The sequence below is a fragment of the Crassostrea angulata genome, chromosome 2 (genome assembly GCF_025612915.1).
Source record: "Crassostrea angulata isolate pt1a10 chromosome 2, ASM2561291v2, whole genome shotgun sequence".
Classification (NCBI taxonomy): domain Eukaryota; kingdom Metazoa; phylum Mollusca; class Bivalvia; order Ostreida; family Ostreidae; genus Magallana; species Magallana angulata.
Window position 1 is genome coordinate 14,265,471 of NC_069112.1, and position 72,089 is coordinate 14,337,559.

Below are 72,089 nucleotides of genomic sequence, written 5' to 3' on the forward strand. Positions count from 1 at the left end.
CCTAAAACACTAAGTGAAAGTGAAAAATGTGTCTATCGTAAATAATCAGCTATTTTTTTTAAAAAATAATTTATGTCGAGTACTTTTTGCTGGCGCCAACTGTCTGCGATGTAATCTTAAGTATGGTAAAATAAACGATCTACATTCAATACCTGTAAAGTGTCAGTTTTCATAGGCTTCCTTTAAAAATAAATTTGGATAAGTGAAGCGTTCGAATATTTGAAATATGTACATTGTTGTCATAACTGACAAATCATTTGTTTAAAAAGCTTATTTATAGTAATTGCATGTTTTTGTTCCGAAGATTTGACCGTTGAATTTTTTTTTTACAGAGAGGAATCCGCTAAATAGTATACTTAAAAAAACTACACTTAATAATTCCCTTGTTAAAGTTATGTTTTTCAAATTAATTACTTCTTGACCGACTTTTTAAAAAATCGATGGTTTTTTTTATTTTATGTTTTTTAATGAATGCTTTTTTGTTCACTTGAAGCAACCGCGTACAGTTTTTATCGTAGCTAGAATGGCAAATTAAATGTATATTTTTTATCAGATATTGCATAGGTTTGTGAAAGAAAGAGTAATCAGGTCAACAATTTGAAAACGTATTTCTCTGTAAAAAGCAGGTAAACTAACACAGATGGTTTTATTGGTTGAATTTTTGAATTACATTATCTGAGAGAGTATCTTTTTTTGTAATTATTTGCATGGTTGTGGCCCTTTTTTATCAACACTTGTCTTCAAATTTAAAACAAGATTTAAAAACTGTGTTCTAAACATTAAAAGGGCATGGTCAGGATTTTGGTCAAAAAGTATCTTTTCGATTCAAATGTTAACAAAACTTCAGGAAAGCATTTTTAATACGCAACTAAAATGTTAGTGTCATTCGTTGAGTTATGTGCGAGTTACAAAGCTTACAAGTTTTTAATATGTAAACACGGCTTTTGTTTACATTTAAATGTTAAAGTGAAATTTTTTGGGTTTTTGTTTACCTTAAATGAATGTTTTAAACGTTAGAAAATGTTTATTTATGCTTAAAATTAATAAGAAAATAGATAAATCAGCTTGAAATGCTTTTTTACTTATACATTGATCTGATGTTATAAAATAGGTCACCTGCCTTGTTTACATGACAACGAATTGTGCTCGTAACTCTACTAACTCTGACATTTCATTTTGTCATTTGTCATTGTCATGGCATTTCCAAAGTATTGTAAATAATGAAAACAGAAAAATAAATTTGGACAAAAATCGTGACCATGCCCTTTTAAGTATTATTTTGATATATTATTTGCTATGTTTCTGTGTTTAATTTTGTCATACGTGTATTATTTTCTCTTTTTTAGAATGACCTGGTTAGCATTGCTAATCAAAAGTGGAATACTTCTAGTGTTGTTTTCATTAACTTGTGTCGATGGTTTTGGTAAGTTATAGCGATTCATCATTTTTTAAAACTTCGGTATATGAATTATTTCTTTTCTGAGTTTAAAAAAATGTTGTCACTATCGATATATATTTGTTGCACCTTTTATGTATATAACTGCATATTATATAATGGAATTCTTTAAATGAATAAAAAGTCATATAGCACAACAATAAAAAATATATTGTTTTAAGTTATTCTACATGAGGGGGGAAATCATTAGGCCGTGTGTATCATGAACGCTACCTTAACACACTAAAACTACTTTAATTTGTCATCGACCTTATCGATAAAATAAAATGTCTGCTCCATATTTTCACAAATTCTAAAAAAGGCATCATACCATTAAAGATGTATGAGCAGTTTAATACGGTTAAAATGACTTTAAACACAACCAACTTTTTATTAAAAACGTTTGCGGTAGTAAATGTTATCTTTCTTTCGATTTGTAGTTTTTGTTTATAGTCTTCAAACTGTCGATATGTATTATCATTCTACTAAAAACATAGTCAGTTGTTAACAAATAATGGACTGCCCACTGTACCATTTAAAAAACAGTGTGGAAAGCAGGAATTTTTAAAATAATCACTTATAGTTAATTTCCTTTTAGATATAAACATGTTGCGTTATTGTTACATTAAATTGCATATATTATGTTGAGGAACAATTTTGATCATTTTATTGGTTTCATTTAGCCGCTTTTCTGAAAAATGAGAACAGGTTGAATTTCAAGCGCATAGATTAGTTTTGGTAGGATTTCATTTATAAATTAGTTGTAAAAACAATAATAAATTTTAATACATCCTGCATTTTTTTTTTCAAATGAATGTTCTTAACTTATCTCGCTTACAACAAATAACGTCGTTTCTGTTTTGTAATCTTAAGAAAATTTAGCGTTACGAAGATCTGCTTGGGAACAGCATCCATGGCCATATACAGATAAGGACTATGGAAGTCAGAATGCGGTGGATGGAGATTACTCTGATCGTTCTGCAGCGGGAGGTCAATGTTCGATCTCGGCTGACAACAATTACACGGAGGCAACTTGGGGGGTTGACTTGGGGGCGGTGGTCAGCATCAGCCATATCGATATTTTCTACAGGACAGATAATGAGAAAAGTAATGTATAGCATAAAATGAGGAATGAAAAACGTTATATGTATAATCATTTTTTTTCAATGAGATTATAAAGTGAGCCAATTAGTTAAAGTATTTACAGATTGTAATGTCGCTGCCTGTAACACAAAAAAAAAAAAAAATTAAAGATAATTTCATGGTTATAAATATATTATTTACCAAAATGAGAATAAACAACAACGGCAAGGCAAAGCATTTTAAAAGGATTTTGTTTTGCTCCGTAACAAAATTTTTACAAATAATTAAATGCTCTTTTTTTTATTTTTTAAGTAATACGAAGTGCAAGTTTTATGTATGCTGTAAGTAATCTAATTGTGCAGTTGTTCTTTATTACCATGATAAAAAAAACATTGTCACTGAAAATTTGTATTGTTACATTTGCTTTTACTTGGAAGGGAATATTTAAGGATGTCCTGACTGAGAAAAATTTACATTTCAATACTATCGATTTTTTACTGGCCGCCAAAAGGCGGTCTGTTATCTGATATGCATTTAGATATTGTAACTGCGCTTCTGCGGGACAGTTTTTAATAGAATTAATATCATGAATGTTTTTATGAATTAAAATTAAATTTGCATGTGAAACATGTCTTATGCCTTTAAAAAATATTACATATTTTTTTGTATTTCTCATAAATGAAAAGACGGTCATAGACTGTCGTGTTTCATCGCAACTTTAATCTATTCGAAAAATTTCGGAATTTTTCATTCTTTTCAAAACAATGTATTGGTATATGGGAGATACTAAAGAGCTGGAATACCTAAGACCTGAATGACATGAAATTTTTTATAAATTATGACATTTTTTAATTTCTATTGTCTGCGTCAAATAAAAAGACTTTATGTGTGTACTTATTATATTTCAATGTGAATAATCAATTGTAGTAGAAAACTTTAATTAATTTACCGGACGAGCACATGATCTTATATGTCCTTTTAAAATAATCCATTTCTATTTTATAATGTGGTCCCTTGAAATCATATAAACTAATACATTCAATTTCAATTTAAAACAATGCAACAAAAAATAAAAATGGTTTGAAATACATTATCTTTAAGAGAATAATGATCAGTTGAACTTTGTATTAGAATAATGTACATATCAATGTGTTCTCCTATGGCAATGGACATACAATTACCGATAGAAATGGTTGCAGTAACAAACTCGATTCTTTATATTAATAGTAAAATGTTCAACTTCAAAACGTGTTGCTGGAAATATATTAAAATTTACCATTAAAATTAATAGTACAACCAACTCGTTATTTTCTTCTTTGGTGTGTGTTTTTTTTTGTAAACAATCAATGATGATTTATACAACATTTATATTTTTACTGCCCACTTGACGCTTGCGTCACTATATTTTCTTGTTTCTTTAGTTTTGTAAAAAAATATATTTAACGATCAAATGTGTATATTAACCTCACTATCATACAATACAAAATTATCCAAAAGATCGCAATGACAGTTGTCATATTTTTTTTATTTTGAAAATTAAAACTGCAAGCACAAAGATTAACATTGATAACATACCTGTATGATATATATCATATTGTGTTTATTTACCAAATGAGTATGTGGATATTATGCATGTTTTGCCTTCAGAAATATGTGTCTATCCTTACATTATAATTTTGGATGCAACATGCTTAATATTAAGCATATTCTATAAATCTTAATTTGTTTATTTTGATTTTTGAATAGGACCAACGTCATTCACATCTCGGATGGCAGGGTTTTCCTTGTATGTTTCAAATACAACTTCGAAGGACGACGGTCATCGTTGTTTCCATGAAATACAAAATGCTGTAGGCACGCCATCAGAGGACCAACGAATTCAATGTCCATTTCATGCACGTTACGTCATTTTTTACAACGAGCGCAGGCCGGAGGTTGTTTATCCGAGCTATTACTCAGAGTTTGCGTACAGTGATTTGTGCGAGGTTGAAGTTTATGGTAAGTAACCAATAAATGAAAAGTAAATCGTAAAGAATCGTAATGACGACAATAAGTACTATACATACAATGAATTTCAACATGTCTCAACCTCAGACTAACAGGCCTCTGTAATACTATCACCTTATCTATAAAAACTAGATGCAGTCATTAGACAGTAATACCCGTTTAATTAAAAATGAAGGCTACATGCAATCTCCGGTAATACAATTCAAATTTATAATTTTCATAACTGAAGGATGAGATCCCTTCCCATATGATAATACACATCATGACATTAGCAGCACTTTATGTGCAATTTGGGGTAGAACTGTTAGCAGTGAATTTTCAGTTAATCAATAATTTTAACATTTTATGTGATAGAAAGTATAATGGTCTATATAATTATTACAAACAAAATTAAAATTAAATTATGCCCCCTCCCCGTGGCGGTTGCCGGTTTTAGATTTCCTTTTTTTCGCATTTTTAAAGTTTCTGTCATTTCAGTTGCAAAAGGTGTTTTTTTTATTTGTCAGACCAGCTGCAGACTGCATGCACTATTGAGTTGACCCCATATTGACCCTGTATAAACAATTTTTTATTAAATGTGTGTATTACATGTAAGTAGGTGTAGACACTTAATATTTTTATATGAGTTATAATAGGAAGGAAGGAGTATTTCTTTCTTAATGTATTATAATGCATCAAATACAATGTAGGTCATGACCTTATGGGACTGTTCTGACCCCACGAAACAGGAAAATACAAAATATCTTCTAATGTCATTATGATACATCAAATGGTGTAAAGTACATTAATGACCCCCAGGCGTTGTCTTTAACCCCCTCCCCCCGCCTTTATGCAATAGGAAATGATATGATACACTGTATATTTTGTTAACTTCTGAGATCCTCATGCATCCCTAAACCATATAATTTATTTTTGCTCTTTGTGTCATTGCGCGTAAAATTGTATATAGATTATGCCCCGTTGAAGACACCCTGACATTTTAGAACTAGAAATAATGTATTTTATCTTATTCATATGTTATACAGTAGTGTTTGATCTATGTGGGTAAATCCTAGCCTAATGATGTCACTGCTTTGTTTTGGAGACTTTACAATTGCCCCAAATAGGCGAATACACATGGCAGTGATGCATATAACATTTTGTTTATAAATCTTAAAAATTGAATTAAGCAATTTCCAAAATGTTAATGTGAATCACGAGAGAAAAAGCAATCAAGAAATGGTTTAAAATTTGCTACTGTACACATGTAAGAATGTTTTAAGAAGACTGAATCTTTATAACCAGGTTAGATTGGGGGGGGGGGGTGAATGTGGAGTATAAACATTTATAATTTGAATCATTTATTGTTATTAATTTTAACTTGTCAATGAATACTACTTATTGACCCCAAGGTAGAAATATGACCTCTGATCATATCTCAATAGATCATTTGTCAATTATGCAAGATGAAATGTAATTTTTTTTAAGAATAACATTTTTTACCAGTTTATAAAAGTTTTTAGACACCCAAATTATATTTTGATTTTAATAGATCATTCGACAAGGGAGGGGGGGGGGGGGGGGGAGAGAGAACAGTTTATATTTGAGTTTGTTTGGGGGTGGGGGTTCCAAGTCATATATTTGACAATTTTTTAATGTAATTTAGAATAAGACTAAGCCATGCTACAGTCATGAACATGAATAGTATAGAATAGTATAGAACAAAACACAAACTAATACATGTACATGTATATATACATAGGAAGTATTACAAAACTGATGATAAATCTATATCTGGTTTCTTAAATTGAATCATATATCATGTACATATTATATTATTGTTTCTTTGTTCAAGGCATTAAAGATGGTATGTAGGTCATGATCCCAAGTGCTCTTCCTGAAATTATCGAATATCATAAAAACCATTATTCCTCATTAGGTCATGCAGGCGCATCAGATCATTATGGCATGTAAATCATGACCCTAAGGGCTCATCCTGACCCCGTTAGAATCAGAAATTGTCAATTATCTTTAAATTATTGATGTTTGATGATCCTATCTCTATTTAATCCTTATTATTAAGTCTCCCGAATGAAATTTGGAGACTTATTGTTTTTGCACGGTTCTTAATTTGGACTTCTGGTCCATTAAAATCCCTAATTACGTAACATAGGATTAAATCAATGCCATGTACAGGAAAATAACGTTAGAATAAACATAATTGTTTCTATAACGTATTAAGAATATTTCACAGTAAAAAGTTATTATTGTTTTTTTTAGAGCCCTCTCAACCCCTTATTTAAAGGGCCAACCTCTTTTTTTTGATGTCAAAATGAAAGCTCTTGACTTTGTAAAGTTTTTTTGTTTTACATGTTATAACAAAATACTATTAAAATAAAAAAATATTGAAAGAAAGCACGAAAAATCACGACGTTTTTAACCGTAATTTTCGAGCTCGGGCGACCTTCGGCGCTGTTGGTCACAGGAAAATATGTATACCACATGTCAGATCTAAAACCTTTTTTCCTACAATCCCTAAAATTTTGAACTCAATATCCTAAAGCGCTTAGAAGTTGACCCCTAGACAAGCCGACCCTCAGAAAATCGTTATATTGTAAATATCTCAAAACTGGAAGTGACGTCATTATAAAAGAAAAATTCAATAAGGTTCAGATCATTAGCTATCAGATCAAAAAGTTTCATGTTAAACGGTCAAGTAGTTTAAGAGAATTCGCGTACACAAAATTGGTTGGAAAAAATAATATAAATAGGGAAAAAGAAACCGAACAAAAACAGCAAAGTCTCCAGTTTGAAACGGAAATTTAAAATTTTTGAAAATATTAGATTCACTTCCGGTTTCGGAAGTGACGGATTTGCATTTCCAACCTTATTACGGAGGCAAAATTACAAGTGTATGAGCACAAGAAATTTCAAGTCTCTTATCTTGAAACATTTTACAGAAAAGTCCCGGACAAAATGACTTTTTCAAAATTTTAAAAATTACGTAACGTCATAAAAATCGTGACGGTTTCTTTAAACCTTCTTTGATGGACACTAGCGTGCAAAAATCTCTAAAGGTTTCATCGAAATCGGTTAGAAAATCGTTGAGAAAGGAAGTAAAATAACAGTGAGAAAAAAATATTTCACAGGTAAATTCATAACCACAGAAAATTTCAAGCATCTATCCTAAAGCGTTTTTGAGAAACTGCCTGGACAAAATGACTTTTTAAAAATTGTGAAAACGACGAAACGTAAAAACGGGTGTAACCTTGTCATCGAAACTCAACAATAGTTGAGGTATATTCGGTGCACATAATCTCTGAAAGTTTCATTTAAATCGGTTCGAAACTTTTTGAGTTATGAAGTCTTTAAGGAGTCAGAAAGAAAAAAAAACTAAAGCAAAGCTCTAAGTGGGTCTTACATATACGTCCAGAATAAAGCTAGATATTCCTGTAAGAAGAAGAGTTCTTTAACCAATAACAAAAGTAACTTAAACAAAAAGATAAAAAAAAACCGAATAATTTTTCGTACGACTTAGCAAAATCCGAATGATTCTTGGTTCAAAAACCTTTACGATTTCAAGAACGACTGAACAAAAAAAAATCCGAATGTGTCAAAGTCACAAAAATCGAATTATTTTTGTTATGAGATAAATTTTACTTTGAACTTTAGGCTATTTTAAAACCTAGAACGCAGAATGAAAATTAAGCTTTACAAAATACGTATACGTTGGAAATGGAAGACCCTAAATTAAGAATAATAAGAAACCTAAAGAACCCCAATAATAATAGAAAGAAACCGAAGAATTTAAAAAAGGGTCTTTCGTTGGAAACGGACGACCCTAATAAAAAAAACGAATAAAAACAGAAGGGTCTTTCATTTCAAATTAAAGCATTTAATCTGTATATGTGCTAATGACAGAGATAAAACTATAAAAAATTATCTTTTAAGGATGTAGAAAACCCGGATATTTTGGCAATGATTGTAATTTACCCTGCCCAGCAAACTGTCAGGAGAAAAGATGTAACATCGGCACAGGTTACTGTCTTGGTTGCCTTCCAGGATACAAGGATCAGAGCTGTAAACACAGTAAGTTTTTATGCATATATGTTATTTACAAATTTCTTGAAAAAAATGATTTTTAGTGCATTACTAATCAATGAGGATATAAAAAATCGTCAAAACAAGTTAGCAATTCCAGCGTTATGAAGCAAAAAATTATGATTGTTTGATTTAAAAGAATTAAAGTTGATTTGAAGTATTGAATAGCATATTGCTCCCTTATGAAATATAAGCAATTTAGATAAATCTACAATATTCATATAAGCATGTGCGATAAAAAAAAAAAAGTTATTTCCCACTTTACATATGTTTTAATATAGTGTGTGACAAGATGACATACGGATTGGAATGTGCTTTTAAATGCAGTAACTGCAGAAACGGAACCTCATGTCATCATGTAAACGGAACATGCATTCATGGCTGTGCGGATGGTTTATATGGGGATATGTGCCATGAAGGTTTGAATTTTAATCACAACAAAGGGATGGTGCTCTGACATTCAGTCGACTAAACTTTTGCTGAATGGTCTGTAAAGGTGACCGTAATTCATGACAGTGCCATTCAGTCACATTTTAGTTATCTCTCACTAAACTGAAGGAAGAGCGTCATACCTTATTTGCATGTGTTTTTTCTTGCATTCTTCGATTAACAGGATATAAATGAGAGGTGACATGTATTGACATTTTCAAATATGAATATGATTTTCATTTAAACCTTTAAGTTGTAGTATTTTGAAGCATTTTTAGTTAATATCCTCAATAAAAATGAAAAATGAAAACCAAACATGTAATGATACTTTAGAATGTAGATGTAACACTTATTAAAAGAAATCATTGTCAAATTGTTCAATAACTCGGACACAAGTTATATGTTTTTAGAATGTCCATTGGGGTATTACGGTCAAAACTGCTTGCAACAATGCAGCAAAAACTGTTATGTGACCTCAAGATGTGACAGAGTAACAGGACGGTGCGACCGTGGCTGTAAATCAGGTTGGACGACAATCACTTGTGATCAAAGTAAGAGGTTTTTCGTATTCTTGTTAAGGGTCTGTTCTGTTTGATTAGTTACTGAGCAAAGTGCAAATGATGTCAGGAGTTGAAATGTATAACTCGCTTACGAAAATAAAGCGGCTGGGGTATTTTGATAAGAAATTAATGTGTTTTGTAAAATGTTGTTTTAAAACCGATTTTATTTCAATTAAAATACTTTATTAAAAGAAAACAACGGCACTATATATTTTGTTTATTATAGAAACGCAGCATTATTAAGGCTTGATAATATAAAGGTATTTAAATGAAATATTCATGAAACGATGCATCTTTTATTACAAAATATTTATGCAAAGTTAATTTTATTATTATACGAGTTTGATATTAAATGAAAGCAGCGTAGTAGATACCATTTTGTTTTAAACGTAGCGTGAACCGCTTGATTGACAATCACTTGATATATGTTGATAGCTCTCCAGAATGGCGGTCATAAAAATTTCTACATCGCAAAGATATAACCTTATCGAATTCAACATTTACTTAATAGTTAAATTTTACTTTTCGATTAGATACTGAAAAGTGATGCTGCTTTGTACAGAGTTTATATTTTATAAGAACAAATATAAAATGTATCCATGTATTTAAATGTGTTTGTACAGATAACAAACGCCTCTCTTAACACATGATATGCGTCAAAATTTACAATAGGACATCACATTGACAAGTGCATCGCGATCAGTCAGTTGTTTATATTAAAACTTTTTGGTCTTTTTGACTATAAAGTTGCATTAAGAGATAACTTTTAATGTAGTTTAATGTGTTCACACAAATAACAAAGGCTAATTATTTTGTTTTGGAGCATTTTAGATGACGTTTTGTGTGAAGTCATAGTCTATATTTCCCGTACTTTATGGCAGGCGCGACCACAATGTAAACCTTAACAGTGTTGCATATTAAGTCAGTTTTTTTAAAAACAGCCAAAGAAGATTATACTTTTGAAATGCGTGCACTGTACCTGTTTACATACCCCTTTAAGAGGAGTTTTACGAAACTTAAAATACATAATTATGATTTCTTTTGAAGGGTGCGGAATTGGTTTTTTTGGAACTGACTGTCAGTTCAAGTGCGGTCATTGTTTTAATGTCAGCCATTGTCATCACATCAATGGAAGCTGCTTGAACGGATGCTCAAAAGGGTATAAAGGAGAGGATTGCAAAGAATGTAAGTAACAATTAACAACAAAGAGAATCCATCATTTAGCAATTCCTTAAAGGTGGCTTAAGGGATACTTAAGGGGTTTCATACGATCTATAAGCCACCTTTACGTCCCTTTTAAGGAAGCGCTTATACATGTAGGTTTTAAATGTCAAAACGTATTTAAACCCGCATTTAATCACCTTTAATTGTATTTAAGTGGCCTTAAAACTCATTTTGAATTGTCTTTTTACTGTCTAAATGCTAATATTTACAGGAAATCGTGAATATATACTGAACATTCTAAATTGTTAAATTGTAACGCCCGGGCCCTAACTGGTGCCCCAAAAGGGGGTCAAAGTTTAATAAAAAATATAGAGGAAAAATGTTTTTGAAAAACACTTTTTCGGGAAGTACAATGCTAAAATTTGTGTAATTACTATGCAAGTATTTACAAATAATGTAGATTCTTAATTGTAAAATCGTGACGCTCTAACTAATACTGTAATACTAGGGCCTTAAAAGGGGTTCGAAATTTAAGAGGGATGTGCAGCCATTTTGTTCATTTGAGGATAAGAATGTAAACATTTCTTGAACTGGCTTGTTTCTGCCTGAAACTGGCCAAAAATGTTGCCAAAGATATAAAAGCAATAAATAAGAAGTCCTACATGTCATTTTATTTAAAAAGTGTGCATACAAGAACAGGACGATGTATTTTTAATCACTCAGAACAACTGTTTAACTGCGCAGCTACAGGCTTATTTTGAAGATTTAAAAAAAAAATATGAAGGAGGTTCATTGTTGACCTCTCTACAACCATTTGTTGAGAAAAAGTTTGAATCTTGCTCATTTTAGTTGTAATTTTGCCTCAGGATAGGGTACCCTATTTTTATCAGTCGGCATGGGATCTATTTAAGAACAAGAAAAATCCAATCTATAGTTAGTACTCCTGTGTCTATGGAGATACATTGACGTTATATTTTCATTTCAAAATGACATGTCGAACTTCATATTTATTGCTTTTAATTCTTTCAGCAGCATTTTTGGCCGGTTTCGGCATGAAACAAGCTATTTTAAGAAATGTTTACATTCTTATTCTCAAACGTACAGAATGGCCGTGCATCATCCTTAACATAAAAACTGGATTATAATACAGCGAATCTATGATATCGAAAAGAGAGACTAGTAATCTCTTAATATATACAACTGTATAATGAACTATTAGTAAAGCACAATATCAATTCGAATGGCAGATACATGTACATAAACAATATGACAACGATTGCAATAACATAAATTATAACTGTTCTACACTAATAAAAAAGGCCAACGGTTTTTAATATAACCAATGAAAGTTAAAAAAAAATGTATGGGATGCAACGTTTGTTGGTATAATAATCGATTTATAGTAGATAGTTTTTATTTATCAAAGTCAAAATGAAATAAATAAGAAGAATTAATTAATGGAAATAAATGTGTTTTAGATATTAAAACAATAGTTTTATAACCAATTTGCTCTTTAACAGCATGCTCGCATGGACATTTTGGAGTAGATTGTCTGCATAAATGTAGCACCTACTGTAGTGGAAATGGAACCTGTAGCCGCTTCACGGGAGTTTGTGATGAAGGTTGTAAAGAAGGATGGATGGGTTTAAAATGTGGAACTCCTTCAACACAAGGCATGTATGAAACTGTAAAATGAAGTCACATTAACACACATCCTTAGAGTCAATATAATAATACATTCAAATTACATGAAATGTAGAGATAATTAAGGTCTTCCGTTTCCAACGGAAGACCTTATTGTTTTCGTACTGTTTCTTATTATTATTTTTTTCCACAAATTTTGTGCACGCGATTTCTCAGAAACTATTCAGCCGATTTTGACAATTTTTTCACAGATGATTGCCATAGGTCATAATTCTAGACGTTTTTTGAAATTTTGAAATCGTCACTTCCGGTACCGAGTTACGGCGGAATTTCTATCTATTTACGACCTTTTTTGTGCAGAGCTGATCTCAGAAACTATTAAAGATATGAATACGAAATTTTCAGGATAGGTAGTGTATAGTTTGAAGTTGTGCACTATTATATTGTTTTACGCCAGTGGCGCCATTTCTTCGAGCTCGCCTGGGCTCGAAAATTGGGTACGAATTTCTATTCAAAATTTTCATACGTTTTGATCTGTATCTTTTTATGAGTTGATATTTTGTTAAGACATGTATAACAAAAGTAGTAGATAATCATAAGTTCTTTCCAACGAAATCAAGAAAAAGGGGCTGGCCCCTTTTTTTCGGGGGGGGGGGGGTGGCAAGAAACTCTTAGAGTCTATTACAATTTACATAAAAACGATTAAGATTTCGTAATGCATTATAAAAGCAAAGTTGTTATTTGTAGCAATACCTATCTGGAAAACTCATTGCAACACCCATTTATTACGTAATTAAGGATTTGTATACATTATCTGAAAGTGTGTGTGTGTGTGTGTGGGGGGGGGGGGGGGTAATTCTAAAATTATATCGATTATTCATGGTATGATTAAAAACAGAAATCACAAGGAAGACCTACTCGTTACTCGTAACGAGATCATATCTAGTTGTATTTATAATTCTTGTAAGTTATTGCCGAGATCATGAAGCTGCCGCAGACATTATTCACCAATATACCACAAACGTCATCAGTATATTATCATATCAGAAATACCTATTTGTCTTGCACTGATCATAAAAGTACAACTCCAAACCGTGAAATGCTTTAAAACCATGTCAGTTTCACGTGATAGTTCCAGTTAAAACGATGTGTATTGCCTCAAATGTTTTTTTAAAGAGATCAATGCGGCTATTCCTAGAATCCCGTGGCACATTTTCACTGCATGTTTTTACATAAAATATATAACGTGAAGTGGTTATAATCTCATTAAATTTTCCTTAAAATATTATGATTATGATTCAAAGATATTATATAAATAAGTGAAGAGAATTAAAAATCAAAAGAAAAAATTCTGGTGTCTGCATGTGATTCCTTTGATCGGTACACATGTAAACATTACTAACTAAACCGTTGGGGTTACACGGAAAAGCCGTCAAAATGACCTAGATCGTCTTTCTATAGGGGAAACGATCTGTAGAAATACTGGTCTCGAAATGTTGTTTGAAACATAAAAGCCCCTGCTAAGGACTCTGCTTTAATATTTCAGAACAATAACTTCTCGACCTCGAAGGTTATTCAGCAACATTCACGAAAATTCGTACTTTATTTCTTAATTATATCAGCCATGAATTAGGATTTAAGAAAGGAAATGAATGTTTTAAATATGATCTTCAATACTAAAATAAAAAAAACAAAAAACAGCATCTATATGTTTTCTGTATAATATTGTTTTGAACGTGAAAGAAACACCATGTTATAAATAATTTTTATGATTGCTCTCTTACAGACACACCTAATGACGATAACCTCGCTGTCACTTTCGGTGTTTCTTTTGGACTGGGCATCCCATGTATTTTGGCCATAATATTAATTTTTGTTGGATGTAGGGATAAAAAATGAAAAAAAAAATCGTAATAAGTACGTTAGATGAGTTGAATTGCAAGAACATTTTAATATAAAAACAATATCTTATCATAAATGACAATTTTGGTTATAGAAACTAAAAAATCTGAATAATTATAAAACATATAAAATAAAACATTGTTACTGATATTTTCATATGCACTTATGAATAGCTACGTTAATGATCTATGTACGTTATTGTTACTGAGACGATCAAAAGAGTTTTCTTCCATTAGTCATTGATAATTAAAATAAACCATTTAAATTAATGCAATTCGAATGATTAAATTATGTACAGGGTGTGACAAAAGTGATTAAAATTTGAGCGATTGTGAATTCTGATTGTCAACAAATCAAGATAAATAAAAAATATTACTTACCTTACTGCTGAGTCGTGTTTTGTCATAAAATTTGTTAATATTGTTCTTTTGTCAGATAACTAACAGTAGCCGTCGAGAAACTGAGAAATACAAGTTCTGTATGAACATTTTAGTGATAAAAAGCAAGGTATGAAAGCAACCATATATTATCGATATGTTATCATCAGGAGAAGAGCAAGCCATTTGAGAGTTGGAATGTAGTTATTTTCTTAACAGGCTTTAGTCATCTTTGATGTATGAGGTGGTGCATTGTCTTCCTGAAACATGTATGGCTCATCTGTAAAATAGTTGGCTATGACTGGCCACAGGTTCTAATCTAAAACGTTGATATACTTCACACTGCCCATATTTCGATCTATGAAAGTACCCCTGACCATGGCAGGTACATGTAATACAACACCATACTATCATTTTAAATTCCTGCCAAAGTGATGTTTTAAACAACCGATGCATTCAAGGGGGGGGGGGGGGTGTACTTCTCTCATTTTGTTTTAACAACCTCACAACAATAAACAACTCACTAAATACTCTTACTCCAGTTTTTTTCCCGCAATTGTCCATGTAAATTTACTCCTGGCCAACAAAACAAGACAACTCTATTGATTAGTCGAACATCCCATTTTTGAGCGATAGCTCGCCTTCTCAGGGCATATTTATGATTTTGTCGCACAGAAAAGTTAACAGTGTTAATTTATTTTAAAATCTATCATCGTTTATGTACGATCCCGTCCGATGATTCCCTTTAGAGTCAGGCAACTTCAATATTCCATCATTTTAGGTCGTCCTGATCTTTTGCGTTTTCAATAGAGCCGTTATCATGAAACTGGTTCATAAATCAACATATAGTAACTGGACTTATTGTCAACACTTAAGATATTTCACTTTGTTTGAAACCGCTATTAAATAGCTTTGAGATAATAGCGCATATTTGGGCTTGTCTCGTAATATGCGCCGTTATCAGAGCTCTCCCCCGCAATAATCATCTTAATTTTATATCTACATAATGTATCCGGGATTTCATTATCCGATCGCATAGGGTTTGGTATTTAGGCACTTTATTTCCCGATTATCTCCCCATTTTCATACAGCAGATGAAAGGAAAGGTTGGTAATTTAAGGAGCCCAAAATATTTTTATAATATCTAAATAGTTTTGAGCATTTATATTTATAACAGTTCATTAATGCAAACAAGTATCGAAGTCTAAAGCGGTTATTTTTTTTCGCTCGATGACATAATTTTAGATTGATTGAGATAGATTTAAATGGGCATGGATGCTAGCCATCAGACCATATGTGTACCTATTCTATATTTTAACTGTGAAAAGAATTAGTTTATCGTTATAATAATTGAATTTGAAGTTTAAAATTAAAATAATTGGGATATTTTTTGAGCGAACATGCCAAAGGTCAAAAGAGGTCAAGCTGACGGGACATAGGGGCCGAAGAATAAGAGGATAAGAAATGAAAAAAACCGCGACGTGGGAACATCGTCCGCACAGGCAGAGAGTCTCTCCGAAGAAGTTCCGCAGATGATGGCACCAGTGACACTTCATGGTGACGCAGCCCCAGGAGCCCCTGGTGGCTTGGATGCTGCACCCAATCCAGGTAATGCACTCGCAACAGTTGCGTGTATTGAAGGTTGCATTCCGCCCCAATTAAACTCGCAGTTTTCGCTGGGTCACAATGTTAATGCACAAATTAGACAGAAAATCATTCAGGGCAAATACATTGATTTAGCTACATTGTTAAAAAATTCTAACACTGATGATAGTGCAAGTGACAGGGTTTTTGTCTTGGGCAATGATGGTCAGCTTTGTTCAGGGTCAAGGTCTAGCATAAAAATTGTTACAATTGAAAAGTGGACCGATGCCTTTTTAATTTATGTGAGTATATTTACTGCTGTGCACAGTGACAAAACTCAGTATTTGTTATACATGCATGACATTAGAGTAGGGGCAAGGAGATCAGTTGGGTGGAAGCAGTACGACGAGCAATTTAGGCTTAAGATGGCAATGGACCCATCCAAGTCATGGCCAGTAGTAGACTCAGAAATATGGTGGGCCCTAGCAATTCTTCTCCAGTTTCAGGGTTTTATGGTGTCAATAAGTGCTATGCGTTCAATTTTCAAGGGTTTTGCATCAGAAATCCATGTTCATATTCACATGTGTATAAAATGTGGGCACGAGCATTCTATGTTGAACTGTCCAATGTCGGCTCATCCACGTAGACATGTGTCAAATTTCAGCCAACGCCTGCCTCGCCCATCAGGATATGGCTCTCCTCAAAGGTTTAGACAAGAGGGACCTCAATCACTCTCAACCACCAGCCCAGCTCAGCAATTCTCGGGAATTTGGGACTTAGGGCATTCACCAATTAGGGTTGATAAATTCTCTAGAATTTTACAAGACTATCCAGTAAGGGAAGCTGCTAAGGAATTACTTGAGGATTAATCAAAGGCGTTTAAATTAAATTATGTGGGGCCAAGGTTAGGTAGTTTTCTAGAAATCTCGTGTCAGCAAATGAGCACAAAGATCAATTAGAAGAAAAGATTAACAAAGAAGTTGATGCAGGTCGGGTTATGTGTCCATTTTCTAATCCACCACTACCAAATATGCACATTTCCCCAATAGGTTTAGTACCAAAGTCAAGTGGAGGCTGGAGGATGATCACACATCTGTCTTACCCTCCTTCTCTTGGTATCATTGCATTTATAGATCCTAAATTATGTTCAGTAAAATATTCATCTTTTTATTCTGTTGTGGATATAATTGCAGAGTTGGGACAGGGTGCAGAACTGGGCAAAGTTGATATTAAAAATGCTTTTAGGTTACTTCCAATTTGTCCTTGGGACTTTGAGCTGTTGGGTTTTAAATTTCAAGGAAAACATTACTATGATAAATGCTTGCCAATGGGCTGTTCATCATCCTGTGCCATTTTTGAAAAGTTTTCAACATTTTTAGAGTGGGCTACAGTTGAAAATTCAGGTTTAGATACTTTGTCGCATTATTAAGACGATTTTATTTTTGCAGGAAGTAAAGGTTCAGGATATTGCTACAATTTCATGAGTTCATTTCAGTCAATTTGCACAGAATGTGGTATTCCTTTGGCAGTTGAAAAACTCAAGGCCCAGTCACTTGTTTAATTTTTTTAGGTATAGAGATAGACACAGATCAAATGTGTATTAGGATACCTAGGGAAAATACTAGAGCCGAGAGGTTTATTAGAAGCCCTCATGGTTAGAAAAAAGGTCAAAGTTTGTACACTAGAATCATTGGTAGGAAAGCTTAATTTCTTTAGCAAAGCAGTCAGAGGTGGCCGAGCTTTTAACAGAAGGTTTTATGATGCAATGATATGTATTTTCAAATACAGATTTTTATATTCGACTCAATTCAGCTGTTAAACAGGATATGACAATGTGGCTAAGTTTATTGGTTGATTTTAATGGAAAAGCTTATTTCCCCCAAAGGGAATGGACTAGTTCTAGGGTTCTTCAGTTGTTTACAGATAGTGCTGGTTCAGCAGGACTGGGATGTGGATGTTATTTTGGGGGTAGATGGATTTATTATCAATGGCCTTGTTGGAATAATCAGGCTATAATGAGAGGCATAACTTTTCTAGAGCTAGTGCCTATAGTATTGTCAGTGATGGTTTGGGGGGAGGCATTAAGTGGGAAAAAGGTGCAATTTCATAACGATAATATGGCTTTAGTTGCAATTCTGAACTCAGAGTCATCAAAGTCACCAAGAATTATGTGTTTGCTAAGGCAACTGGTTTTATTTGTTATGAAATATAATATTACATTTAAAGCTAAGCATATAGCTGGTCTACATAACAGATGCAATTTCTCGTAAGCAGTGGAGGCGTTTTCGGAGCCTTGCTCTTGTAGCCAGAAAAGACCCGGATCCAATTCAAGCAAGGTTTCACAATTTGATCTTGGAAGTGAGGCCACTAGATTGTTAAATGCAGCAAATGTAGTTAACACCACATCTACATACATCACTGGAATTTCTGCTTTTGAAAAGTTTAGAGTTCTAACTCAGTTGTCAGTTACCTGGCCCCCTCCTCTTGATCAATTAGTAAATTTTATAGCATACCTGTCCCACAATGGCTATTCAGATGCAAGAGCAAGAGCTTACATATCTGCTATTGGGTACAAATGCAAGATTGAGGGTTTAATGGATAATACAAATAGGTTTATCGTAGCAAAACTCCTTCGGGGTTTAAAGCGTCTTAGAAATAGGGTGGACGGTAGATTACCCTTGACTGAGCAGATGCTTGCTCAACTGATTAGAGTGCTGACTAGCATATGCCATAACACGTATGAAGCCATTTTGTTTTCGTCTGCCTATACCTTAACATTCTTTGCATTTCTAAGAGCTGGGGAACTGACTTTATCAAAAGGTAATAATTCAGAAGTTATATTAGGGATTCAAGATGTCAAGATTAAAGATAAAAATTTACAAATAGTGTTAAGGCATTCCAAGACTGATCAGTTCAACAAGGGGGTAACAATTGTATTAAATAGTCATGCAGGCATTACATGTCCAGTGCATTGTATGATTGATTACCTGCAAATTCGTCCAAAAATATCAGGCCCACTGTATTGTCATTTTGATGGCAAACCAATTACTAGGTATCAGTTTTCAGCAGTAAAGGGTAAAGCTTTGGCAGTGTAGGGTTATAATAGTAAGTTATACACAACCCATTCCTTTAGGATAGGTGCAGCCACTGCTGCAGCTGAGAAAGGTTTATCAGATGAGGAAATAAAGCTTGCAGGGAGATGGAAGTCAAGTGAATTTCAAACTTATATCAAGTCTCCACTTACATGTTCTAAATACATTTTGCAGGGCTAAGATGTTCAGTCTGGATAGTGGGATCCTCCATTGTAAGAAATGCAGGAGGTGCAGCCTTAAGGAGGCCAGGGGGACAGGGCTAAGGACTACATACAAGAGGGATCGACATTTGGGGGGTTTCGATTTGTTGATCTTGCCTGCAAGCTCAGATGGTTAGCCAAGTTTGAGAATCCACCTAATTTTATAGTTATCCATTGTGGTGCCAATGACATAGGGCAAGTAAAAACCCAAAAGCTGTTAGATAGGGTAAGGTGGGATTTACGTTTACTTGCTTCTATCTTCCCGAGCACAAAACTAGTTTGGTCGTTCTTGCTGCCCAGGGTAGCATGGCGATACTCAAAAAACGTCAGGGCGATGGAGCAGACACGAAACAGGGTCAACAAGGCAGCAGCCAAAGAAATCCTAGGTTGTGGGGGGAGGCTTCTTAGGCATACACAGTTTTTAGGAAAAGCTAAACAACTGTACAGCCGGGATGGTGTACATCTGTCGGATCTGGGGAACAACATTTATCTAAATAACCTACAGGGGGCATTTGAATACTTTGTCAAAAACAAGGAGGGAATAGTTTTTCCCTGTGAATTAAATTCTAGGGTTCTTACACACATGTCCACAGTGGTGTTAAATTGAAGTTGCCTACCCCCACGAGGTGGCGGTGGGCACCTCTGGTGCCCAAAGGTGCCCATGTGGCGTAATTGTCACCTTCAATTTAACCATCCAACTGATCCAAGGTTGGTAATTTAAGGAGCCCAAAATATTTTTATAATATCTAAATACCCGCCCAACCCAACCCTTGTTTTACATGTATTGTGGTATGTTTTCTTTTTTTACAAATTTTAAGGACATACTACATGTACCTTAAGTTTATTCAGTTAATGTTATGAAATAGTTTGCTGCCGTTTGGTTTTTTGCTTTCTCTTTTCAGCAGATAGCTGGGTAATTGGTCCGCTAATGGTGACCTGGATAGCAGCTCCCTTTGGGTTACTGCTTACGTCACAGTGGTCGAGAGGGCGTAATTGTCACCTTCAATTTAACCATCGAACCTATCTTAGTATGTAGTTAGTTTGTTGTGGTTGATGTTGATGTATATAGATATATTATGTGGACTAATAAGACATTTGAGTTAAGAAAATCTAAATTATGTAATAAATATATTATCAAATTTTGCGTTGAATTGTGTCCGTAGCACGATTGCGGTCAACCCAGCGTGCTACTTTTCCCAGCAGGGAGGGCATAAAATGTTGATGTAGGGGGTATGCCATGTTGTCGGCTACCCCATTGTTGTAACAATTTTTTGACCATTGTGGACATAACCTGCCATCTTAATTAATCAATTCATAAACACTTGTGTTGTTGAAAATATACTTATATAAGGTCTTTGATAATGGTTATTGTTTCATCTGTTATTTCCTGTTGTATACACTGTGAACTAATGGCAGTCGAAAATAGAAGCAAACGCTTGTACCTCTAAACCCTGAAGAGCTACCCAAAATCATTCTTGTGCATGACAATATAATTTGACACTGTGTATGTTACAAAAGCTTTATTTTTACAAATCCGAAAAAAAAACCCAAAATTTAAAATGGCGGCAAATTTACTCACTTATACATGTATTTTATTGAAAAATAAAGGAAGGTTCAATCTAGCAACATCTGTGCTTGTTGAAAAGGTCAGAAAAGCATATTTTAAAAAGAAAAATCAAAGTTCTGAAGAAATGATGGGAGTTGATTTTGTCGATGTTTATTTATTTTAAAATCAATGATATGTTATTTTGCATGACAAGAACATGTAGTTTAATTTGATTTGAATAACGCACTTTTTATAATATGAATTTTTGTACTTTTTCGACAAAAATGTCGAGAAACCCCCATATGAATCATGTTAAATTATATTTACAGATAAAATTAATTCAGTTAAACTATGTATCAGTAATAGAAATATTTCTCTGAAATTGCATGGATCCAATCAATATTGAACATTAGTTTCGTTTATCCAAACGCTCGGCGAACACCGTAAATATCCGACAAGGATTTACGGAAACAGCCGAGCGCTGAGTTGAGCGAGACTTTATTGAACTCTGGCGTAGAGATACATCCGACTACAAAAATATATAAATTGTTCGTACCATTTAAAATCTGACTATTTCCAAGGGATTTATAAATAAGTTTCCCTGAAAAACAATGCTTTAGCATACTTTACATCGAATTTATCAATTATTTTCAAGAACTAACTCTTGTCAGCAGCAATGATTTGTGCTGAGGTTCAGACACTGTTTTACTTTCGGTTTGTCTGAGTAACTGCATAGGAGAGTTGATTAAAATCAACTCCCAAAAAATAATTGGTACATGTATCTTAATCCATGTGAGCTCGTAGATAAATTTCATGCAAAATTTCCTTATTATATACTTTTATTACATTGCAAAGCATCTAATGGTGGTTGTTTGACAGAATTAAACAGGTTACATGTACCAGTTTGGTCTAAAATCTCATTTTCAAGCACTAAAAACAGGAATCACTAGATTACTTTTAATTCTTTGGCATTTAAATTATATCAATGAACAATAAATTCAAGTTCTTGGGCTTAGGAATTTATGGCATCCAAAATAATTTGGAATTCTCAAAAACTAGTAATTATAAAAGCACAATTCAACACTTTTAACCAAACATAAAGCAAAGAATCATTGACCAATGTATCGAAGAGAATAATCAAAAATATTTGTTTCAGAAATACTAGCATTTCATCAAAAATGATACATGGGAACTCAAGAAAAGATATGAGTGATCGTCTCTTAGTAGTAAAAGATCGAGTGCACATAAACTTGCAATTGAAAGTGGTAGGTATAATGCCACATTTAGAAAGAAAGATATTGTGATGCTTGTAAAACTTGTGCAAATTTTTATTTTATAAAGAACTCTTTTTAACATAATTAAAATAAATAATGCCAATAACTTGGACAAAGAAAGATACATTTAACACTAATGTTTAAAAAGTGATATACATACTATTTTGAAACTGACTGTCAAATTCATTAATTCCCTGAAAAGATACAAAGATGTTCCTTTATATTCATTGGGCCGTTGGCAATTGTTGTAATTGTCTTTGTGCAAATAAAATATTTGTATTAGTTAAGCGGGCAGCTTATTACTGTATTTTGGCTTAGAGTTATTTCCCTTGATTTAGTGAATCTTATTTATTCAAATAATGTATCCAGTATTAACCAATTATTGTGATGATATGATAAGTAGTTTTAGGTTAGGTCGGATTAGTGTGTTAATTTTTGATTACCTATTTTAGGAACATATGTAGGAACAGTGTCTATTGCGTTCTGGAGAACGACTGTTTAGTGTTACAATTAGACAGGTACGGCTAGATTGAGATCTCTGCTCTTTTTAATCTTCGTGTGATCTAACCTATGATACAGAGTGTGCGGTCATCCCTGCTCTGTATTGCAATAATACAAGTGTGTGGTTATCCCTGCTTGTATTGGTTGTGAATGCGGCGGAGCACTAGTGTATGGTCATCCCTGCTGGTGTTGTGTCCTTTCTTGAGCAAATGTGCGCCCATCCCTGCTTGCGTTAACGTTTGTACCTGTTGAGTTGCGTAGGTGTGCGGTCATACATGTCTGCGTAACGTTGAGTCCCAATAAATGTGCAGGAGCGGTGATTAAAGTCTGCTCTTGTAGATATTGGCAGCAATCAGGACTGGAAGAGTCTACTACCTAACCCAGTCGGGAAGTTCGGAAAAAAGAAATCCGGTAGGTTTTTTTTTATTATACAAGAACAGTAATATCGAGCCCGATTACGATTTCGCAGAAGAAATTGCGGACTTACGACTACAAACGCGTTTGCGGGATGTTAACGTAAGACTGAAAATACATATAATAACGAGTAAGTAAGTACAAAATATGATAAATGGAATGGCCACGAAGCATTTATTGGGTATTTGACATAACTACAGGCTTTAAAATAGTGAGAACTCAGGTACCGGTGTAGTTTTACATATAAACATGTCTAGACTATAAATATCTATTCTGTCTGTGATGATATGATACTGTATATCAACTTTTATTTTTATTTATGTGCGAAAAATTCAAAGACGCTTGTTAGAGTCTCATTGTTGCAGATATTTCTCTCTACGGATCATTATTTGCCATTGGTAAAGTATTAAAAATAAATGTATTATAGACTCCTTAATGTGTCTCCTCCTGGAACTGTTTTCCTGTTAATTGTACGAGAGGCATTCATCTGATGTTCATATACAAAATATACATTTCTCTTTGATCTCATAGACTTTCTGATGAACAAATATGCATAGGATCATAATGCAGCACCTGAAAACCAAGCCACACCAATCACAACAGGTAACACTTGGGAGATGTTCTTTAATTACTAGATCAATGATGCCTTTTTGATAGTTGGGGACCTTTTTAGCAAGTTTTATTATTCCTAAACTAAATGTCCTTCAATATATTAGAGTAGACAAGTTCATATAGAACTAATTGGTAAGTATAGAAGCTACCCCAGTCAGGCAGATTCATTATAAAGTCAGTTTAGAACCTAACCCAGTCAAGCATTTTCATTCTTATGTCATATAAGAACCTAACCCAGTCAGGCAGGTTCATAATCAAGTTAGTTTAGAACCTAACGAAGTCAGACAGTGTCATCAGCAAGTCAGTTTATAACCTATCCTAGTGAGGCAGATTTATTAATCTGTCTAGTTTAGAACCTTACCTAGTCAGGCAGATTCATTAATCAGCAAGTTTACAACCTTACTCTGTAAGGCAGATTCATTTATTGGTTGGTTGAGAACCATAACTACATCCTGTTAAATGTTTGAGCTGTTTGTGATTTTTAATAAGTGTTTTTAGTTTTTTTAAAGTAGAAGTGATATCTTTTTGATCTGAAGAATTTTCTTTGAAATTTTTTTTTTGACATTTTGTTTCAATTGAAAGTAACTTTGCCTATTACGCTGTTGTTTTAGATGATGTGCCACTCTACTTTCTTTTATAAAAGGTTCCCCTACATAGTCACACAGTTCAAATGTTGAATTTCCATGACCCAGATTGAGTGAGTGCTATATTTCATTTATTCTACTCTCCAAATTTCAAAGAAGTGGTGCAGGTCTTTGAGGTTTTCAATGACATGCCCTTGCTTTTCAGATGCACCAGAAGCAGTGGCACCATCACTTGTGAAATGGGAAATGACGAGTGGACGGTCATCACTTTGCAATTCACCGATGCATTTCACAGGTCATCTCTTTTAATCTCTAATAGTGGTCTCTGGAGGAATGGTTGCATTGCAGTTTTCATGTCCTGGGCAGGTAACTTCCTTTTCATGAGCTCTAAGATTGGCACCTTTCTTGCACAGTTTATAAAACACTGCCACAACATTATTTTTCACTAAAAGTGTATGTCACTTGTGTGGCAGCTTGGCCTGATGTTTACCCGATGGCACTGAAAGTGGCATTGTTATACAAGGCATATCGTTCTGCTCTCATAGGTGTATTGGTATGCCCTAATTTTTAACTCACCGAAATGAAGTCGTGGGGATCTTATGCTATACACTCGGTGTTGGTGTTTTTTTAAACTCCGTCTCCAATGAAAATAGGAAAGGGGCAACTATATATCACATCCATGATATTTTGAACCCGCTCTTGAGTTGCAATTGAATAGCAGAGGGGCAGGTTGTCTCTAAAAATTAAAGTAGAAGGACGAAATAAAAAGTAGAAAGGGGATCAGGGGGTCTTGCTTATAGCTACATTGTGTTGAAATGCAATAATAGCCGGGTAATTAAGGCATTATAGGCGGTGGAATTCCCCACCTCTCGGGTCTTAAAGACCACCCTAGAGGTGGGTTCGATATTTTATTGGCGGGGTGGGGGGTCAATATATCACAGCAATATTTAACCCAGGTTCAATATTTATCGGGGTTCAAAATATTATAACAGTGGGACGGACAACTTCGGAATGGACATTTTTCCGGCGTTGCGCACCCCTTTCCATACACACTATCGACCAAAGTTTAGTACCGAATGGTGTTGTTTTTTTTATTCTAAATGAATTCATGGGGAAAGAAATTGAAATATTTTAGATAGTTTTTTAGACATTTGAACTTAAAAGTTCCAACCCCATGGGACAAAGGTAATAACTGTATTGTTTTTTTTGGTGATATTCAGTCATTTAAGCGATTCCGATTTTTCTCTTCGGAGTTTGTTTGACCTTCTCGAGATCACGGCAATTTTTACAAAACAGCAAATGTGCAAAAAACCCATAGTAAATGCATTGAGGTTATTTAAAGTGCTTTTTGGATACTAAAAACAGATTTCGCTGGCTAATAGGTTTAAAATAAAAGATGTGAAACTCCTAGTTAATTATGGGCTTGAAGTTTGTGTACTCATCAATATTTGTATCCCTGAAGATGATGAATGTGGACTAATAGCTGAGCCTCAACAACAATTGCTGCAGAAAACTTTGATGATATACGTTCTAGATATGGACATGTATTACAAAGAGTACACATTGATACAACAGGTTATGCAACAGCTACTCAACGATTTTTCTCGTATATCATAACAAGTGAAAAGCTGTCAACTCAGCTATGTTAAGGAAGGTCTAAGAATTCTACCACGTGTGATTTAGAAAAATTTGCATAAGCCCCGCCCCTTATTCATGAGATTTTACGAGATATGAGTATTTCGGTAATTAACAAACATCTACCAAAATGAATATGATTAATTATTGGGTTTGAATGGTTCAAGAAAGGTGTACTGAAATAAAATCATAAACTATTCTTTATATCTCGCGAAATCATGAAATTCCTAAGTCGTCTGATGACGTGTCGAGGTTGACTACGTCACATCGGCGCTTGCAGCTGTGATCAGAATAAACATGTGGACTTCAGTGATATATCTCGGAATTTAACTCGTTTACAACCAGCGTGGACAGAAATCGGCATAGGATTCAACTGAACAAGGTAGGATTTATCTGTACTTCCCCTAGATATTGTTTTATATTATTTAATATTGTTGGATGGAACGGAAACGAAGTGAAATTCCTCGGCTTCGATTTTGTTTACTTGTTTACATTTGTTTTTCATGTAATATTGTGTTCAAACATCAGTTTGGTGACTCAGTCAGGCAAAGTAATTGTTCTGCGTTTCGCTAGTTTTGATCATAGAGAGCATTGAGGCTCATTGTAGCTTTTTACTGGTCTCATATCGCGATAATAATAGATCGCATTTCCTCCATGTTCAAAGTACACATTAAAAAGGCCATGGCCAAACACTGTATGTGCTAGCACTACAAAGATTACTGTGAGGATCTGGAATGATTATAGACAAGATTGTAATGTTGTTTGTGTTATTTTATTCAGCCTTCTTTATGAAGATCTAATTAATTTTATTTAAGACAAAATTAAAGTGTGTTCAAACTGAATTTCCACACATTTTAAACATTTGATTATGCCTGTTGTAATATCACTGAAATTGAAACCCCCATTAATATGCCCAATAATAGAGTAATGTTTCATTTTCATGTTATCTTTAACACAATAGCTTGCTAATTATGACACATTATTCATTTTCAGGGTTACTTGGGCAGTAGGTGGTCCACTGAAAACACTTCTTGGGATGTTGATAAAAAGTAGGTACTACAAATGTATATATAAACTTCAACTTCATGCATAGTTTGTTGTTTTTTAATATCATATTGATAATGATACTAATGTAACCTATTATAATTATTTGCATTGATATCTATTGAAATGAAATTTGAAATTGATATATATTCATCATTTCAGGTATTGGTTTTCTTATCAACTGGACTACCTCCTAATATCAAAAAGACAGAAGAGAAGAACATGTAGTGTGCAAGAAGAATTGTCAATTTCCATAAATTACACATTATGACTGAAAAATACTAAAAATCAGGAAACACTAGTCTTGTTGAACAGTTTGTCACAGAAAAGCAATCTCTATAGTATTTGTAAAGTTGATTATCAAAATAAATTCTTGATAATATTGATATATTGTTTCTTCTTGCTTTCTTTAATTAGTACTAAAATATCAATTATAATTACAAGTAAACCTGATAATACATTAAAAGAATTTATTCACCAGCATAGTAACATAAATTATTATGAAACATAAATGTGTAAATTACAAACTCAACACTTACACCCCCCCCCCCCCCCCCCCCCCCACTGATGAAACTGATGAAAAGGCAACTGATGAAATTATTTTTTTTCCAATTTCAACAATTTTATAATGATGATTGGTGTGAACAGAAACAACATTTTAACATTATTTAAGTGAAATTCACAGCGTTAAATTATTTTAAGAATGAAAATTAAAATCATGATCTTAGTCAGTGTTGCGTTTGAATTTCACGCAAATGACGCTGAAAGTGAAGTGGGTCAGATAAAATGCAGTAGTGCAAGGGCATACACTTGATCAAATATATTGAAAATTTCCATGTCTTACCATTGTATCACTATTATATCAAAAAGTGCTGGGAGCTGTATGAAGTCGCTACGCATTTCATATAAATAAGCGTTAATTGCGGGAAATCCCAGTAAATTGCTGTTCATACACTGTTTACATTGAATTTAATAATTGTTCTTACTTGAATATTTTAAGCTCCCAGCACTTTTCGATATTTTGAAGGTTCATTTTACAAGTTAGAAACAGAAATAACTTTATTTGTTTATGTTATGCCCTTGCACTTTGCATTCTTTCGTATTATTCCTGGTTCATCTATTTTTAGCAGTATCACGTGACAGGGTATTCCCAAGAGACTCAAAAATTGCTCATCCGATAACAAATTATTTAATTTGTATAATCGATAAAATATCACTTTGTTTAACAAATGTTTGGAGTAGAATACCAAGATTGTTCAAAGGCTAACATTTTATGTGATAAATATCGCTATTTTTGTATGGACGCCCTTAACATAGCTGAGAATGCGACAGCAAACCGGGTTTTCTTGTAAGTGAACTGGTCCATAATGAATTTGTCAACCCTGAATTGATAAACAATACCTATACAGAAAAAAATGATGTACCCTATATGCAATATTCTGCAAGAAAATGACTAATTTCAACAGCTGATATTTTTTTTTCATTAATTATTAAAAATCAAAGTCCAAGTAATATGCACATCTCTGTTATGTGTCCAATTAATCTGCAAAATATCAATTTTTTATCGTAAAACTGAAGGAGGAGTTATCCGTACGATACCAACGCTAACCATCTGGAAAGCTGTGCAGCTTAATTAATGCAATTTAAAGTAGATCCAGTGTTCTGTGACGTCACACTTTTTTGTAAAACTTTGAATTCTTTAAAAATTGTGCAAGATAGTTTTATTTATTTTATGTGAATATAATCACATGGATGTAATTAGAATTATTGGTAGGTTCAAAATATTTTCGCACTTAATTTTATACTAAATTTCCAAATTTTTATATATTTTATCTATGCAAAGGGGAAATAACTCTTTTTCTGACTTTTCCCTCAGTCGTATGTCTAAATGCTATAGTTTTTCTTATTCCAACGATTGATTTTAAAATATTTTTGTAATTTTAGTTTTCTGATAAAGTTGACATTAAAATTAAAGAAGAAAAACAAATTTCTGCCTACAAGATTTTACTTTTAACCAAAAAAAATACATTTTTCTAATGCTTAAATATGCTTTAGTTTATGTTTATCTGGCATCTCAAAAAGTGTGATGACATGTATATTTTTTCTAACAATTGATGACATTTGAGTCTATTAAGTCGAAATCAGTTCAGTGTTTCAATTTTCCTCAGAGAATTTTACGAGTATGGAGCTACCTTAAGTGAGTTTGGGCAATATTAAAGGTTTAGAGTTTCTTTTAAAGTATGTCGATAAAGACATTTATGCATCACACTTTTCGAATTATGAATGTTTAGGGATACCTTAGGGTTAAAATAATTTTCATTGAAAAATGTATATGAGAGTCTAGAATTTCGTTGCGAGCAACGAATATTTCTTCCGTCAATTTTGAAATCATAATGAACAATCCTAAAAGGTTTTAAATTCTAAAACTCTAAATTACAAGTCTCAGTTGACACTAAATTGCAATTGAAAAGATGATGACAAAAATAAATATAAAGAAGAATTGGTCCTCAGACTGATATGGAGAACCCAAAACCCATAAAATTATTTTTTCTTCCTTTGAAAAATAAAACATGACAATCACTTACAAAAAAAAGAGACGTCAATGTCTCCTATTCTGGACTTCTACATGTTGTTCTTTTTTATGGTAAATGTTTATTGCTCACTCACTAACAATCATTGATATCTTGCGCTTACAAAATATTTAAAAAAAAACAAAAAACAACCTAATGAAATATATGATATATGTTAATGTTAAAAAAAACCCAAATATTTGTTTATATACTATCTAATTGATGTGATAATTTTTTTTAAACAATCTGGAAATTCTATCAAAATATCAAGAAGAACATAACATTTTATCAGCTTCCGGTATGATCGAAATAAATCGGACTAAAAATGTACAAGTGTTGTTTGGAAATTATTTATCAAATAAAATATTAATTCTTATTTCCTCGAGAATAAGTTAAACCCTTGAGTTTTCACAAAAAAATACAACATGATATTCATCAATGTTAATACAGCATTGAATCATCCTAAGTAAGCTGACAAACTTGCAACGTGCGTTGAACCGGAAAAACCGTAAACTTACTGCAACCTCATTTTAACGTTTTTCATTGCTCGTATGCTTTAAACACCCTACAACAGAACGCAAACTAGAATTTTTCTACATATCTCAACTTTTCTTTTCATTTTAAGATGCCAGCATTTAGATACTCTCTCCTTTGCTGATATTTTGTAAATAAATTCGAGTTACTTCCAACCAAAATTCTAATTACATGTACAATATGTACTGTGAAACGACTGCTAAATTCTGTACATGTTTTACAACTGTTGACATCGGTTAGATTGTAAAATGCAATTGATATTTAGTCCTTTTGGTTTAACACTGTCTAAAAAAACAGTAAAAATGACGATAAACTTAAGCTATATGCCCCTTCCCATAGTATAGTTATTATTTAAGCAAATGGATGCCCTGAAAAGGTATTTTCCGATATGTGTATTCACTGCACCGCCATGATTCCTAGGTTCAATACACCAATGAAGTTAAATTTCTATTGCTTTATGAATATATTTGCACATCTCCGTATTTCAACTTGAATTCTATTGAACTTGCACAAAACTACTCACAAGAAACGATGAAACACAATTTTTATTCATTGACAGCGCAGGTCTACCGACACTAAGTAAGTGTATATTAAAGGGTTTTGATCTTCGAGTTTATGCCTGCTCCTGGTATCCCGACCACCGAATTGTAAAAAAAAGGGTATGCCTTATTTAATTTCATAATGAGTTTGGTGATCTTCGTTGAAATTACACATAAGATCAAACGCCAGAAACCCGAGAGACATTACACAGCATCAAAACCAGTCAATTGTAATTAAATGGCAGACGTTTGGGTAAAAGAACTGCGCATAACGATTTACATGAAATAAACCAGATGTACTCTTGATTTCTTTAATTTCTAGTTTTAACAAATGGAATGCATTGCTAATGTAAAAGATTTTCTATTGACGTACCATTTCCGTAATGTAAAGCTAAATTTTTAAGTAAATATGAGTTAGCACAAAACAAAAGTGCAAAATAAATTAGATATGTTATTTCAATAAAGGCAGACTTCATTGTCAAATAAAAACTCTAAAACAGTCGTTTAGTTAAAATTGTGTTGATAAATATGTTTCAAATCTGGCTTTTTGAGGAAAAAATTCAAAATATTATACGAACGAAAAAAAAAGTTAACTCATCATAATTGGGAAAGGTTAAACTGTAACAATCAGGACTAGAAATAAAAAAAGAAATTATAAAATCTTTTAGAAAACGTATACAACTAAACATTTGTTAACAAACCATTGCCTTAACTTTCATTAATAATGTTACTTAAACTATCCTTATTATCAAAAGAATATTGAAAAAAAGCTAACCATATGTCGTGTTTTTTTTAATAAATTTTGAAATCGACAAAAAAATATTCATGCCATACTAAAGTGATCTAAATCATTTAAACTTATCCTATCATTCTCATCACCGATATCCTAAATACATGTAAAATCACAGTAGTTTGTTTGAGCGTGTCAAATTGTAGGGCAATTATTTGAGGCAAACTTTACATTTCTTTTGATTGTGCCAATTTTACCTCTTTTGACCAAGAAGATAACGACAGCATGTCCATTGCGTAAAAGTAATATTTAAAATATCCTTAAAAAGCGCATTTTATGACGTCTTTTCAAACTACGGTGTACTTTCTCTTTTATATAGTTAACCAAGCGCAACCACAAAATACAAAACTGTCCATATTTAATTGTGATTGCCTTTGAAGTTTGTAGCGATTGTTCCAGACGTGTGAAAAAAGCGAATTCATGCTATATTTATCCTTACATTAAGGGTATTTTAAATATTACTTATATGCGTATAAAAGCTATGTAGTTTGGTGTCTGAATTACGGTTAAACAGAACACATCTATCAGCATGGAGTCGGTCATGGTGTTTACGATGCCATGGTTATTCTACTGTCATGGACTCGTTCGTCAAACACATGCAGGTTGGGTCGGTAAGTAACTAGTTCCTTGATATTTCAAAATTGGTCTAGATATCATTTTTGGTTAAATTAGATTTAGTTTGCGAACACTGTTTTATAGTTTGAATATACCAATTATCCGGTATTTAAAAAAAAAAAAACACCTGATATACTGTTCACTGTATAATGAAACATTCGTGTGTTTTTTTCAAATGTAAAGTGACCAAACTTTTTTTTCTTTATAAATATAGTTCAAAAACTATTAAATTCAGTACCATAATGTTTCATGAATTGGTAAAAATTAATTTTCATATTTAAATTTTGTGTAAATTATTTTCAAGAATTATTCTAGAATCATAATAAACCAATTAATATACATCGAATATATTCGATTCGTCGCATTATGTCATTTTTTGCTGGGAGGCTATACTGCAGATAGCGAAAAAGTTATACCAAAAAATGGTGTTTAATATCAAATCCATTCAACAAAAACTGTAACACTACTTGTGTTGTTTACTTATTACTGACAGAACCAGAACCAACATCTGCCTTGGATACATCAACAATATGTTCCACTCGGCCTACAACTGTAGTACCAACCATAAAAGCAGGTGAAGAAAATAATTCAAAGTCGGACGATGAACCCAAAATCATCATTGGAGTGTGCGTTTCCGTCCTTGGTTTGATTTTTCTACTGGTTGCTGTCGGAATTGCGACTAAAATTTACAAGGAGAAGTAAAATATTTGTTTTTATTCTGCACGAATTGCAATAAGATAAAAATCGATAGTTTCAACACGAGCTCGTTAATTTCTTCAAACGTTTGCAAAAAAAAAAAACCCTGTAATATTGTATACTGGGTATTTCTTTGCCATTGTAATTACTGCCTCTCTACACTTGTAAAAAGTTTCACCCCGTCTTGAATTCAGTTATTCTTGAAGCTAGATACTTTGAGATATTGGACTTGTCCCAGTTTTAAATTCACACCCTTACAAAGAGGGCAAATGAGGCGAAAAGACAACAGGAGAAAATATTGCCTGTATTTGTTGATCTTTAAAGGTTGAATCTAAAAAAGATAATATTTTTGTTTTTCATTTTGTAGAAAACGTAATAGACAGAATGATGTCGCACGTGGCAATGACTTTCGGATGTGAAACGACAGAACATTTTACAAGAGGGTTTATTTATGTATCCATGGATCAAATTTAAAAATGTATCATTCTTACAGAGCCACATTAAATGTCGTTCAAAAAAGATTTTTTAGCTCACCTGTCCTGAAAGTGAGCTATTATGGTCATATTTTGTCTGTCGCCCGTCTGTCTGTCTATAAATTACATTTTCAACATCTTCTCAAGAGGCCAATTTCGACCAGACTTGGCACAAAGCATGCTTAGGCTAAGGGGTTTTAAAGTTGTGAATATTAGGAACCACGCTCTTTTGCAAAGGTAGATAATAAGGAATTATTAAAAGTTTTCGAAAAATTTTCAAAATCATCTTCTCAATAGGCCAGAAAAGCTGATTTTTTTGTGGAAATATCCTCAGGAAGTGTAAATCTAAAGTTGTGAAAATCATGACCCTCGGGGGTAGGGTGGGGCCACATTTGGGGATCGACTTTTTACATAGGAATGTATAGAGTAAATCTTTAAAAATCTTCTTCTCAAGAACCGTTTGGCAGAAAAGCTGAAACCTGTTTGGAAGCATCATCAGGTAGTGAGATTTCAAGTTTATTCAAATCATGATTCCCGGTTGGTAGGATAGGGTCACAAGGGGGGGGGGGGGTTTACAGAGGAATGCTTCCACAACTTTTTGCTTGATATTTCAATAATAGTAAATACCTTTGTGCTCAAACTATGTTCATCCATTAATATGGAAAATGTCCAGATTATCTCTTTTGAAACGCCCCCTCTACCGCTTTAGGTTTCAATACACATCCCAAAATTGAAAGTCTTCGGAGATTTTGCATTGCAACAGCCATTAATAAACCCGGATGATAACTTATTAAAAAATGTGCGAGGTATCCCGAGTACTACCGAATAGATAAAAGATGTAAACTTTTCCCATAACAAATCTCCGTAAGAAATTTGTTTTGGTTCCTGTGAAATTTTATGAGTGATAAGGTAAAAAGATAACTGTTCAATGACGATATCTTGGATATATTCCCTTTCATGCATTTCAATTGTATTTCTTTCACAGGTATGTGTATTTTTATTAAAAATCATCAAAAATTGATGGAAGCAATAACAGACTATAGAAAAGCTTTACCTTTAGTTAAAGCAATTTCAGATAGTGTAGATTCAAAGTTCAAATCACAATATTCAAGAGTGGTGTGGAGATTCAGTTGTACAGCGGAAAACGTTTTAATTTTTCACAAAAACTTGAATGTTATTATACATGCTTTTACCTATGTGCACGCATATTTTATATATTGCTAATTCTTTTTAAAAATTTTTTTTTTTAAACTGGACGGTTATTATGCCTCACACGGGGTTTAGAGTTTGATGAAGGTTTATATCCTGTAAATAAACAATTGTTAAGGGTCATTTTAAGAACTGCAATGCTGAGTGTGATATGACTATAAAATCATCCCGTTAGAAAATGGACTTGATTATAAATAAAGGAATATCCAGGGAAATCAGATTTTTATGTATAGGATCTACATATAATATACCGCATTGTCCAGTTATTTTGTATTATGACTCCATGTAGCTGATTTATCATGCCTATTGTTGCTCAGGTGAGCGATGTGGCCTGTGGGCCTCTTGTTAATTTTTTTTTCAATGTAATTGGTTTTTTTACTACATTTTTTTCTTTTCTGATTTCAAGAATTAATTTAAATACACTATTTTATAGACTCCAACTACAGCTCCAACTACAGTTCCTGGTGGTTGCTTTAAATGCTTTTTGGTTAAGGTATTATTTTGTTAAAACTTACATTAGTGACTTCTTCAATTCGTTGAGTTTCTTAGGAATGCCATCTAATTCTGTAATGTGGTAAATAAACCATTAGCATCAGTTTGACGTATAGGATATTAATCTAAATGAAAAATAAATTGTTAATATTAAATCAACAGAATTTAATAAAGAGGATGATATTATATACGGAATACGACAAATCACGGCATTTGTTTTTGTTTTGAAAATAAACCCAATAAGCCCAAAATTACAAATGGTTGGTTAGAACTCACCTTTTTTTTTATCCTATCTGAATTTTATTGTACCCAATACTTGTAAATTGTGCGATTAATCAATGTGATTTCTATGGAGTGTAATCGTGTTAAAAAATCCAGACTTGTAAACTTGTAAATTCAAATATGCAGTCGTGTTGGTGTGTTAGTCAGCTGGGTATGAATGTATGGGATTCTGATCATGTAACCTATAAAAATTCGGGTATAAACACTTTAAGATTTCACTCAGTTTCTTCGCATGTTACATATTTTGCAGCTTAAGTGTTCTTTTAGTGCATTTAACCTTCCACTTTGTACATTATTAATCCATATTTTCTGTATTTTTATCCTCGTTCTCGGATAAAGTACAGATGACATGTTACAAATCGACAAATGTAAAATGGCCTTATATGACAAATGCTCGCTGCGGGAAAAGGCCTGCTGTAATTGCAGAAATGTACTAAAAATCATAAAATAGAGTTAAATTGTTCTAATGAAGAATAATATTTGAAAAATATATTTGGATCAAAAATATTATTTTGAAAAAAGGTATTGAGGTATGATTGAAACTGGATTAAACAAAAAGAGGTGGATGTTTTTAGAATGTTGTGCCAGGGTGACGAATCCACTAGTTTCTGTCATATAATTCCCATAAATTCCCAATAGACACTATGACATGTAATAAAACCCCTGTCACAGCGGATCTGCGTCCTCACGGCGATCCCGCTGCATCCTTAGATATTGTAAAACGCCACGGTAAACGCAGTAGAGTCTCCTACAGCGCCATAACAACGCAACGGCATCTTCGTCCGTCGCGGTGAGATCGCCTTGAACATGCGCGCATGTTGAACATGCACAAAGTACGCGCCGTGGCTCTGCGTTCTGATAAACACGCCGTAGAAGCGTAGTGAGGTCGCCGTGAAAGCGTCATAAGGTTTCCAACAGCGCTACCAGAGCTCCGTTGGCGCTCTCAAGGAACGCAGGAACACAGTGATAAGTCAATTGCGCTTGCATGGAGACCTCATGGAGTCCTTTAGGATCTCACTGCGTTTCTACGCGTTATCACTGCGAATCCACAGCGTTTGAACAAATTGTTTTAAATTTGGCTGCGTTCACACAGCGACCCCAAAGAGCTGTTGCAATGTTCATCGCGCTCTCGTGACGTTTCTTCTTCGTTTATACCGCGCTCCCACGGCGTTTCTAGTGCGTTGTCATCAAGACCACGAAAACTCGAGCAATGGCTGCTGTAAAATAGCAAGCAATGTAGTAATTATCAAACTGGATGTAGATGACTATGTAAAAAGTAGCATTTGCTAAGACTTATCAATGACGTAGATGGAATTTTATGCCATTTGGTTCTGATGCTTCACATCAAATCTTTTCTATGTTTTCTTACAACTAATAACGGATCTTTTTTGTAGTCCTGACTAGAGTTTTGTCTAAGTCCTTCACAATTTGTTTAGAAGTAGTTATTTTTTCAATTACACTGTACTTTTTCATAAAAACAAAACAATTCATTTATTTACTAGTTGTAAATTTTTTCCCTTAAAATTGTACAGATTAATATTAACCTACCGAGAAGTAAAGAACGTCCTGTGCCATGGACGCGCGGTATAAACTCCTAGCACGTCATGAGCGCTCGGCGGAGACTCTGCGAGAGCGCAGTCAATCGCCAAGTAGAACTCTGTGGAAACGCAGTTGCACGTCGTAAGAACGCCTCGGTCGCCGTCAAGTAGCCGTGACACCTCCAATTGTAAAATTTTCAATTAAAACTGTACATTTTTTCTGAATTTTCCTTGTGATCCTACGGCGATTCCATGAATTTTACAACGCCGTGAACACGCCGTGAGGACGCAGCTTGCTGTAAGAGGGTGTTAAGTGTTCACTTTAACTTAGAAGAAATGCCTTCTATCTATTTTGATATTGCTAAAATAATTTGACATGTAATTTAAACTGAAAAATGTAAAGTTGAATACATACTCTTTTCTAGAAATGAGACGGACCAAGAAATGTCCTAGGAGTGAATATATTTCGTGCGGAATGGGGTTTGGAGACCCCCGTAAGGCCCAAATTCATGTAGCTTCTTTGCTTACCTAAATGCTAAGAATTTTGAGAGTGAATTTTTATTCCTCATTGCTTAAGAATTAAACGACTAGCAAAATAATTTGGTAATTTTTCGCAGAAAAATTTATGTATTTTAATCTAATATATATTTTTTCAAACATCAATATGACAGTGTTGTGCAAGTTGACTAAGTGCATGATAAATAATAAAACAATCTAAAACTGTTATAAAAGAAGATTAATGACCATTAATTTAAGTACGAAATGTTGGCAAAATTTGAAAGGTTTTGAAGAAATATAAACGGATAATAGTATCTTTATGTTTTTAAAATTATGTTTTGTCTTCGAAAATCGAATTTCTGACCCTAAGGAATATGTGGGTAAAACAGGTTTGATCTTACATGATCTTATACCTTATGATCTTATAAATATATACTCTATTGGCAGTATTTTTACAAAGCTAAGTAGCCGCTTTATGGTAATCAGTACATATTCACATGTAAAGCTGTCCAAATAATTTTGATTTACCAACTTCACTGAGAATGTCTGGATTGAATCGACATTCAGGACGCTATACTTATGACCCGTAATAATTGCTTGATATCAAACATTTTTGCTAATGAATTTTTACCTTCTTTTTTATTTAATACCGACAAAATTCAATATTTTGTTGCATTTTATACACATTTTAATTTAACCCTCCACTTTGTACATTATTAATCCATGTACATTTTAAACTACTGTTTTCAAGTACATTTTAGTTAGTTTTTTCATCGATAACTCTGTTTTTTAATAAATCAGCAGACCGACCCCGTGATTTTTTTCCTTATCTTATCGTGGGATGGGGGGGGGGGGGGGGGGGGGGGGCTCTTGTCCCAACATTGTGGTAGCAATAAGGATGCTTTTGGTGATATTTTCTTTATTCAGCCGAGCTCTAAGTATACTTTAACGTTTTGTTAAATGTACCCTAATAGAAATGCATGTATACATTTAAACAGAGCATGATATTTAAAAATTTCCGTATCTAAGATACTCTTCACTCGCAAAAGTCTTTTCTAGATTCTCTTGATATAATGGACATTGAGCTCATAATTAATTATTCGAAAAATAGTTCTTTAAGTATATGTGACGTCACTGTTTTAATATATATTTTCGGTCACATGGTCACTTGGAGGGAAGTAGTGGATTTTTCGCTCAGGAAACTTTCTGTTAATTTTGTTGAATTTAATGGTAGTTTTAGCGAAAAAACAGCCGGACACATAGTTTCACAACTAAGGTATTTGTAACTGATAGTTTTGTAGCAGTTAATTATCTAAACCGTGTACTTTGAAAGTGTCTTCTATTTTGACCATTGAGTCAGTGATTAGTTCTCAGTTTTCAACACGGAGTCGCTAACAATGGCACACAACTCGATGGGTGAAACCTCGGAAATATTACACGAAAGCCTAACAATTATTAACGGTGGCAGTCCGAACACTCGTGGTACGAAAGAAGACGGACATGAGCTACAACACATTTTGGACTTGTTGGAAAAAATGGATAAAAAACTTAACAAAATAGACAACTTGGAATCCAGGCTGACCAAAATAGAGGGTATCTTTAAACGCCTTGACGTCGTGGAAAACAAGGTGGCAAAATGTGAGACATCAGTCTGTGAATTAGAAAGAGAAAAGAAGGAAGTGCGGAAAATTCATACCGAGATGGAGAAGGACATGAGCGGTTTAAGCAACCTGTTTGATGGTGCGGCAAAAGAGATGAAGGAAATACAAGAAGAAGTAAAAGAATAAACAAAAAACATGAAGAAGGATGTGACGGATGTGAAAACGAAATTAAATTCAAATAGTGATGCGATAGGCCGTATTAACGCCGAGCTGGAAGAGGTACGTGACGAGCTTAAGGAGGATATGCTGGATCTTCGATGCCGTTCCATGAGAGACAACTTACTCTTCTGTGGCATACCGGAAGAAGAAGCAGAAGATTGTGAGGAGACGGAGAGAAGGTTCATGTGCGACAAGATGCGTGCCCGGAAAAAAATCAATTTTGAAAGAGTGCACCGAATCGGACGAAAATCCTCTAACCCAAATGCGCGACCACGCAATATCGTCGCCAGATTCTCGCACTTCAAGGACAGAGAGTTGGTGAGAAAGCAGGCTCCAAAAACGCTGAAGGGGACCAACTTCTATGTAAAGGAACAGTTTCCTGTCGAATTCGACCAGCGCAAAAGAGCCATGTTTTCAGTGATGCGGGAAGCGCGCAGACGGAACCAGAGAGTACGGTTGATGCGGGACAGATTTCTAATCGACAGAGTCGTGTATACACCGAGCGAAGGCGGCGACCAACCTGCGCATCAACCCACTGTGTCGCCTAGCCGCCGCCAGGACCGCAAACGCCCGAGGGTAGGATCCAGTTAGGACAGACAAGAGGGCCAGGGACCTACATGTACGGAGAGTGAGTTTAAGTTAAAGTTGCTTAGTTGGAACATTAATGGGGGACTCGAGAAAAAACTTAACGACCCTGCTTTTTTAAACTTTATATGTACATACGATGTTATATTTTTGTCTGAATGTTGGATAGAGAATGGATTTGATTTCGATGTACCGGGGTTTACATGTAAATTTATACCAAGAATACTTTCTAGATCTAAACAAGGAGGTGGGATGGCCTTATGTAAGGGATGAGTTTCGGAAACATATTACAATAACTGATGTTATTTTCGACACAATTTGCTGGCTAAAGATTAACGGTGATGTAATAGAGTCTAATGAATGTTTATAAATATGTTGTATTTATATTCCGCCGGATAAATCTTCATTTTGTAAGCAATAACTGTGATATTTTTTATGAATTAGAGAATCAAATTGCTAAATACTCCGAGAAAGGTAAACTAATGATTGTCGGTGACTTGAATAGTAGGTGCTCGGTCTTAAATGATTATATTAAATGTGATAATGTACATGAACAAATCTCTGATTTTATATCTCCTATCTAATTACACGGAGGACGATAGATTAATTGACCGTGTGTGTCCAGACAAAACAGTGAATGCCTATTGGCTAAAGTTGATTCAGATGTGTATTGAAACTTGGTTACGAATTCTAAATGGCAGACATGTAGATACTATGGCTAACGATTTTACATATTGTGGTGCCAATGGATGTAGTGTAATTGATTATGTATTGAGCACCCCTGACGTATTTAGTTACTTTTATAAGTTCTTAGTTTGTAATTTTAAGACTTATTTTGATCACGCACCATTGCACATCGAACTAAGAATGGGTATGAACATAGCATGAATCAGTCAGAAGGGAATTCATGTAAGATATCGCTGGAAGGAAGATTTAGTAAATGAGAGTAAATTGTCACTGCAGCAAAATGTGTATAAATTAGAGGAATGTTTAGTACAACATGATTTATCTAGTAATACAGGGTTAGAAAACGGTGTCAAAACTTTTGTGAATGAGTTGTCTTTTCTGATGTCTGACTTTCATAAGGTGCCCAGTCCTCGTCATGTCGATAAGCGTAGTAGACAAATACGTTGACCGTTGAACCTAGACATGACCGACCATGGTTTACTGCTGAATTTAAGCGATTGTATAATATTTATCGTAAAGCGCTAGCTGACTTTAACAAAAGTTAATCTGTAGAAAATCATGGGGCTCTAATATGACTTCTCAATCTTTTAAGGTTTAGGAACAAATATCTTTGCTGCGAGAAAAAGTTGGGGCGGCTAAACCCTCTATGATGCTAAGCCCCCCCCCCCCCCCCCCCCCCGGTTCCGACGCCCATGAAAAGAGCATTGACACGTATACAAAGAAAGAGTTGTATTAAAATAATTTAATGCGACTGAAAAACATTGATTGCCATCAAAACTTGCTATTGAGGTCGCATTATAACGTAACCTTGTTCATAAATCAAGCCGTCTTCCTAGCTACTATTATGCAACATCAATAGATCGACATCAGTTCATGGAGCATCTTCTTATGATTGATGTAAGTTCATCGAGGTAAACTGCATTACTGAATGAAACTTTCGATCGAAATTCTTACGCGTGAGACAAAATGTGCATTCTTAAATTAACAGGTCGAACTGTATTTTATGTATGTTTGCATCTCTTGAGGTAAATGAATTAAAATAAAACTGAGTAAAATGTTATATACATACTAAACCAAACTTCAATTTTTTATAAGAACTACTTATGCAAGCGGAATCACTGGATGAAAAATCAAGTTTCAGCAAAACTGAAACTATATGGAAACCTTGCTGAAACTTGAAGTTGAAGTTTCATGTATAGTTTCCGCAATGCGGAAACCATTATATCGATTCAGCAAGTATCCGTTAGGTTTCAGTCAGCAGAAACTTTAGTCTAAGATTCCGCAATGCGGAAACTAAATTTGAATCGTGTGAATAGTTGTGTAAATTATTATGGAAATATCAATCAGTTTCAGAACATTTCCGCTAGGTTTCAGTATGCTGAAACTTTAAGTTAAGTTTCCAAATGGTTTACGCATTGCTGAAACTATTACTAAATTTTGATTTGAGTTTAATAGTGATATCATTTATTTTCAGGTTTCAGCGTGACTGAAACTATATGTATACATGTAACTATCTTCAAATGTGGCAAATAAGGCGATTAAGAACCTTACTAAGTAATTAATTGAATTTGAAAAGAAAAACTGATGTCTGATCTTGTTTAATGCATATGATGAAATCATTAATCTTAGGTACTCGGGCACGTGTATACATGTGTATACATTCTTTGTCCAGGTGACCTCCTCTGTGATTTTCCTGTATATTCTGTGTGGATTGCAGGGTTTTTTCTGTCAGGAGTGAACAAAAGACTGTTACATAACATATACACAGTACCAAGCGTGAGTTTATAACTGGAGCCCGGCGGGAATTTTTTTTTCCATTTGTGTGTACCTGAGTTAGTAAAACTGATAAGTAAATTATAATTATTTAGTAAAATAAATTAATATACCTATTTTGTAAGACTCCTTCTTAAATCATTTATTTATCATTTGAATGAACCTTGAGGTACAGTAACTAATTAAGCAAACAAATTAAGGTAAAGTCGTTGTAAATTTTTACAAATCGTACCAAATATTTGTACAACCTGAAGTTTAGAGCTAATTCATTTCTTTTTTAATACCACGCCAACACATGTACATGTACACAGGATTTTTTTAAAAAAAATTCTACAGTTGATAATAACAAGTAAAACCCACTTGGAGTTAGAGTCTAATATAATTGTTTACATGAATTTCAGACTTTACTGCATGTATGACTGTATCATGATTCACTGGCTTCGGAAGCAAATTGAAAGTGGGGGGGGGGGGGGGGCTAGACTAATCCTCAGAAATATTGAGGAAAAACCCTAATTCCCAAAATCATGAAAATCCTAATCCGTGGGGGGGGGGGGGGGGGGGGGGGTAATACCTATACTATATACTTCCGAAAACAAATTTCCCTACCCAAATTTTTTTTCCAATCAAATTCCTAATCCGTGTCGGGGGGGGGGGGGGGGGGGGGGGGGGGCTAGTATGCCTATTACTCCAACTTCTCAATCTTTCAAGGTAAATATAGGAACAATTACATTTCCGGCGAGAAAAAGTGTGGGGGCTATATGCCTATTGGTTAAGTCTTACTTTGCACTAACTGTAAAATAATTGCCGTCAATTCATCGTAGTTGTAAATTGACCGTACGGGTGAGCGCTGTTAACCGGACCCCGTTAATTGATCGGCATCTAATTATATTTGTGATTTCTGTGTCTTCATGCAGAACCTGCTCTGTGGTGAACATAATATTTTCAAACCTCTATATTTTGAATAAGAATATGACCGTGCTTAGAATCGCGGTGAAAATTGGACAAGTCAAGACTAACATGTCAGTAAACTATATATGGCTCTATCATATTTAGTTTGGCAAAATCATCAGTACATATAAATAAAATATAGTTTACGACAAAATCTGATACATATGTCTCATTAAAACTTTTTTTAATTTCATTAGACATTTGTAAACAAACGGTCGGCCATTTTTTTTATGGTTAATCACGTGTTACAAATACAATTGTTACAAACACACGCCAATACTTTGTCGTATTGAACCAGGAAATACTGACTCCGACAATTCTTATTTAAAATAAATATACATGTAAAAAGTATACTATTCGGTAAAAAATGATAATTTTGATTAAACATTATTCATTTTAAACTATCCCAAGATGCACTTTTCCAAGATTTAGCGGGTTCTGATTGGTCAGTATTGGCGCACTTTATGATTCCGAGCGAAGGTTAAAATTGACAAGAAGGTGCTGTTGTAAAATGGAGAATTGAGAAGCATTAATAGCCTCTACAACAAGGAGATAATGCAGGAACGAAGAACTCATGTCAAGGTAACTTAATTCACAATATAGATACTCCCAATAACATTTTCCAGGCTCTAATTTATCTCTCATTTGTAAACGAGATCTCGCGCCATCAAATCAAGATGGCGTCATTTTTTCAAACTTGGTTCGGCGTTTTAATTTTTATTACCGTATCTCTTTAAAATATACGCTTTGACCAAGTTAACCATTAACCAACTTTATCTGCATGATAATCAAGATTATCCAGGATATACGTATACACATATATAATTATATAAACGTCCCTAATATATGAATGCTTGGTTGGTAAACAAGACGAACAATGAATCTTTCGCACATTATACAATTTACAAACTCTAAATGTAACGAAAACATTTTATTAATTAAATCCGGAAAATGAAATCTTTCACGTTTTTCTTTTTCAGCATTGACAGCATACAAAGTCAATGTTTCCGGTGATTAGTTGCATCCTATGTTCGGTGATTCGGGTGAATGTTTTGACCAGCTGGACGATGTGAACGCAAGGTATTGCTTTGAAATTGATTATTTTCACCAATAACTTATACATGTGTTGGATGTTTATAATTTACTGTAGTAATTTTTGGGAAATCCAGGTCTAAGTTCTTGAAAAGGAGGTTGATTGGGGGGGGGGGGGGGGGGGGGTGAAACACACTTATTGTTGATAAGTTTTTCCATTGTTCAACAAACAATAATTGAATCAAAATGAAAATAACATAGCTTCAAACATAAAATGAAACATTTTAGACCAGACACTACTGTATTCATTATATGACATAGTTTAAACAGCAACTGGCAACTGCATAGTAGCTTCTGTATTCAGAATTTTATTCAGAATGCTTTTATTACATGTTAGGCTGAATGACTTATGTTTATTGTTTAAAAATCTAAATGAAACTTTATTATTCATGTTTAAGATAAATAGAACAGACATAAAATACAGCCCAGTGAAAGGAACAAGTTCATCGCAAGAAGAAGAATTTTAATGCTACCACTGTCCAGAACTACTAAGTCTGCTGTAGCCATGATGTGATCATATGAGTGCTTCACCGGTCTGGACAATGCTCGAAAGTCCCCCAAAAAGGCCTATTTCCACAAACTACGACTCGGATTACATCAACAACAGCCAAGGACACTCCTTATTGATTCGAATGGACACATCTCTACGACCCGACTAAACCTCTGCAGAACAAGACTTTTTAACTGTAAAGTATTCTCATTTTAAAAAACCTATAAACTATAAAAGTACTTTTTTATATGATCAAATACCAGTATATTACAATGTTTGTCTGTAAGCTAGAATCTTAGAAAATCACATGGTTTTGACTTATTAAATGATTGATTAGACCTTGCAGATATTAACTTTCATTTTCTTAAATAATTTGTTATATTTGCAAATATTGCATAAAATATTAGACTCCATGTAACATATATCCTCACACCTCCAAGTTCATAAGTGTTAACTCCTTTTTTTCTATTTTCTTTGTTTAAACATTTATTGATAACTTAGTTTTTATTTGCAGCAATATATGAAAAAATAAGAAACCAATCTTAAATGTAAAAACACTGCATTAGGAGATGAATGCATGGGTCATAGAAATGATAAAATACACCAAACAATATTCAATTATGTCGTATATGTAATGAAAATATATAAAGACAACATATACCCCATGTATTACAATTTTTATATAACAAAATTACTTGGATGGAAATTTGTTTCCATGTGGGTTTTATTTTAATCTGTGTTATGTAACTAATATATAATTGGAATTAGCTTTTATATCATAAGTAAAATGCTGGTATTGCATGATGAGAATTGTAAGGTGAAATATCTGTGATACTTTGTATTTTATACATTCATGCTACAAAAAGCAAGTACATGTACATGTAGTTATACTTGTCATATATACATGTAAACAATGTATATTTTACTTCATGTCTTGGATTTAAAAATATTAATGTAGGTAAAGTAGTGAAATGTAGGAAGGTAAACCGTGTGTAAAGAAGAATATTCATCAGGAATGAAGTGTGTTGCAATCAGCATAATTAATTAAATGTGTACATCATATTTTTGCACATGATTTGACAGACTGCTCCATTGTTAGCTTTTTATTGGCCAACAAGCTTTTCATATCTCCCTCTGGGGCACCTATTAAATACTGACAGGCTTATGATATTAAAATCTGATCAGTTGGTACATCATGGGTGGAAATGAAAAGTTCACTTTGGACTTAATGGATTATCCAAAAAATGATATCAAATCCTGTTCTATTGTAAAACATTAGATTATATTACTAACAAAGAATAGGATTATCCCAACTTGTAAGTGGGTCACTTTGACCTCATTTTGGAATTTATTGACATATTCAAATCAAATCTGGGTCATACCTCTATAGTCAACTACATTCTTGTAGTGTATTTTTTTTTTTAAAGATGGATACTTTAGACTTTTCAAAAATATTTTATGGTGTACATATTCATTGTAGTTCAAAACAAATTGAGACAAGTGTATCATGTTCACGTAACAGTGAAGTTTTCTTTTTTTATTCATGTACGTACAGTTTTTTTGTAAATTGCATTCATATTTTTAAAAAAGTAAGATCTTTGTTGCATTTTAAAGGGAGATTTGATAGGCATTTAATTGAGATGAAAAAAAAATACAAATGTAAAGATTTCTATGGGAGTTTTTTTTCTTGTGCAATTTTATCATTTTTTAAATAAAAGTCCCTAATAAGGGAATTGCCATATGGATGTTTCTCCATTATTGTATCTTGGCTGTATTTTATTTATTATTGGAAACAATTTCAGATTTTTGAACAAAATAAATTTGGAACTGTTTGAAATTGTTTTGTTTTTACATAAAGTAGAAACCTTGCTCAGCTTTTGTGAAAGCAAAAATATAAAAAGTTTCCGTAAGTTTCAGTTGCGGAAACCCTTTGTAAGCAATATGTTTCCCAATTGTATATGGAGGTTGAAACTATGCAGAAACTTCAAGTTTCAGTAAGTTTCCGTCGCGGAAACCATTTGTTAACAATATGTATCCCAAACGTATATGGAGATTGAAACTATGCAGAAACTTCAAGTTTCAGTAAGTTTCCGTAGCGGAAACCATTTGGATTCATGGACAGCCTAAGTTTCAGCACTGCGGAAACTTAATGAAACTTGAAGTTTCTGTGCTGAAATCTGTCGGAAACTTAAAGTAACCTTAAGTTTCCGCAGAGTTTCAAAAGGGTTTCCGCAGCGCTGAAACCAGATATTTCATCCAGTGAATGTGTGCGCACATGGAAGCATTTGCCGGATGCCTCATATGGACACAATAGTGATCGGCCGAAGCCGATCACAAAAAGGGTGGGACAATTGATCCTGCCAATTATAGAGGAATTAGTTTAATTAGTTGTATGACAAAACTGTTTACTTCAATTTTGAATAAGAGATGTATGTCATGGGCCGAGAGAAATGATGTTATCACAGACGCACAGTTCGGGTTTAGACCATCTCATAGTACTGTTGATGCCATTTTTGCATAACAAACAATCATGAACAAATATTTCTCGAAAAAATGTAGATTGTATTGCGGCTTCGTAGATTTCAAGCGTGCCTTTGACACAGTGGATATGGTTAAAATGTGGAATAAAATTTCAATGTATGGAATCAGAGGTAAACCTCTGAAGATATAACGTTCACTTTATAATAATATTAAGTCTTGTGTTTTATTAGATGGTAAGTTATCAGATTTTTTGGTGAATAATCTTGGTGTTTTACAAGGGGAAATAATTTTCCCTCTCCTTTTTTTCGCTCTATGTCAATGATTGCGAGATGGAATTTTTAAGCAATGGAAATACTAGCGCATATTAAAGCGCAGTCTCAGAATATGCGCATTTATCTCAGTTTACTTTCCATGCTCATTCTGGATTTATCCGGGTTGCGCATGCTGAGTTCCAAAATAGTTTTTTACTAAGTGCTTTTCTATATTACGTCATATCCTTCTTTTCAATCTTCACGTCATACAAACTGGTAGGTTAAAATTTTCTCTGTTGAATTATCATTATTTGCCTAACTATTTCTTAAAAATAACATTCAAAAGTTTTACATCTCTTTGTATACGCTAACTTTAAACTATTATTCGTTGTTGGGATTTGCAGATGGCAGTTATTTTTATCGGATTGTAGTCTTTCACCAGACTTATTTTACTGTGACCTGTACACACGCCATATTCATTGGTACAACGTGGCCTATCGGGCCACGCTTCTTTTTGATTACGTGTCATTAGTTTATTTACTTTTTTTTTTCTAGTTGCTTAGTTAGACATTTTTTTTTTCATTTTAAATAATTTAACAATTGTTTCTATATTTTTATGGTAATACCCAACGATAACTATGCCGAAGACTAAGTCAAGGCCAGCAAGGCCAGCCCCCACGGAGCGGACGTCCAGGCGACCTCGACTCCACGCCGTGGCTAGGGATGAGCCCCAGTCAGTAGTGCAGGCGGCAACCCCACAGGCACGTTCAAGCCCAGTTGAACAGTCAGCGCCACAGGCGCCCACAACCAGCGTTTGCACAATACCGGTCACTGAGGCACCTGTGCCCACAGGTAATTTAACTCTTGTTCCTCTTGACTCCAACCACACCATCCTGCCCTTACCTTTAGGGTCTACTCAATTTTCGTTGGGATACTATGTTGACCCTAGCACTAGGGATAAGATCATATCTGGTAAATACATTAACTTGGGGACATTGCTCGTTAGGGACCCAAACCAACCTCATGTTTCCTCCACTCTTGCAATAGATGCAACCGGCCAATTAATTGCCCAACCTAAATCTCACCACAAAATTCAAAACATTGATCGTTGGACATATGCATTCATTATCTTCATGAGCATTTACACAGCAACACATCCTGAAAAAATACAACAATTCTTAAAGTACATGCATGACATTAGGCTAGGAAGCCAGAGATCACAGGGCTGACTCACATATGACGAACAGTACCGCCTTAGGGCTTCCATTAACCAAAACACAGATTGCGGTGTAGTTGATCCTGAGTTATGGATGATTTACATGACACCCACTGCACCCCAGACCCACACATACAACCAGACTCACACCTCAAACAAAAGGGTAAACAGCGACAAATGCTTTGACTACAACTTCAAAGGTGCATGCACCAGACCAAACTGCCAGTATGTACACAGATGCCTTAGGTGCAATAATGCACACTCCTCTAACACCTGCTCTTTGGCTACGCTTACACAAGCAACCAAAGTTAACAGGCCATTTCGCTTCAACACACCAAACCAAGGTCACCCCCCCCCCTACCAATACAACAACAACCCCTCAGCCAAATTCCCTCGACACACCAAACAATAATAGCCTTTGGTCTCTGGGAATCACCCCAATCCTCATTAAGTCCATTTCACAGTATTTACAACATTACCCAGATAGGCATGCCGCACAAACTTTAGATACTGGTTTTAAGGAAGGATTTAAATTGTTGTATGCAGGACCTAGACTTCCTATTTTTTCTCACAACTTAGTATCAGCCAATCAATACCCAGATATTTTGCAAACAAAAATCTCTAAGGAGGTGGATGAGGGACGCATGGCTGGCCCCTTCCTACAACCACCAATGCCCAACATTCATGTCTCACCAATCGGTTTAGTTCCCAAAAGCGACGGCGGTTGGAGAATGATAACACATTTATTTTACCCACCGTCGTCCAGCATAAATAAATACATAGACCCTAAAGATACAACAGTAACCTACACTTCCTTCGACACAGTCGTAAATACCATTAGCAAATTGGGAAGGGGGGCCTTGTTGGCAAAAGAGGATATAAAAAGTGCTTTTAGGCTAATACCCGTATACCCTGGGGACTTTGAACTGCTACGACTTTTCTTTAGGGGTGCTTACTATTTAGATAAAATGTTGCCCTTTGGCTGCTCAATTTCGTGCAAAATTTTTGAAACATTTTCTACATTCATCGAATGGTTGGTCAGAAGGCAATCTTGTTTAGAAACCACCCACCATTACCTAGATGATTTTATGTTTGCCGGTCGGTCTGATACTAACCATTGTAGTATGCTAGTCGACACCTTTCATAGCCTATGTACAGACATGGGGATTCCACTTAATAAGGACAAAGCACAGGGGCCTACAACATCACTTGTGTTCTTGGGTCTGGTCATAGATACAATTCAAATGCAAATTCGCATACCACCACCAAAGATTCAAGAAATGTTGTCAATTCTCAAACATCATATTCAGAAAAGAACAATTACCATCAATTCACTGCAAAGCATTGTAGGTAAACTTAATTTCTTTGCCAGGGCTATACCAGGTAGTCGAGCATTCAACAGACGTTTTATAATGCTATGATTGGTAAGGTTCAACCCTATCACCATGTTAACATTACCTCTGCAATGAAATTAGACATGCAAATGTGGCTCGACCTCCTGACCAATTTCAATGGGGTTGTATATTTCCCGGATTCCGAATGGAGTTCTCAAGAAACACTTAACCTTTTTACAGATAGCTCTGGGACAGCTTCATTAGGATGCGGTTCATATTTTCAAGGGCAGTGGGCCTATCTCCAGTGGCCATCGTCATGGGCAAACAAACCAATCATTCATGACATTACATTTTTAGAATTAGTCCCCATTGTTTTGGCATTCACCATTTGGGCTAAAGCACTCCGAAACAAAAAAATAATCCTACATATAGACAACCTAGCTCTTGTACACATCATTAACAAACAATCATCCTCATCTGATAGAGTCATGTTTCTCATTAGGCCACTCATGCTTGTCACTATAAAAAACAACATTCAGTTCAAAGCCCAGCATATTCCTGGCAATCAAAATGGTATAGCAGATGCAATATCTCGTCAACAGTGGGGCAGATTCAGACTGGCTCCAGCAGCAGACCAGCTACCCCAACCCATACCAACATCCTTCCACAACGTGCTCTTGAAGATGAAATGAACCGCCTTCTCATGTCATCACTAGCCAGTAACACTACCAAAGCTTACGCTGTGGGTCTGCAAGCTTTCGACCAGTTTAGATTAAATCAACAGTTGTCCATCCTTTGGCCACCACCTTAAAATCACATTTTAATGTTCATAGCTCACCTGTCCATACAAGGCTGCAAACAAACCACTGCTAGGGCCTATACATCTGCAATTGCATTTAAATGTAAAGTATTAGGGAATGGTGACCCTACAAAACATTTCCTTGTTGGTAAAGTGTTAGAAGGCATGAAAAGGCAAAATAACAACAGGGATGTGCGCATGCCCATAACCCTCGAGATTTTGAATCAAATCCTTCATAAGTTGCCTGTGGTATGCCAGGATACCTATGAAACTTCACTGTTTTCTGCTGCGTTTACCTTAGCATATTATGCATTATTAAGGGTGGGGGAATTAGCATTATCTAAGGGTAACTCACCCGATAGAATCATCCAGGTTCAGCATATTTCAATTCAACACTCTATTATCAATCTCCTTATTAAATACTCCAAGACGGATCAACTAGGCAAAGGAACCCACTTGCGCATCAATGCCACTGACACCCAATTTTGTCCGGTCAAAATTATGAACAAATATTTACAAGTTCGGCCAAATGTTACAGGCCCCCTGTTTTGCCACTACTCCGGCCAACCACTAACCCGCTATCAGTTCTCATCAGTACTGGCAAAAGCCCTACAAGTTTTGGGAATCAACAGCAAGTATTACAAATCTCATTCATTCAGGATAGGGGCAGCTACCATGCTGGCACAGCAGGGCCTATCAGAACAAGCCATACAAACCTCTGGGCGATGGCATTCACAAGCCTATAGGTCTTACGTTAGGTAATGCATATTCAGCATTCCCCTTCACTCAACTAACCACCGGCAGTAGGCGATTAATTATCATGTTCCCTCCCTTAAGATCTTCATTTTAATTTCCTTTTTGTATCTGTCATTATTTTAACAAAATATTTGCATTCCTAAACCAATTTAATCCAAGTGGTTGCAGATCCAGTTAATGTGTGGATTTTGGGATCTTCCATTATCAAACATGCTACAGTAGCAGCCTCACAAAGAATCTGAGGAACCAACCTATCCATTCCAAATGCCAACATATGGTGGCAGGGGTACAGTGGCATGAAACTTTTGGACCTTGTCCCTAACTCAAGTACCTCAAAGGCCTCAAATTGCAAAGTCCTCCTCACATTATTGTCGTTCATTGCGGAGCCAATAATGTTGGCAAAACTCGTCTTGACCGGCTGTTGACCATGGTACATGACATTCTGTCTCAATGTAAAACATTATTCCCAAAAACCAAATTTGTGTGGTCCTCTACCCTCCCCAGGATAACATGGCGCTATTCAACAAACACAAAAGCCATGAACCAAACCCGAACCCGAGTTGACCGCCAAGCAATTAAAACCATGGTGAGCCTGGGAGGGGCCTACATCAAGCATCCTCAAATTAAAATCGGTCATACCCAACTTTTTCATAGTGACGGTACCCACCTATCCAAGTTGGGGACTGACCTTTTTCTCAACAATTTACAAGGGGCTATCGAACACATAATGGGATCAAAACCAAGTAAAAGCAATCCCATCTTCATTGGCATTGGTCGGCGGTATCTATTTGAGGTGGGGACGTGACGCCGTCACCAATATGTAGGACCTTTGGTGGCGGATGCATGTGGCGCTTTCGTCAAACCCCACCTCAAATGGAACAGTGTTTTCTAAACCGTGTATCATTTTTGTGGCGCAAATAGCGCTTTTCATCATTGCAACTTTGATACATGCAAATTATTATGTTTAATTATACAATTGTGTATTAAATGGGATATTGACCCATTTAACCTTATTGCACTTTAATGCAGCTTTGATTGAACTTTGAACTCTGATTGAACTTTGAACTCTGATTGAACTTTGAACTCTGATTGAACTTTGACCTTATTGCATTTTGAGTGGCGTTGTGCATTTGTGACCTACCCAGTGCACAATTCAGCCCATTTTGGGGTCGCCACACTTGATTGTTTGTTGTTGGGGAGACGACCCTGCGGCCGCTCCCAAATTTTGTTCCTTATGTCACCGCGACCAAATAAGCCAATTACATTAAAATAAATCCCATCCAAATTTTTACTTTGTGTCTTATATCTGTGATAATCCAATTGAATTACAAAAGCTATCCTTATTTTTACTGATGTACGCAGACGACATGGTTATGCTCAGTCTGCTGCTGACTTACAGTTAATGTTGAATACTAGTACTTTAGAAAATTATACAGAGAAATGGTCGTTAACGGTTAACGGTTAATGTAAACAAAACAAAAATAATGGTTTTCAGAAATGGGGGAATTTTACGAACAGAAGATGTGTGGTTTTATAAGTGTGAACAAATTGAAGTAGTGAACAGTTTTTGTTATCTTGGACTTTTGTTGAATTACAATGGCAAATTTCATGTTACGCAAAAACAATTGTCATTGCAATGTATGAAGGCGCTTTTTGCACTGAAAAGGATATGTTGTAATATGAGTCTTAATTTTACTACGCTTTTGTCCCTTTTTGACACTTGTGTAGGAAGTATTGCTTACTACGGTTGTGATGTCTGGGGCATTCATTCTGCCCCGGATATAGAAAAAATTCATCTTAATTATTGTAAAAACATACTTAATGTTAAAAGGGGCACATTTAATGCAGTTATTTATTGTGAATTGGGCAGAATGCCTCTGCAATGTATCAGAAAAATACGTATTTTAAGATACTGGATGAAACTTTTATCATCAAAAAATTGCATTTTGAATTCATGTTATATTAATATGTATAATGAAACTTTAGGTAAAAACAAATGTTAAAACTGGGCTGTAGAGATCAAGAACATGTTAACAAGTATTGGGCTAATGGACTTATGGGAAAACCAATTTTTTGAAAAGCCAGAAACTATTTTAATAATCGCCAAGCAACGTATTTTTGATAATTTTAAACAGTCTCTACTAGCTGATATAAATGCCTCTTCCAAATGTACAATCTATAGATATTTAGTTGATCATTGTACCTTGCAGTCATATATAACAAAAAGAATTCCTTTACAATATACATATAAGAAACTTATATGTAAATTAAGATTATCATCTCATTGTCTTACCATCGAAACTGGCAGATATAACAATGTTCCATTACAAAGACGTTTATGTCCTCTTTGTACTTTAGATATACAAGATGCATATCATTTTATATTGAAATGTCCCTATTACTGTAACTTAAGAGAAAAATTCTTTAAGAAGTTTTATTATATTGAACCCGTTTGTCTTTAAATTAATTCTATTATTGTCAACACAAAATGTAAAGGATTTGTGCAATTTAGGTAAATATATTAAGAATGCTTTTGTAAGAAAAAACTTCATGTATAAACTTGCCTTTTTTCAAGTGACCAGTATATTTATTGTAACGTGTATATTAATTGTTCATGTATATGTCTATGAGCTGTACAGCTGTTGACTAATAAACAATACAATACATATATGGTCATGTCAAAATTGGACAAATTTGTAGACTTTACATTTGTCGATTTTTAAAATGTCAATTGTGCTATTACAGAAAACAGAGATATAAATGCAGAGACTACCGATGGAAAGTGCGTATTATTGTAACAGGTTACATGTAAATAACAAACAACATTTTAAAGTTGCAAATGTCCATCTGTGGAGAGAATTTCAATGAATGTCTGCGGAGTCAACTTTAGAGTGTTTATGTCCGAGTTTTATAGATTACACGATCAGAATAACACACATTCATACTCGAGCTCACAAACAAACACCACTGCATGTTCGGATTTACAAGTTTACAGTACTGAATTTTTTTAATACAATTACCCTAAATATATTTCTGATCATTGTTAAATACAAAACAAAGTGAAATGTTACGGTACCATAAGAGTAGCTCTTGTAAATCAAAATTACATTAAAACGTTAATCATCTTCATTTTTGTTAACATTTACTTAATTCGAGTCTTAACAATAAATGAAGGACATCGAATCCAGTCTATCTTTTGATAATCGACATTTTACAGAAATGTTATGTATTTTAGCATTTTTAACGTAAATCATAATATTTCTTTATCATGGTAATTGCCATCATATCAAAACATTGTCTATATAACATAATTATATATTCAAAGCAAGAACGTATAATTAATATCAAATACAATCTTCCACTAGGTCGCATGCAGACTGACGTTTTACATACTAATTGTTTGACCATAATTTATCACCTAATTGTCATTGGGCTTTTCCGGGTTTTTTCCCGATTACAGCAAAAAGCACGCGGTGGTTGTGACCGGTCAGCAGAGGCTGCTCACTCCTCGTAGGCACCTGATCCTGCCTTTATCCTTTTGGAGGTCCGTGTTTGCTCTGCTTTGATTTTGTATTGCGTTTTATGGATTTTTAAGATGGCTGATGGTTTGTTATTTTCATTCATCACATTTTGATATTTCTTTAATGAATTCCAGATACGACGTAACATGCATGTTTTTATGTTTAACTCCCACATTAGAGCCCATCAAAATATATATAGGATGTTATATATTCATGTTTGCCTTTTAATATACACAGAATATGGACGACGATTATAATCACACAGTGGGTATGCCCGGTATGAACGTAAAAAGACCAAACATTTTACTCGCATTTTTTATCGAAAGCAAGGGCCAATGAATCTTTTAGAATGTATGCGGAGATCCTGGAAATTTTACAGGGGGTTCTGAAGAATAATTTTGTTTTTTGAGGGGGGGGGGGCATGCGCGGATAAGAAAAATTTTCCTGGGGTGGGGGTTGAGTGTCTGACGGTTATTTGAGTTTGCCTGGGGATGTCCGAGGCATATTTTTGTAATTTTATATTGTACATGTAATGGAAAGAAATTTTGCGGGGGTTGGGGTGGGGTCTGGAACCCTCACCCTACTCTTCTATATTCGCGCATGGGAAAGGCCGATGCCGGTAATTTAACGGTAATTTTAACCATTTTTATTTAATTAATCATTTTCAAAATTATCGGAATTCCAATGTTACCTTTAAACGCAGTTAAAACTTAAAATACGAACCATTTAGTCTCGGTGAGTATTCGGCCAACATGCGTCCGCGTACGAAAGAAATGGCAATATTCAAGAAATTTGGATGGACGATCTGGGTCCTAGGTCGTCCATCCGATTCTTTTTCAGACTAAGAGCTACAAAACTGCACTTAGAGAATGTCAAACTGATTATGTCAATTTATTTTGTCTCAAAGAATCAGTTTTTTTAATAAAGTTTTATTTAAAAAAAAAAAGAAATCGGGCACAATTTTCAATGTTAGCATTTTACAATTTAAAGGTCTAATCAAATTTTGAATGAAGTTTCAAGGTACTACTCTTCGTTGTTTTATACGAAATATTGCGTGGAAAAAAAGATTTACATCGCATATATATTATAGAACTAATTTCTTCTCTTTTTTATTTACATCAAAATAAATCCAAGAAAAAATCTAAATATTTTTTTTTCCTTTATATGTGTTAATGAAAACGTTGATCAGCAAGGGCCGGTGTTATATAGTGCCTTTTCCCCCTAGCCATCTTTCCCCCCGGAAAAATGGCTATATAGCAGTTCTTCCCCCCGGAAAAATGGCTATATAGCAGTTTTTCCCCCACGGAAAGCTGACTATATAGTGGGCTTTCCCGCTTTTTATAGCCAGATTACCCCCACGGAAAACCTACTATATAGTGGATTTTCCCCCATTTTTACTTTCCGGCCATGTTTATTGCGGACCATTCGTGACACTTATTTACAATAACTGATATGATATTAATTTCTCACAAAAAGGATAATTATGGCATTTATTAATAAATAGAAAAAAAACATGGTTTTTCAACCTCAAATATGAACTAAGGCATGCGCCGTCATAACATGCATGTGTCATCATCGTTTATTTGACCTGTTCTCACCCCTTTTTGGAACACCTTTTACACGGATTTCGGAATACCTCGAATCTTTTTCATCTAATCGATGCTTATCTACAGTTTTGACTTCGACGTTATGAACACGTGAGAACACATTTAAGTAAAAATACGCCGGTTTGGAAATTTAATTTTCCAATGTATTACCATCAATGTATAAGCTTCTCCCAGGGAACTAACTGACCAATTTTGACTTAGTTTTGTAGAGGAATGGAATAAAAAGTGGAAATGTATTACTCCCTTCGTCCAAAAGGCTATCAATTTTAAATTGATACCGTTAGAATTGACGATCTTATAAACAATTATATATTTCTTCTTCTAAATATCAAACGGGAGACAGGATGCAATGATATGATGAGAAACTGAAATGTTTTAGTTTTACTTTGATTGATAGGGTTCTAAATCATGGTTAAAGGGTATTTTAATCATGTATTAAGAGCGTGTGTAATGTTAGTGTTTACCATTTCGTTTTAAAGTTACGCATATTCATATTTTTAAGCACATTTCAACGAAACGCTAGATATTATGATGTAAACATTTAAAAAAAAACCAATGAAATGTCTTCACAACCAGAACAATGTCGGAAAATGTGAAATGGAGCCTGAACTAACTTTATGTTTATATTGTCACTCACTTTTTGCTAATTTTTCCACTTTTAAGTTTGCAACGTGATTTATTAATATACAATTTTGAAAACGATGCTATATAAATCAAGATATACGATTCAATTACCTAAAAAATTTATACTATTTGTTTCATATTTTTGCAATAAAGATTTACTTGTGTACCATATTATTTCTTCGAACAATTAAACAAGGGTTATTAAAAAAACAAAACAAAAACAAAAAACAACCAACACATATATTGTGATGAGCTGACTTTTTTAAAAATATAAGCTTGTTCTTCTAATCAAAGTCGTATATGCGCTTAGGTTGGTTATTTATTTTTGATTTTCGGTTTCTCCTTTTATGAATAAAAGTTCATTGATTTATTTATCTTGTACTGGCCAGTGAAATGAGGAAACTGGTACTTTTGTAAATGCGTCTTTATTTTATTTTGGAGGGTGACAAAACATATAAGATGAATGACGAATGACGAATGACGAATGACGATTTACTACAAAAAATAGAGAAAAAATATTGTAAATAAACTAATTCAAAAAACACACACATACAAATTCATCCTAGTAAATATATGGTTGACAATGATGAAACGTATGACTATCTGATGTATCAGTATAACCTAATTCAATTAATCACAATAAGATATGCATCTAGATACATAAATCTGAAATGCCCTAGTAAAGAAAAATGTAAACAAAGAGGCATAACTCTAGACAACCAAATGATATCATACATGTTGCAAATGGAGTTACCTCCCGTAATATATCAATTATAAACCTAACATAATCCAGCGAAGTTGCACACATGCCTCATAATTACATATAAGTACCTCTATATAGCTTTATCAATATATCATTAATAATGACCTTGAAATATCCATGCATATGCATAAATAGTAACTTTATACCTACACTAAAGTATGAAAATTATCAAATGTACTGTAATATAATTCTACTGCACAATGTACATATGCATTGGAAAAACATTCTAACAATATACATATATCATAACACTCACCAATTAAGTAGTTTCCTCCATAGAAAAGTACATTCAGTACAAAATGATTGAAGACATGAGCCCGCCTCACACAAGTTCACGGGCTCTACACACAAAAATATTGAGCTCAAAAACTGATGACGTCAGATCAGGTATGACTAACTGCAGTACCAGCATAGATATGACTAATTGCAGTATTGGCGGTAACAACCCAGCCCCCTAATTGTGGAATGAATATGACACAATTACGTCGAAAATACTCTACATCATTAAGTTACAAACAACCTAGTTTTTTATCAAATTTGTGTCTTCACTAGCAATTGTTCCTAGAAAATGTCAACAATGAACAAACATTCAATGATCACAAATAATAATACAGAAATTTGCACAAGTTCGTAATAATCAAACAGTTCTAACAATCTCCTTCTAGAATCCGGCAGAGTTTATCAACGGGGCGGATCAGAATATTTGTCGCAGTTTTAACTTTAACTTGTCGCACAAGTCCGTTGCAGTCCGGGATAGTTTCACAAATAATGCCCATAGGCCACGAATTTCTCGGAGAATTAGAATCGACTATTAACACAACATCACCAATTTGCAAGTTCCGTTTGATTTCGTGCCACTTCTGTCTTTCTTGTAAAAGCGGTAGGTATTCCCGTACCCATCTATGCCAAAACAGGTTTGCCATATATTGAACTTGTCTCCACCTTCTCCTGTGATAGATGTCGTCCTTATCAAAAACTCCCGGAGGCAGGTTCGGTTTCCGCTTCATTAAGAGCAAATGGTTTGGTGTAAGTGGTTCCAAATCAGAGTGGTGATCTGTATTCTTTGTGATTGGTCGATCGTTGATCATATATTCGATTTCACACATCAGGGTATTAAGTCCTTCGTCGTCCAAGGTCTGTTCCCTTACAACGCTGTTCATGGCCTTGCGAATAATTCGAATGATTCTTTCCCACACTCCACCATGATGTGATCCAGCTGGTGGGTTAAACTGCCAGTCTACATTCTTCTGTAACATTGACTTTTGAATCTGGTGTTGATTCCATTCCTGTATGGATCGGGTAAGTTCACGTTCGGCACCAACAAAATTAGTTCCATTATCAGAACGTATCTTCTTAACTTGTCCCCTTCTGGCAATAAAGCGACGCAAGGCATTTATGTAAGAATCAGTGTCCAATGAAGCTGCTACTTCCAAATGTACAGCTCGACTTGCCAAGCAGGTGAATATAACGCCATAACGTTTCACACGACTTCTCTTTTGTTTTACTTCGAACGGTCCAAAGTAATCGACTCCTACTCTGCTAAATGGTGGTTCATCTGGAACGATACGATCCTTTGGTAGATTTGCCATCTTCTGCTCTTCAACTTTCGACTTGAATCGTCTACATGTAACACATCTTGATATCAGCTTCCTGATAGCTGACGGAGCATGAATAATCCAATACTTTTCTCTTAACTTTGCCAACATATGGTTTCTACCACTATGCATCAGTTCTTGGTGAATTTGTCTAAGAATGATTGTTGACACATGATGATCTTTGGATAGAATAACTGGATGTTTCATCTCTGCTGGAATACTTGACTGGTGTAGTCGACCGCCGACACGTAAGATTCCATCATCCAAAAATGGATCCAAGTTCCTGATTCGACTTCTACGATTCACATGAGAGTTTCCTGATGCAAGAGCATTGATTTCTGTGTCAAATTCTTGCTGTTGAACAAATTTCAGTATTGACTTCTCTGCCTCTTTAAGGTCTTGGTGCGAGAGAACACTCTTATCATATGATTCTTGTAATATTGGACTAGAATTGAGTCTTTTCATGTTCACACGCCTTATCAATTCTTTCCGCACTTTCAAAATCCATGCCACTGTTCGTTTCAACAAGTACCACGAAGAATAATGTTGAATCAACTTATTAACACACTCTGTAGAATTGTCTGAATTCTGTTGTTCTGCGATGACTGCTCTGATGGTAACTCTTTTCACCTCTGGGTCATTGTCCAATAATTCTGTATCAGCGATCTCCATTGGATGTTTGGGCCACTGATCCTCTGGTTCCAATAAAAAACTAGGGGCCTTGATCCAGTTTTCTTGCATGATAAGGCTGTTGGCCGATATACCTCTTGATGCGTAATCAGCTGGGTTAACTTTCGTGTTAATGTATCTCCAATTGCTTGGCTGCGATCCTTCATGTATCACTGCTAGTCTGTTAGCTACGAAAGTATGAAATCTTGCCGTTCTGTTCTGAATATAACGTAATACTGCCATACTGTCGGTCCAGAATATAACGCGATCGATGGGCATGTCTAGCTCGGTCAGTAACATCTTGTTGGTTTTGACGGCTATTGTAGCTGCCGTCAACTCCAGTCTTGGAATGGTTGTCTGTTTGAGTGGTGTAACACGAGATTTTCCCATGATGAAAGAACAATGACGTTCTCCGTCTGTATTCTCCAGTAGTAAGTAGGACACTGTGCCATACCCTGTTTCGCTTGCGTCAGAGAAGTGATGTAACTGTGTAATGACTGGATCGAATCCAAAGGGCTTGATACACCTGTTCACTTTGAAGTCTTCTAGTTTCTGGAGGTCCTGGTACCAATGATTCCACTGAATTACGAGGTCATCTGGAATTCTATCGTCCCATCCTAATTGCATCTTGCAAAGTTCTTGAAGGATACATTTGGCCTTGAGTACAAATGGAGCCAAAAATCCTAATGGGTCATATACACTACTGACCATCGACAGAATTCCTCGTCTGGTAAGCGGTTGTTTGTTCAATTCCAGCTTGAAGTTGAAGAAATCAGACTCGACGCACCACTGGACTCCAAGGGCTCTTTCAATCGGCAAAGTATCACGATCTAGATCTAAAGTCTTAACTTCTTTAGCTCTCTCTGACACAGGTATTGAGTTCATGACATCTCGACTGTTGCTTATCCACTTTGAAATGTGAAAACCACCTTTGTCTAAAAGTCTTTGTAAGTCTTTCACTAATATTACAGCCTCGTTCACAGATTTGACAGATTTAAGACAATCATCTACGTAGAAGTTTTTGAGAACGGTGTTAACAGTCTCTTCACTGAAATATCCTTTCCAATCCTGAGCTGTTTTTCGAAGACAAAAATTGGCACAACTAGGTGAAGATGTTGCACCAAACAAATGCACAACCATTTGGTATTCAGTTACACTTTTCGAAGGATCTCCATCTTTCCACCATAGGAATCGAAGAAATGAAGCATCCTGGAGAGGTACACGCACTTGGTAGAACATGCTGTCAATATCACCCATTACAGCTATCTCATCTTCCCGAAATCTGATCAGAGTTCCAATAAGTGTGTTTGTCAAGTTAGGGCCTTGTAACAACTGATCATTTAGTGAAGTTCCTTTGAACTTGGCTGCACAATCGAATACAACGCGCAGTTTATTCTTCTTGGGATGAAATACACCATGATGTGGCAAATACCACACACGTCCATCGTTTTGTTGTAGGTTCTCACTAGGAACTTGTTGTGCGTAACCTTCACTGATAATTTTGTCCATAAATGCTTTATAACTGTCACAAAATTCAATGTTGTTTTCAAATTTTCGGGATAATGAAATCAGTCTCTGTTCTGCTTGTTTTCTGTTGTTAGGCATTGTAACAGTTTTAAATTTGAAAGGTAAGTCAATGATATAATGTCCATCCTCAAAATGAACTGACTTTTTTACCAATTCTAGGAAAGTTTTATCTTCCTTTGACGGCTCTGGAACATCATCGATCGTCCGCTCACAAAAGTCATGATTAAACTGGTATCTTATCTGTTCTTCTAATCTTGCATCAATGCGATTGACCGTGACGAATGTGTTGAAAATGCCATTTTCTGGAACTGTGTCGATTGGTCCATTGATTACCCATCCAAGGATAGTCTTCATAGCGAATGGACCATTGTCTTTACTAGGAATAATGTCCCATGGTTCCATTGCTTTAGGAACATTGACACCAATTAACAAACCGATATCACTATCCATTGGTATCCTGTCAATGTGAATGTCTCTTAAATGTGGCCATCTTTGAAGGTCCTCCAGTGAAATTATGTCTTTCCTGGACACAGGTAATTCTGGTTGTGTGTAAATAGGAGGAAGATCTATTTGATTGTCACCATTCACGTCAGTTATTTCAAGTCCAGAGAGAATATAACAATTTTCTGTCTTCTGTTGTCCCATGGTTGTCAGATTTAACAAAGTCTTTTTGCCTTCAATGTGAAGTAAGTTTGCTATTTTCTCTGTACAAAATGTTGCTGTACTCCCTGAATCCAAGAAAGCATATGTATAAATGTATTTGTCACTGTTTCTTGATTTCAGTCGCACTGGTATAATTGGAAGCGCTTGCCTCACAAGTTCCCCAGCCCCCATATGCGCTGCCGAAGACACAGATGCTGAAGGTACAGACAATCTGTTGTTGTTCTGGTCCGGAGGTTCAAAGCTCTGTCGAGGATCCAAGTGGAGTATAGAAGGATGACATCTCTTACAATGAATACAATATGACTTGCGTTGACAAACTCCCTTCTGGTGTCCAGATTTTAAACAAGAAAAGCACAGTCCTTTCATTTTTAAAACTGCATATCTGTCTTTCAGAGGAAGTTTCATAATGTTCTTGCACTCTTCCAAGGAATGTGACGAACCTTCACAATAGATGCATGGTTTCACAAAAGCACAAAATTTTGGTTTGTATTGAACAGCAGCTGTGTGATTTTCTGTAGATGAATGGGACTCCATAGTTTTTGTAGCAAAGTTCCGGCTCGGTCTTGAAAATGTGTTCACTCTTTCATTCTGTCGTTTTGGTGCACTTGAACTAGAATTCATGACTTCTTTTCCATAGATAGGGTCATTCGCCTTTTTAGCTTCTTTGCGGACGAAGTTTACCAAGTTTTGAAATGTAACAGCTTGTTTTCTGTCTTTAAGCTCATACACCACATTTCGCCACTTTTCTTGTAAGTAGAATGGTAGCTTCCTAATTAGAAGTTTCATGTTTTCTGAGTATTCAAGAACTCGAGCACTGTTTACGTTATTCACAGCAAATTGACACTCGGTTAAGAATATTGCATAAGAGTCTAATGCCTTCGAATTGTCTGGTTTAATTGCTGGCCAATCCAACGCCTTCTTGACATAAGTATGAGCCACAACATCTGGATCACCATATCGATCCTTAAGTTCATCTAAAGCTTGTAGGTATCCTCTTTCTGCATCCAAATGTGAATATCCAGTTACTATTCTGTTAGCTTCACCACTGGTAAATTGAAGAAGAAAGTTCAAGCGCTCTTCATATAAACTGGTGTTAGCGCACACTTTGGTGTTGAACTGTCGGATAAATCTTTGGTAGTCCATTGGATTTCCTTCAAACTTTTGAATGTCAGCTTTAGGTTTGTTGAGCTCTCTTGCAACTGTAAATAGATCATCTGTGTTGTGGTGATTTTCTGCAGTTGTAAACGTTGGCTCTGACAGATGAGAATAAACTTGAGTCTGTGGTTGACGACTTGTTTCATAACTTGAAACAGGCACATATGGTGTACTGTGGCGTGTTATTGTTGGCACATATGGAATACCAGGTGTCATTGTACATGTAGATCTGTTAATGTGGTTAACTGTTTCACATGTTGGTAATGGTCTTGAAACAGACGAAAACACCGGTGCATATGGACTCAACTTTGACTGCTTCACATGCATGTTGGGATCCTGTATTGATGTTGTCACTGTTGATAAAGGCAGATGAATGTCACCCGCGGCCTCTGACAGACGTCCCGCTTCCAGATCAGCTTTTTCCAGTTGTTCGATTATTTTAGTTCTCTCATCACATATTTTTAAAGCTGTCTTTATATCCAGTTCTTCTTCCTTCAATTTCAACTGTAATTTGGCCTCTTCTATCTGTTTTTTCTCTTGAAATGATGCCGCTCTGGCCTCTAATTCCGCTTTTCTTTGACTTTCCTCCAACTTCGCTTGCGAATAACTGCTCTTGCGACTTCCACTAGAACTCACGGAATTGTTATCAATCACAACACTTTTTGAATGTTTCGTAAACCAGTCCTCTACAGAACTTTTCAAATCCATAAGGTATTCATCCCTCTTCTGGAATCTTTCTTCATCAGGGACCTGATCACTGGTAGAAAGCCAAGCCCGTACTTCATCCTGAGACACTAGAAATTCTTCGTATTTATCGAGCCATTCACTATACGCTCTTCTAATCGTTTCTTTATCCTCTGATGATAATAATAATTTCTGTAAGTTGTCACTAAGTGTTAACAGTATTTTGAAACACCTTTCTCGGTTTTTATTTTTACTTTCCAGGGTAAATTCAGCACCTTTTTCAGTCATTTTCCTACTTCGTTCACTCCTACGGTACTGTTCTATCTTCTCACCCTCCATCCTCCTCCATCATCTACTTAATTGTAAATATTTGTACTGGCCAGTGAAATGAGGAAACTGGTACTTTTGTAAATGCGTCTTTATTTTATTTTGGAGGGTGACAAAACATATAAGATGAATGACGAATGACGAATGACGAATGACGAATGACGAATGACGAATGACGATTTACTACAAAAAATAGAGAAAAAATATTGTAAATAAACTAATTCAAAAAACACACACATACAAATTCATCCTAGTAAATATATGGTTGACAATGATGAAACGTATGACTATCTGATGTATCAGTATAACCTAATTCAATTAATCACAATAAGATATGCATCTAGATACATAAATCTGAAATGCCCTAGTAAAGAAAAATGTAAACAAAGAGGCATAACTCTAGACAACCAAATGATATCATACATGTTGCAAATGGAGTTACCTCCCGTAATATATCAATTATAAACCTAACATAATCCAGCGAAGTTGCACACATGCCTCATAATTACATATAAGTACCTCTATATAGCTTTATCAATATATCATTAATAATGACCTTGAAATATCCATGCATATGCATAAATAGTAACTTTATACCTACACTAAAGTATGAAAATTATCAAATGTACTGTAATATAATTCTACTGCACAATGTACATATGCATTGGAAAAACATTCTAACAATATACATATATCATAACACTCACCAATTAAGTAGTTTCCTCCATAGAAAAGTACATTCAGTACAAAATGATTGAAGACATGAGCCCGCCTCACACAAGTTCACGGGCTCTACACACAAAAATATTGAGCTCAAAAACTGATGACGTCAGATCAGGTATGACTAACTGCAGTACCAGCATAGATATGACTAATTGCAGTATTGGCGGTAACATATCTAATTATTTATTATATCATTAGTCAGCTTATGAATTGATTAAATGTTTTGAAGAATAATGAATTTTACCCGCGTACCTTTTCAAAAAATTTTGTTCGTAAATTAAAAAAAAAAAGCTGCAGAATTAAACGTAAATTTTCAATCATTTTGATAAAGAAATATATGAGTGATTGTGTATTTTTATATGATGTTTTTACTTTTAAATGACCGTAAAAATATGTTCATGTGGTCATCTATAGTTTTTGAGATATGGGGCCCTAAAAATACATTCTTTATAATTGGATTTCAAACATCGGGCTCGAAAACAACAAAGACTCCTAACCTGCATGGGGGCTTAAATTTTCGGTGTCATCTACTAGTGGTATACCACTATCACTGTAAAAATATGGTTAATTGGTAATATCTATAATTTGAGATTCGGATCCCCACTTATAGAACAATATTCAATCATTATAATGGGGTTTTATACATCGGGCCCTCAAACATCAAGGGCCCCTACCCTGAGAGCTGAAATTTTCAGAGTCATCTTCAAGTGGTAAACCACTGCCACTATAAAAATATGGTGATATGGTTATATCTAGTTTATGAGACATTGGACCCTAAAGAATATGCACTATAATTATTATAATAGGATTTTAAAAATCGGGCTCTGAAACATCGGAAACAAAATTTCTCTAACACAGATCGAGGTTTAGCCTGGATGAAATTTTCGCAAACAGACAAACAGTCTGATAAATTTATCAAGAAATTCTTAAAACATTCTCGTTTAATACAATTTCAGAACACAGAATTATGCATATAAGTGTATAACTTGTAAAACTTTTTTTCAATAAATTACCTAAATTAAGTTCTATGTGTAATTCCATTACACACATGTTCAACTTTCAGCATTGTCTATAAAAATAATAAATCGGCAAAACGAATCTTAACCTGTACAGATGAATGCAGATATACATGTATGCAACCTGGAAGTGTAGAAATATTGATTTTAATCCTTACTGGATTTCCATAAATATTTTTTATAAAATCTGAACCAAAAACGTGAGGGAGAAACCCTACTATGGGGGAAAAGCTACTATATAGTAGCTTTTCCCCCCGGGGGGAAAGGCTACTATATAGTAGGTTTTCCGGGGGGAAAAGCTACTATGGGGGAAAAACTGCTATACAACACCGGTTCTATGTCGTGCAAGCACCTACTTAATAGATTGTTACACGGATCTACCACGATGACAAATATCGAAAAGGCAATATTGTGGGTGAAGGATGAAAGTGTACTTTGTTTTTTAGGTTTATTTTTGATAATTATATTTATCTGGATCAATTTGGTCTGTTGTTTTGTTTTGTTTATTGAAAAGGGGAATAAAGAAAATGAGTAATTTCCGATATGAAGTCAAGCATATATTTTCATATTATCATTGACTTAAAACATGTTGGAAAAAAGAAATATTGCATCAAGCAGTTAGTTATTATGCGCAGATCATGCATTCCTCTATGGTTTTCACAATTGCATGTATCAGTTACTACACGTATTTGCTTACGGAGAAATAAATTTCCAAAGAGATGATATAGTTATCAGTTAAGTTCCAGATTGTCTTCTGCACATGCAAGCACGTGTGTAATCCTGATTTAAAAATAGGTATAATGTCCGGGGAGGGAGGGGGGTCATCGCAACAAAATTGTGTATAAGCGTACTAGAGTGTACATTGTTAATTAATAATTGATGTTGAATTGTTATTAACAAACAAAATCATAAATTTATAATAACAAACACTAAAATGCCAAGGAGTTCTGCTGGACGCGATTTCATTTGTCTTCAATTAATAGAGTGTAGGGATGCCCGCCTACTTAATACATATGCTCACGCGTCAACAGATTAAAAATGACTGTATTTTGGATTTATAAATCGTTCTAAAACATTCGATCTGATATATCGTTGTTAACAATTCAAAACTTTGAACGATTAAATTTGTTTTTATACCTAGTACCCCGACCCTCACGGAAAAATCTATTCAGATCAATGGAAATTTCATTTACAAGACTCCGCGCCAGAATCAGAATGTCTCATTCATTAATTTTTTCGTAGTTATAGTGGACGAGTCCAAAATTGGAATTTTGAGACACATCATACAATGTGATCATATGCCATGAATGCAGTTTACTTTGCGTCTATTTTCTTATTTTGAGAGTCCTTTTTATCATGTTTATCATGGCTTGAAAATGACGGAAGGCCCTTGAATGTTGTTATCTTTATCCAGGCACGTAGCATCCTTTTTGAAAGTGGGGGGGGGGGGGGGGGGAGCAGACTCATCCAAAAAATCTTGACAAGCAAAAAAAGAAAAAAGAAAAATCCTAATCCGGGGGGGGGGGGGGGGTCTGGCGTAGTATGTATATAACTTCAATTTCAATCCTAATTTCCTTATTTTTATATAAATTTTTTACATCCTTGATAATTCAATTTTTTATAAGTAAATTTTAAAAAAATTAGTTGCTGTGAGAAAAAGTGTGGGGGGGGGCACCCACAAGCTTGAATTAATAATTGCCTGAGGATGCATCTTTAATGTGTCAACATTTATATTCATAATTGATGAAAACGTTATATGGGATGTAATAAGCACAATGAGCAAGAGTGTTCAATTAAAAGGGCATTTCACATTGCACGTGTGTAATCCTGATTTAAAAATAGATTGCCATATTTGAAAGGTCAAAAAAAAAAAGAGGGAGGTGTCATCGCAACAATATGATACACATTGTCTAAGTAGTAAAATGTATAAGTAATAGTTGGTGTTGGATTATCATCATTAACAAAGAATCATCAGTTTGGATTAATTAAAACAAATATAAATTCATATAATTGGAATATTTACTGGAGGGGCTACGTACAAGTAATTCGCCGAAGTGGGGTACGTGTGACCCGATTTTCGATCAATTGGGCGATTTCATTCATCTGGAAAAGGGTTTCACTCGCGTGTACAAATGTAAACGTACATCTAACAATTGCTAGTCAATTAAGTGTGTATGTTAATTCGATAGATTTCTTCTAAAACATTCAATCCAAAGTATAATATATGTAGTTATTAGTTGACACCCTCTCAGTGGATCTATGCCGATGGATCTATCTGAGATCTCAGCTGTTGCGTGAATGGTAAAGAAAGACTTCGCGCCATAATACGTCTCATTCATAATTTTGGCTCGCCGATTAGTGGGCGAGTCCAAGTTAGGCCAGAGCACATGATGTGTAGATGGTCTTACCCACTCTATTTTCTTAACTGGTCATTATAATAAATAGAGATATCATGGATCTTTCACTTTTGTCGGAGCATGTAATAAATGGAACCAAAAAATAAAGTAATTCTAATTGAATTAAATTGAAGTAAAAATGTAAATACCCCCTCCCACCTACGGATTAGGATTTTCAAAATTCCCCATTTTTTAAATTCCTTGTCAAGATTTTTTTTTTATGAAGCTGCCCACCTAAACCCCCCCCCCCCCCCCCACACACACACACTTTCAAATAACGATGCTACATGTACGTGTTTGAATATCCTTTCCTATATGGTTAGAAATAACAAAATGTCTTTGATTTTGCATCTAATATATAACAAACTCAATTTTCAATTTAGCTGTTTGAGATTATTCGATACATGTACATTCCTAAAATGATTTAAAATAATGAAATGATTTAATTTCCAGTGATATACAGGTACATGCACTCGATCGAAGAAAAAGATTGAAATTGCTTCTAAACTCTGCGCGTTCAGTTTAATAATTTATGATCCGCAGCGAAAATTAAATTTCATTTCTTATAAGATAGCCTAATTGATGCATGCATGCTTCCATTGAATAAATTTGGGTAGTCAGGCAAGCTTTTTGGAAAGCTATTGCTTGTATAATATTAAGGTCAAACGCGACCTTCATGTGTCTCCATTTTTTCCTATCTCCACAATGTGAATTAAGATTTCCACTTTGTTATTTCATAATTAAATTTTTATGTAATATGATTTTTTTGGTTTGAATATAAAGTGTTCAAATTAAAATATATAGTATGACTTTACTTATAAGCATTCAAATGCATTTTGCGTGCTATTATAAGGGAAGTTCGAAATATTCTAGCTCCAAAACGAGCCTGGTAATGTACTCTAATTTTTTTGGAATTAACAGGTTTAAATGTTAATAAATAAGGAATGAAATATCAAGGAAAATTATATAAAATCGAGGAACGTTTCGTCTGTCCTTAATTAAAATAATATAAATAGACATCATAAATCCCATATCAAACGACATATAACCACTTGAATCTGCGCGTCTTTTAATGAAATTATGAACAGCGGCAATTCTAAGTTAATGTTAGCTGCAAGTCTGTATAGCACTTGTATGCAAAATTTCGGATGGTACTTAATTTTTCCAGACGGAGAGCTACATATATGCAGCTAAGGTAACTAATAATGCTTCCGATGAAATACTTTGTTTAGTAATGCAAGGTTTTAAGAGAGCAATACTTATTTGTTTAAAAATAACACCCTAATACTTCGCATTTCATTCGCTGTTTGTAGAACAAGCAGAACCAGTATCAGTTCGATCCCTACCGTATGTACATTGTTCGAATTTAATAGCCCTTGCATTGGATTGCTTTGCATGTACAAAATATCTTTTAAAAATTCAACACTGAAAGTGTTTATCTATATGGCTATTAATCTATATGTACATGTACACATAGCGTACACATGTGATTCAAAATACCCCAAACGGAAAAATTCACTTATTGAGTCTACATTTTATAGAATTTGCAAAAAATACATTGCGGGTCTGAATGTTTGTTAATGTGTCAATCTATCAATATACAGTTTGTTAATTATTTTCGATTGCTAAGGCTACATCGTTTTTGATGAACATTGAACAACATTTTTTCCATGCCATTATTTATACGGAAGATAGCGAGTACAATTATAAAGCACAATTTATTTAATTATCTCTTTAATATTGTGTACTAGTATGTAATAAATTATTTATAAATTGCTGCCGAAGGTTGTTTGGTATTTTCGTTTGTAGATGCATTGCAAGTAAAAAACGTGAAACGCGGGGCAAGTCATAATTAATATCCCTAATAACCGTTACTTAAAAATAGCGGCTTTGGATTCAAATATTCACTTTTTAAAATAATCTCCACGATGATAATATTATATCCATCGGATATCAGTATTTTGTTTTGCTTTAAAAGAAATGTTCTATCTTGAGCAATCCCGCGTTCGTTTAAATTGCCAGCGTACATTTGTCACGTCAGTAATACACATTGTGCTTTATATGACGGTGTAATGAAGTATAATGACCCCCGTAGAATAATGACCGGGGGTCATTTTTCTACGTAGAATAATGACCCCCCTAGCTGAAGAATAATTGGATTATTCTGAAGAAAAAAGACCCAGGGGTTATTTTTCTTCATGTTAAACATGAAGAAAAATGACCCCCGTAAAAAAATGACCCCCCCCCCCCGTATACATGAATAGAATTTGTTACCCCGTATCCAAGACTTTGAAATTACTTTATTTTCAACTGATTGTGAAGTTATAGACACCGATCTTGTAAATAAATCGCTGTATATAGTTTTTCCTATCCATAGCAAGCACACGCAAAACACTCTTACATTGCCACAAATTGATTGTTAACAGTAACGTTACTTCTCTCGTCGACAAACGGCGGGAAATGACGCATATAAAGAACAATTCATACACAATGAGGATATTGTGTGATAATTAACGAACAATAATCATGAAAGAATAATTGTTGTAATAATATAAGCAATATTCATTGGTGAATGAATTGTCAATCGAAGAATGATACATGTATATATCTTTATGGAAAAAAGACTAAGGGGGCAGGTAACGTAGGAATATGCTTCTATGTAATACATGAACATCAAAATTCTAAACATTTGTTGTGATGTTGTATTTGTGATCATGGATAGACTTTAATCTTTTAGAGCAAATGTTTGAAGAGTACCTGAATATAGTAAATCTTAATAGATAATAAACACTGATTGATTATAATAAGAAAAGATTGTTTCTAAAAGCGTTGATAAGAGGTTAGGACCCATGTTAGGGGTTTATATCCCGGTTGATTTTGATCACACGATCTTTATTGTATCCAACGTTACCAGTGCTCAAACAAACTATTGATGCATTAATCATCTTGATATTAACTAAACTTACTAAAGTATGCCGAGGATAAAGTAAAATATATTTTCTGTACGAGTACTCTTTGTACTTTGACGATTTTCCTTATTGGCCGTTAACCTCTACTGGCGTAATGGCCCTCATTTCAGCTTGGTTATAATGCCTAACAGTGGAGTAAACTTTTCATAATTTTGGTATCATCATTAATTCTGGGTGATGCACTTTTATACCCAGCAGTCTGTATTGCGGAAATC

The 72,089-nt window shown here is 34.5% G+C and overlaps 2 protein-coding genes, 2 long non-coding RNA genes and 2 pseudogenes across 6 annotated transcripts; 5 read left to right on the forward strand and 1 right to left on the reverse strand.

Annotated features, from left to right (window-relative positions):
* The first annotated feature begins 2,310 nt into the window (after positions 1 to 2,310).
* On the forward strand, positions 2,311 to 15,137 carry LOC128171828 (multiple epidermal growth factor-like domains protein 10). 3 transcript variants are annotated; one of them, XM_052837610.1, is made up of 8 exons: positions 2,311 to 2,542; positions 4,265 to 4,516; positions 8,456 to 8,593; positions 8,887 to 9,024; positions 9,445 to 9,585; positions 10,642 to 10,779; positions 12,279 to 12,431; positions 14,189 to 14,682. In XM_052837610.1, the coding sequence occupies exons 2-8, from the start codon at positions 4,288 to 4,290 to the stop codon at positions 14,299 to 14,301; spliced, it is 1,050 nt and encodes a 349-aa protein (XP_052693570.1). In that variant the 5' UTR covers positions 2,311 to 2,542; positions 4,265 to 4,287; the 3' UTR covers positions 14,302 to 14,682. The 3 variants fall into 3 exon arrangements, with proteins under 3 accessions (XP_052693570.1, XP_052693569.1, XP_052693568.1); XM_052837609.1 differs by lacking the exon at positions 14,189 to 14,682 and adding an exon at positions 14,740 to 15,137 and having other exon boundaries at positions 2,409 to 2,542; XM_052837608.1 differs by having other exon boundaries at positions 2,409 to 2,542; positions 12,279 to 12,435.
* A 944-nt stretch (positions 15,138 to 16,081) lies between these two features.
* On the forward strand, positions 16,082 to 20,571 carry LOC128171830 (uncharacterized; annotated as a pseudogene).
* A 2,344-nt stretch (positions 20,572 to 22,915) lies between these two features.
* Positions 22,916 to 26,014, forward strand: LOC128171835 (uncharacterized). Its single transcript, XR_008242152.1, has 4 exons — positions 22,916 to 23,690; positions 23,824 to 23,895; positions 24,548 to 24,601; positions 24,694 to 26,014. It is a non-coding gene; the product is annotated as an uncharacterized LOC128171835 (long non-coding RNA).
* A 115-nt stretch (positions 26,015 to 26,129) lies between these two features.
* LOC128171836 (uncharacterized) lies at positions 26,130 to 27,613 on the forward strand. Its single transcript, XR_008242153.1, has 3 exons — positions 26,130 to 26,505; positions 27,117 to 27,172; positions 27,330 to 27,613. It is a non-coding gene; the product is annotated as an uncharacterized LOC128171836 (long non-coding RNA).
* Positions 27,614 to 47,642: 20,029 nt separating this feature from the next.
* Positions 47,643 to 51,951, forward strand: LOC128171832 (uncharacterized; annotated as a pseudogene).
* A 5,826-nt stretch (positions 51,952 to 57,777) lies between these two features.
* Positions 57,778 to 61,975, reverse strand: LOC128171821 (uncharacterized). Its single transcript, XM_052837601.1, has 2 exons — positions 58,407 to 61,975; positions 57,778 to 57,882 (listed from the first exon to the last, which is right to left on the reverse strand). The coding sequence occupies exon 1, from the start codon at positions 61,921 to 61,923 to the stop codon at positions 58,798 to 58,800; it is 3,126 nt and encodes a 1,041-aa protein (XP_052693561.1). The 5' UTR covers positions 61,924 to 61,975; the 3' UTR covers positions 57,778 to 57,882; positions 58,407 to 58,797.
* Between the last annotated feature and the right edge of the window lie 10,114 nt (positions 61,976 to 72,089).

Coding starts and splice junctions, on each gene's coding strand:
- LOC128171828 (XM_052837610.1), top strand. CDS start 4,288: ATGGCAGGGTTTTCCTTGTATGTTTCAAATACAACTTCGAAGGACGAC. Junction 9,025..9,444: donor TGGGGATATGTGCCATGAAG/GTTTGAATTTTA, acceptor ATATGTTTTTAG/AATGTCCATTGGGGTATTAC. Junction 12,432..14,188: donor TGGAACTCCTTCAACACAAG/GCATGTATGAAA, acceptor GCTCTCTTACAG/ACACACCTAATGACGATAAC.
- LOC128171821 (XM_052837601.1), bottom strand. CDS start 61,923: ATGGACAAAATTATCAGTGAAGGTTACGCACAACAAGTTCCTAGTGAG.